This window comes from Primulina tabacum, chromosome 11 (assembly GCF_025594145.1).
Source record: "Primulina tabacum isolate GXHZ01 chromosome 11, ASM2559414v2, whole genome shotgun sequence".
Classification (NCBI taxonomy): domain Eukaryota; kingdom Viridiplantae; phylum Streptophyta; class Magnoliopsida; order Lamiales; family Gesneriaceae; genus Primulina; species Primulina tabacum.
The window spans coordinates 10,101,314-10,173,402 of record NC_134560.1 but is presented as its reverse complement, the minus strand read 5'-3'; the positions used below and the strand labels follow the sequence as shown (position 1 = coordinate 10,173,402).

General features: G+C 36.0%; 3 protein-coding genes, 1 long non-coding RNA gene and 1 pseudogene across 5 annotated transcripts; 2 read left to right on the top strand and 3 right to left on the bottom strand.

Annotated features, from left to right (window-relative positions):
• Positions 1 to 9,380: 9,380 nt before the first annotated feature.
• On the bottom strand, positions 9,381 to 10,969 carry LOC142518783 (protein phosphatase 2C 51-like). Its single transcript, XM_075621598.1, has 3 exons — positions 10,265 to 10,969; positions 9,848 to 9,953; positions 9,381 to 9,778 (listed from the first exon to the last, which is right to left on the bottom strand). The coding sequence occupies exons 1-3, from the start codon at positions 10,910 to 10,912 to the stop codon at positions 9,510 to 9,512; spliced, it is 1,023 nt and encodes a 340-aa protein (XP_075477713.1). The 5' UTR covers positions 10,913 to 10,969; the 3' UTR covers positions 9,381 to 9,509.
• Positions 10,970 to 40,633: 29,664 nt separating this feature from the next.
• Positions 40,634 to 47,472, bottom strand: LOC142518041 (mitochondrial inner membrane protein OXA1-like). 2 transcript variants are annotated; one of them, XM_075620634.1, is made up of 10 exons: positions 47,335 to 47,472; positions 46,698 to 47,222; positions 46,209 to 46,299; positions 44,121 to 44,168; positions 43,906 to 43,964; positions 43,226 to 43,301; positions 42,989 to 43,120; positions 42,220 to 42,327; positions 41,352 to 41,406; positions 40,634 to 41,242 (listed from the first exon to the last, which is right to left on the bottom strand). In XM_075620634.1, exons 2-10 carry the CDS (start codon positions 47,183 to 47,185, stop codon positions 40,962 to 40,964), a joined length of 1,338 nt encoding a protein of 445 aa, XP_075476749.1. In that variant the 5' UTR covers positions 47,186 to 47,222; positions 47,335 to 47,472; the 3' UTR covers positions 40,634 to 40,961. The 2 variants fall into 2 exon arrangements, with proteins under 2 accessions (XP_075476749.1, XP_075476750.1); XM_075620635.1 differs by having other exon boundaries at positions 46,698 to 47,200.
• LOC142518043 (uncharacterized) lies at positions 44,175 to 46,155 on the top strand. The gene is made up of 2 exons (XR_012813457.1): positions 44,175 to 44,396; positions 45,510 to 46,155. It is a non-coding gene; the product is annotated as an uncharacterized LOC142518043 (long non-coding RNA).
• On the top strand, positions 44,597 to 46,155 carry LOC142518042 (uncharacterized). Its single transcript, XM_075620636.1, has 2 exons — positions 44,597 to 44,699; positions 44,772 to 46,155. The coding sequence occupies exons 1-2, from the start codon at positions 44,628 to 44,630 to the stop codon at positions 45,174 to 45,176; spliced, it is 477 nt and encodes a 158-aa protein (XP_075476751.1). The 5' UTR covers positions 44,597 to 44,627; the 3' UTR covers positions 45,177 to 46,155.
• A 6,012-nt stretch (positions 47,473 to 53,484) lies between the features above and the next one.
• On the bottom strand, positions 53,485 to 64,222 carry LOC142518243 (RING-H2 finger protein ATL22-like; annotated as a pseudogene).
• Between the last annotated feature and the right edge of the window lie 7,867 nt (positions 64,223 to 72,089).

Genomic DNA, 72,089 nt, shown 5'->3' with positions numbered 1-72,089 from the left:
TATACTTGGATTAGCATCTTTTGAATACAAAAGTCCAAAGTCTGTCGTTCCTCGTAGATAACGGAATATATGTTTAATTCCGTTCCATTATCTCTTTGTTGGATATGTGCTAAATCTTGCCAACAAATTTACGGCAAAAGATATATCAGGCCTTGTACAATTTGTAAGATACATAAGGGCACCGATAGCACTTAGATATGGTACTTCTGGATCAAGAATATCTTCATCTTCTTCACATGGACGGAATGGATCCTTTTCTATGTTTAATGATCTAACAACCATTGGAGTACTTAAAGGATTTGATTTATCCATATTAAAACGTTTAAGGATCTTTTCTGTATAATTTGTCTGGTGAACAAACATTCCACATTCTTTTTGTTCAATTTGTAAACCTAGACAATACTTGGTTTTTCCAAGATCCTTCATTTCAAATTCTTCCTTCAAGTATGACACAACTTCTTGAATTTCCTTATTCGTTCCAATGATGTTTAAATCATCAACATATACAGCAATAATTACGCATCCGGATGTTGTTTTCTTAATGAAAACACAAGGGCATATTGAATTATTTACATATCCCTTTTTCATCAAGTGATCACTTAGTCGATTATACCACATTCGACCAGATTGCTTTAACCCATATAATGATCTTTGTAATTTCACAGAATAACATTCTCTGGGTTTTGAACTTTGTGTTTCAGGCATCTTAAATCCTTCAGGGATTTTCATATATAGATTACTATCAAGTGATCCATATAAGTAAGCTGTAACAACATCCATAAGACGCATTTCTAAATTTTCAGATACCGCCAAGCTAATCAAATACCGAAACGTAATTGCATCCATCACGGGAGAATACGTTTCTTCATAATCAATTCCAGGCCTTTGAGAAAAACCTTGTGCAACAAGTCGAGCTTTATATCTCACTATTTCATTTTTTTCATTTCGCTTTCGAATAAAAACCCATTTGTATCCAACAGGTTTTACACCTTCAGGTGTAAGGACTATAGGTCCAAAAACATTACGTTTATTTAGCGAATCCAATTCAACCTGGATGGCTTCCTTCCATTTTATCCAATCCTGCCGATTTTTACATTCACCAAAAGATTTTGGTTCATGATCTTCATTATCATTTATGATGTCGATTGCCACATTATAAGAAAATATATCATCAATTTCTTCTATATCTTTTCGGTTCTATATTTTTTCAGTATTAATGTAATTGATAGATATTTCATGATTCTCGTCAGTTTGTGGTTCTGACCGAATATTTTCATCATCATGTGTTTCTTCAGGAACACCATTCTCTATTTTGTGATCATCATGTGTTTCTTCAGGAACATCATTCTTTAATTTGTGATAATCGTGTTTCTCTATAAATTTTCTTTTTCGAGGATTTTTATCCTTGGAACCGACTGGCCTTCCACGCTTCAGGCGTTTAATGACATCATGAGTATCTTCAATTTGTTTCTTTGGAATTTCAATTCAAGCAGGGGCATTTGCAGCATGTATATATGATTTAGTTACCCTTTTTGTGTCAGCAAATGCATCTGGTATTTGATTGGCTATTCTTTGCAAGTGTACAATTTGTTGTACATCTTTTTCACATTGTTTTGTTCTTGGATCCAGATGTAACAATGATGATACATGCCATGTAATTTCCTTTTCGGTATGTTTCTGTTCTCCCCCTAACATTGGGAAGATTTCCTCATTAAAATGACAATCAGCAAAACATGCTGTGAACACGTCGCCTGTCTGAGGTTCAAGATATTGAATGATTGATGGACTATCATAACCGATATAAATTCCAACCTTTCTTTGAGGTCCCATTTTCTTTCGTTGCGGTGGTGCAATAGGCACATACACCATACATCCAAAAATTCTCAAATGAGAAATGTCTGGTTCTTTACCAAATGCAAGCTGCAATGGGGAGTATTTATGATATGCACTTGGTCTGATGCGAATTAATGAAGCAGCGTGTAAAATTGCATGTCCCCATATAGAAATAGGGAGCTTTGTTTTCATAATCATTGGTCTAGCAATCATTTGCAGACGTTTAATCAATGATTCAGCCAATCCATTCTGTGTATGTACATGAGCAACAGGATGCTCAACAATGATTCCCATAGACATACAATAATCATTTGAAAGTTTGGGAAGTAAATTCACCAGCATTATCAAGTCTAATTTTCTTGATTGTATAATCGGGAAATTGATTCCTCAATTTTATTATTTGAGCAAGTAATCTTGCAAATGCAACATTTCGAGTTGACAATAAACATACATGTGACCATCTGCTGGAGGCATCAATCAATACCATAAATTATCTGAATGGTCCACATGGTGGATGGATTGGTCCACAAATATCACCCTGAATACGTTCAAGAAACATTGGTGATTCAGTTTGGATTTTGGCTGGTGATGGTCTTATAATAAGTTTTCCAAGAGAACATGCTTTACATTGAAACTTATTATTCTGAAAGATCTTCTGGTCTTTCAGCGGATGACCATGTGTATTTTCTATAATTCTTCGCATCATTGTTGAACTAGGATGTCCCAATCGATCATGCCAATTGGTTAATATTGAAGAATTATCAACTAGGATGTCCCAATCGATCATTTTTGAGTGATTCTCATTAACACTTGTATTCTCATGATGCCTTTTCTGTGGATGGTTTGGGACGCTCTTTTGAGATGAATTATAAAAATAACTATCTCTATTGTTTTCAAAACCACGACCTCGACCACGACCACGGCCAATTCCACGTCCACGTCCACGTCCACGACCTCGACCTCGACCAAAACCTTGTCTTTGAATTTGATTTTGGTTTCCAGGTTTAAATTTATTTTTTCTTACAGCATTTACTTCTGGAAATGTTGTTGATCCAGTGGGTCGGGACTGATGATTTCTCATTAATAGCTCGTTGTTTTTTTCCGCCACAAGAAGACAGGCGATGAGTTCAGAATATCTCGCAAATCCACGTACTCTATATTGTTGCTGTAGAATAATATTTGATGCATGAAACGTGGAAAATGTTTTTTCAAGCATTTCCAATTCTGTGACCTCATGTTCACAAAATTTTAGCTGCGAGATTATTCGATACATCGCTGAATTATAATCGCTGACTTTCTTAAAATCTTGGAATCTTAACATATTCCATTCATCACGGGCGGTCGGAAGTATAACTTCCCTTATATGTTCAAATCTTTCTTTCAATCCTTTCCACAAAGCCATTGGATCTTTTTCAATTAAATATTCACATTTCAATCCCTCGTCGAGATGTCGACGCAAAAATATAATGGCTTTTGCCTTTTCTTGTGATGTCGATATGTCATTGTCTTTTATTGTCTCACTTAGACCCAATGACTCAAGATGCATTTCTACATCGAGAGTCCATGGCATATAATTTTTTCCCGTGATGTCGAGCGCAACAAATTCGAGCTTTGTCAAATTTGACATGGTGGTACTAAAAAAAAATTACGATGCATTTTATTAGTTAATGAATATTGCAATACAAAGTAATGGATAAACAACAAGTACAAGCATTTGTAAAAATAAAGAAAACACACGAGGAGGATATTCTCCGATAAATAAAAGACTCGTGAGTATGATAACCAAAATAATTAAAAATAACCTTGAGAAAGCCATCTTCTTTTTTTTTTCGAAAATTTAGTGAAGAATAATTTTTAGAGAAGAAGAGAAAGTTGGAGTGATTGAATGTGTTTATGAGATCATATTTATAGGGCAAAAACTAGCCGTTTTGTTACCGTTTATGACCGTTGGTGTATAAAAAAAATAAAGGTATGTATTTGTATAATTTTATGGTAACAAGTTTTTGAAAAATTTATAACAAGTTTTTGAAAAATTTATTTTTATTATTAATAATAACATTATATTATATATTAAATATATACACAATAAATAAATAACAGTAAAATAAATATTATTACTTTTGTTACCTTTTTCTTCTGTTTGGAGCTTGGAAAAGGATGGAGGACTTTTAGAGCTTCGTGCTGATAACGTTTTGTGAAAAAGTAAAAATTTATGGTAAAAAGTAAAAATTTCAAACTCTCAAAATTTACCAAACTACACACTTTATAATATTTTTCTCTCTACTCAATTGTGATTTTCTTCACAAATGAGAGATCTATTTATAGAAAATCTTTACAAATAATCCAAAAATAAAATACATCATTACCTACATCATCACACACTAATTTTCAATATTTACAACTCTTATTTTCAACATTTAAATATTCAACATTCAAATATTTAATACACATATTTTAAATATATTTTTCAACAGTTTTCAGTTAATTGCCTTTAATTCACGAACACAGGGGTTAGTCTCATAAGAAAAAAATGTTATTGCAATATCTGATCTATTGAAAATTGTTTTTCACTCTATGAGCTTGCATGTCTTTTTAGAGATGAAAATCGATACAAAATATTGAAAACATGATACCAATATATGATAATTGAATATCAACTGGATCAGATCTAGTATAAAAAATAAAATTTTGAATATAAAATTGTTTCAATTTTATTAATATCAATACTTATTTTACATATTTGAGTACAAAACAATTAAAAAATTTGGTACACTAATTTAAGAAACTTTATATACAAAAATATTAAATTAACGTATTGATTTATATATGTATGGTGTCCGTGGCCTAAAATTTGGTACACAATCATGATTTACACTTTCAATTTTGATATATAAAAAAACATAGTAGTCAAAGATTTTTATACAATAAACACATGTATTTGTACTAAAATTGAAACTAGTTGGTACTAAAAACTCATAGATATTTATACTATATAAATATATTCAATACTTTCTATCGATTTTTGTATGTGAAAATACAGACCCAGCGAGTGCAGAAACATTTTTCTATCAATCAAGCAGTGCATAAATATTTTTTCTGACTATGACAGACCACAAACCCAAGTTTAAATTTGGGGATTTAAAAATTATTTACCCTTTTGATTTTAGGGCAAATTTCAAATAAATCTTTAAACCTAGTTTCATTTAGATTTACTCATTTGCAAAATCATCATTGATCTCATTTTCGGTACGTGTCGTTGTTATACATATCGAACATACCCAAAGACGTAAAGCTGCTCAAAGTTTTCAGCCTATATATCTTGAATTCTGTTTATATATATATATATATATATATATATATATATATATATATATATACACACACACACACACACACACATCATGCTTCTGTATAATAAATTAAACATTTAACATCTTTGAACGGAATGTTGTCAGGTAGTACCCACTGGGTTTTATAGTATGTTCCTCACAGTCTAACCATACAGTCACAACAAATGATTTTGACGTAGATCCCTTCAACGGCACTACCATATATTGTTTTCTACCCTCACAGTGTATAGTAAAGAAGTTTAATTTTGAAAATAATACATAAGATGAGCAGTAAATGTAATATCCGAAAAATCAACCTACGTAAACCGCATGCATGCAAAATTATTTTAATTGCTTAATTGTTTATTTAATTCTTTTTAAATGCTTGCATGATATTTATTATATGATTAAATGTATAATTGCATGATAAATTGATAATATGACATGATTGCATGAAATTAAGATTTTTTCTCGAATATTCGATAATAGGCAGGGGAAAGGAGACCGGGGACGACCAAGACAAGAATATGTATTTTTAATAAATAATGGCAAGGCTTCCTAATATGATTTAAAAATAATTTAATTTTCTTAAAAATGTTAGAGTTCGAATTATTTTACGAGTCGAGCTCGATTTTTCCCGGGAAGTCGGTTTTGGGCAAACAAGGAGTTTTAAAAGATCAAAAATATTATTTTATGGAAACTAATTTTATAAACTTTTATTATTTAATTATTTAAGTGTTATTGGGTCCAATTTTATTAATTTTAGTAGGTCCAATTACCCTTAAGCTTGCAAGTCCAAAACCAAGCCCATTAATATGTTAATTAAATTATAAATAAGTGTATTAGGTTTTCAAAACTTCACAAATTATTTCACCAATCAGCCGAAATTCTCCTCACACACTCACAAGTATTTTCAAAAATTTGGGAAGGAAAAAGGCTTGTGTTCTTTGTCATCCGGTCGTCCAACGTCGCACCCTCGCCGAAAATCGTATATTCGAGCGTTATAAACGCAAAGGCACGTTTCTTAAACTCTTTTAACATCATACAAATCATATTATGCATGATTTAATTTTTGATGCAAGAATAAAATAGGTACTCGATAATTTTTACGGTAGAACGTTTATACGACGTTTTTATGAAAAACGTTTTTAAATCCAACGAAATGCTGCCAAGGTAGGATTTTATATGATTAAAATATGTAAAAAACATGATAAATATTGAAGGAAATACAGTGGAAAACCGTGGGCAGAATTCAGTAAAAAGGGCCGAGAGTATTTTTTTGAGATTGTGTGCTTGTTGAGGTTCAAGGCTCGTTTCTTTGCATGGGGGCTCACGGGTTGGCCAGGGCTTGGGTTGGGGCCTGGGCTAGACATGGGTTAGGGTCAGGTAGGGTCCTAGCATGGCTAAGGCTCAAGGGGAGTGGCTAGGGAAGAGTCCACTTGAGCAAGGACTCTTCTCGAGCGTGCAAGAGGGAAGGGCTGAGAAGAGGGGTTGCGGCTAGCCTGGGCACGAGCCAGGCTGGTCCATCAGGCTCCTAGGGTCATGATCAGGGGTCGGGCCATGGGTTGGTGCAAGTGGGTGCGCTGTGGTTCGAGCAAATCGTGAGGGAACTGCATGGCAGCAAAGGTGAATGTGCAGCTGCTGTTTTCCTGAACCAGGTGGCTCGCGCGCGGGTTATAAGGTCTGGGCTGGTCTGGGTTGGGTCTGGGCATGGTCCAGGGTCGGTGAGGGTCCAAGGTGATCGCTGGTTAAGTGGCTAGAGGATTCCTAGGGTGGCTGAGAGCAGTGGCGGAGCCAGGAATCCGATTCTACCCGGGCTAGAATTTTAAACTCTGAAATTCTATAATATTTTAAATTGATCTACCCGGGCTAATATCATATTTATCCAAAATTATAAAAAAATTTACATATAAATTTTTTAAATTTTTTTGGACCACCCGGGCTAAAGCCTGGGTGAAGAAAGCAATGCCTCCGCCCCTGGCTGAGAGTCTTGTAGCGTGAGTGGCACCATGCGTGTAGCTTCTGTTTACTTCAGTTGGTTTGTGCGTGCGTTCAAGTGGCTGGGCTGGTCTGAGTTGGGTCTGGGCATGGTCCAGAGATGGTCAGGGTCAGGTGGGCTCGGTGGTGGCTTGGCTGGAGGTGTCCTAGTGTCACTAGGAGTCTATAAGCGTAAATTCAAGACCATGTGCAGATTGGGTCCGGTTCCAGGCGAGTTTGAGAAAGCTAGGGCTAGGTTCAAGGGTTTGGGCTTGGCCAGGAGGGTGCCTAGATGGTTTGGCTAGGGTTTGGCTCGAGGTGGCTCGGGCGTGGCTCGAGTAAATCGGGAGATGGCTCGGGTTGATCGAAAATTAAAGAACTAAACTTGAATCCATGGGTCCACGGATGTGGTTCATGACTTGTAAGGGTAAAATAAATACTAAAAATGTTATGTTTAAAGTTTGGGGTCAAAATAATGAGTTTTGGAATTATCCGGGATTTTATCGCCTCACAAAACGTTAATTAAAGAATTAATTTAAAAGTCTAGTTTTAAACTTATAAAATTATGAAAAATTATATTTAAGCTTAAATAATTATTTAGAATAATCTCATGTCATTAAAAGTGAGAAAAAGATAAATTCGAGAAATTTTACGTCCAGGGGCAAAACGATCTTTTTACACTTAAGAAAATACGAAAACGCTTGACAGCGTCCCGAAGGATCATAATTCTTGTAAAATGATATTTTATTATTTATTATGATGATTTTGATGATAATATGTATTTTTACGATTTATGGTAAAGCTGTGCAATTTATACTGTTTAAAATGCTATTTTTGGAAAGCTGTCTTATTTTATGATTTTTAAAGAAAATGAAAAATATTTTGAGGGATGTGAATTGACTGTGACAAAAGATATGATATATGATTTGTGGGGGATCCGTTTATGTTGAGGATGGTGAACTTACAATTTTGTGGGGATGACGTGAGGGCCAAGGCCCCAGAGGGAACCCATATACGGGCCAAGGCCCCAGAGGGAACCCATATACGGGCCAAGGCCCCAGAGGGACCCCGTTTACGGACCAAGGTCCCAGAGGGACCCCGTGTATGGGAAAAGGCTCCAGAGGACCCCGACGATCGTATTTCCACGGTGGAGCCTAGTGCATACCCCCATGGACCATGTGGAGCTGAAGACTGATCAGTCGACCAAAGGATAAAAGCCAGTCACTTTCAAGGATCAAACTTCACCCAAAATGATATATGATTGAAAGCTCATGATTAAAATGATTTTATGATATATGATTCATGATGATGATTAAAGCTATTTTTAAAATGATTTATTTATGCTCAAAACTTATTTTAAATGATTTTTGGAAGGATTTATTTATGCTAAAAGTTATTTTAAAATTATTTTACGATTTATGATTTAATTATGCTAAAATGATTTTAAATGATTTATTTATGTTTAAAAGATTATTTTAAATAAAAATATAACTTTTTATTGCATGTGAATGTATATATATTATTTGTTATCCATGTTTAGAACGTGTTGAGTCTTTAGACTCACTAGGTTTGTATGATGCATGATTTGATTATTTATGGGAGGTAGTGATGATTGAGTGGATCGAGTGCAGCAGTACACACCCGAGGACCTTTATGTTTCGCATTAGCTAGATAGATTTTTGATTTAAGGATTTATGTTAATGATTTTTATTATAGATATTTTATGCTTTATTTTTATTGTTAGTTGATCTTTTTAAATGTCGATTTAGGATTTTTGGTTAGTCAATGATTTATGATTTTATTTTATGCACTTGAGATTTTAAATTGTTAAATTATTATGATTCATGATTATGTTAAATTATTTAGTAATTTATAATTTATGATTTAAGATTAGAAAAAAAAATCGAGGTTGCTTCAGTAAGTATTGGTTCTTTTATTCAAACATACAACATAATATTACATAGTAACATTATGTAGAGATGCTAAATTTGTTTAGCTACTTACAGTAACTAGAATTACAGTATACATAAACTGAAAATACTAAAAAATTTATTTTTGAAAGAAAAATGAAGATGTTGAATGATGTCTTCATCTTCCTTCTATCATGATATATACAGAAGTTTTGGTGGATTTGAAATCCGGAATTGTTTGGCTAGTTGTGGCTAGTTGTCTTTTATATATATATATATATATATATATGTATGACAAAATTTATAATAATAAAATGAAGAATCTATAATATATATAAAATGGTGTACATATAATATTGATCCATTTTGAAGTTAAAATAAAATAGAATAATTACAGAAAACACATTTGGAATCCTGGCAAACCAAGAACTTGGCACAACGAACATTGAGCGACAAGTCATTACAATCCTAGCAGCACGACGATGACCGTGATGTTATCTCTGCTTCCCTTCGCAATGGCCAGCTCGACTAAGGCGGCTGCAGCAGCCTTCGATGCGCTGCGTCCCCGTCCCCCACCGAGACTCTTCTCAACAACTTGGCATGCTACGTCGTTGGATACCATGTCCCACAGCCCGTCGGTTGCTATTATCAGGAAGTCGTCGGATCCTGTTCGCTTCGTGACCGTCACTTCCGGCTGGGAGCTGATGTATGGTTTCAAGTGATGATCACCTGTTGGTGGAGAAAAAACTTGAGTTATACATAATGGCGAAAATTCAAAATTAAGAGTGGATTATGTACCAATGGATCTTGAAGTGGGAAGCACTCCTTGTACACGCCAACCCTTCCGGTTTATGATACTTCCTCCCGCAGCCTCAACCCTCTCCTTCTCGTCTGGTCGATCGGGCTATATATTCACATAATATCAAAATTATTCGAAAATTTTAAGGAAAAATTTTCGTAAAACGTTGTTAAAAAGTGATGTCACCAAAGTAGAAAGAATTGCATAAACTTCTCCTAGAAAAAGACACGAAACTCTGGTATAATAATAAAACTAAAAAATCTTGTTTTTTAATTTCTAAAAATATAAATTCCTTTCTCAAAAAAATAATTACTATATTTAGATAAAGGGTCTGGAATGTTTTCTTTGTTACACGTCTTAATTTCGAAAAAATAAAAATAAAAATACAACCAAAAAGGTAATTACTAACAAGTCACCTTGTGATCACTTGACAAAGGCACCGGAGCTCGACCTCGACAGAGCACCGCCCTGGAATCACCGCAGTTCGCCACCACCAGATCTTCCCTCCCCACCAGCACCACCACCGCCGTCGACCCCATCATCCTCTCCGCCACAGGCTCCCTACCTGCTTCAACCTCCTGCCTCTTACTCTCGTCGAATATTTCCTCGTCAATTCTACTGAAACAGTCCTCCATTACCGTCTTCCAATCAAAATCCTCCTCCGGCAGCTTATTCCCGTTCTCTATATGCTTCTCAAGACACTTGTGCAGCCTCTCGCTGCACACTTCCGCCACCATAGCCCCGCCGCGACCGTCGTACACGGCGAAAAACGAGAATTCACCGCAGAGACTCCCCTGTGGCGCCACCGTGACTGCATCCTCCATCACTCTCCTCCGCCCCATCATCGAAACGTGTCCGTATACCAAACCCCTGGTTTTATTCTCCGGCGGCCCTCTTCCGCTTTCACCCTCCTCCTCTTCCGAGGAAGTCTTCGTGTTCTTGGAATAGGATTCGAGCTCCGGCTTCAGAGTCGCCGATTTCAATTTATGAATTTCTGACCTTCTCCGGCGGGCCTGTTTCGTTTCTTTTGAGCAGAAAACCATCTCCTTGCTCGAATCCGCCATTATCCCCGTCGCTAGAACATGCTCAAGGCTGGCCAAAAGCTCATCATATATATATATAGAGAGAGTATTTTAATTTCGTTGGAAATAAAGTTCGTCGAATTAAAATAAGAAACAAATATATAATCCATGGGTGTAACATTTTATATATAAATAATACTTTCATAAAAAAATCGATACAACAAAAATTAATATATATATATATATATTATATGTATATATTAAACTTGAAAACTGAGTGAGTGACTATTTTTTTTAAGGTAAGAATATGCGATTGTTTTTTTCGATAAATCCAAAAAATAAATGTAATAGTCTACAAATTTCGCCGATCAAGTAAATCGCATTAAGCAAAACTTCTACGATAAAAATGAGATGACTGAGACAATGAGAGATTGAATCTATGACTTCTGAATATGAGCATACTATACCCGAGCATCCAACTGCTTTGAAACAAGCGTGATCATTTTCTCAACCGCACATTACATTTTTACATAACTTTTTATATTACTATTTTATATGATTTTTGTTCGATTTCATATGGTTATTTCAAATTAAACAATTGCTCAACTTTTGTGCTTTTTTTCTCTTTTGTGATTTAAAAAAACAAAAAATATTTTCATCTTAGATTATTTTATGTAAGTATATAAAATAATTTAATTGTGGCTGGTGTATTCTATTCAAATAAATATGAGATATTATTCATATCAAAAATAAATAAATCAATAATATTATCTGGATTAAGATCGTAAATAACTTGAGATTTGATTTACCATGGCTCATATAGATATGGTCAAGATTTTTCTCTCAATTATGGTTAGAAAACATATATAAATAGTGGCATACATGGTCCCTAGATCTGTGCAATTATTTAGTAATACAATATTTCATAAATTGCATAAATGTTTAGAAAATTATGTTTTCAGTGTTTGTGGTATCTCGCCAATTCTTGTTTCAAATTTAATATCAGTGGCTAGATATTAAAATATTTTTCCTACTTTTATTCCACATAACGATCTTTACAGTTGTGTTCACACACATATATAGATTCATTTAGTTCGGTATTTTGCTATATTTCTAATAATTGGTATCAGAACTCTCGTCCTTAAAACAATTGAGATTTTTTAATTGGGAAAATATTCAGAAAAATTATATGGATATGGTTTTAATTTTTTTATCATAAATTTTATATAATTTGAAAAATATTTTTTTTTAAAAAAAATCCTCAATCTGCTAATTTTTGCGATTTTCAAAATTCATTCAAAATTTAACAAAAAAACCCTAGATTTTGAATTCAAAAAAATCGGCCGCCACGAGAAACTCAACTCCGATGATAGACATTATCAGACGATAGCCCACATCGATGCAACCACAACAAAGCCAATGGCTGGAGTTTATCATCGGAAAGATTGGCCCGAAAACCTTGATTTCTGCTATGAGATCCGGCCGCAGTTTTTCGCAGATTACGGTCAACTTCTGGCCATACATATAAAGGGAGTCTGCATTCTAGTAGTGGTAGTCTATGATGGGTGGTCGTCGCTCATCGTCGCTTGATCAGATTTTGACTGGAATGTGCGGACCTTGCGCGACCATAAAAAAATTGGGGTCGATCTCCGACCGATTGATGAATGATGACCTTTAAGTAGTAGTCGGTCAGAACATGTGTGAATTGTGCCTACGTTGACTGGACGTTGGTGGCCGGAGATGGTGGCTTCTTGAACCTTCTGATTGGGGATTAGGGTTTTGATTTTGAAATTTGGGGATTTTTTATTCAAGCGTCTTTTTGGATTTCGGGATTTGATTGAAAATGTTAAGATTTTTGAAATATCTATTTATTATAAAGTGTTGATCCGCTCTAGTTGGCCAGTTTTCTTCGGGTAATAGGTAACACCCCTACAGGTGTTTCTTACACCACATCACTGCCTAGGGCCAAAACCATGTGTGATGCGCTCTTTTTTTCACCTCACCCTTGACCTGCCCGTTGCAATTGCTTTCTGCACCCCTCTTCATTTTCCTCCTCCTTTTTCATCTTGCCTTGGCTTTTGTCTTTCCCCCATTTCAGATAGCAGCTTCCAAAAAACGTTCGGTTAAGCGCGTTGTTTGAGTCCTCCTTTCTCCAGCGCCTCGATGTCGCCTCTACTACGTTTCTTCTCCAGCTCCTCGGCGTCACCTCTACTGCGCTTCTTCTCTACTTCTACAAATCGGTGGGCTTCTCGCGACTCTTCGGTCTGCTCTCTTCTCCTCTTTCTCTTGTGTTCCTGCCTTTTAGAGTTGCATCTTCTTTGGTCCTCTTCTCTGGTCGGCCAACTTCTTTGCCCTGCTTTCACATCGTTTATTTATAAATAAAATACAATTTGTGCGCATTTATCTATCCTAGATGGGGCAAAAAGCATTCATATGTGATAAAAATACGGTTAAGATAAAATCATGTTTTTCTTCCTAAAAAATTTCAAAACAATATTTTATGTATATGTGATGCATCATACATATACATATGAATCCATGAAAACATAACAGAGATGTCAATCTTCTGTACCACATTTTAGCTCGACCCAGGTTTTTTAGGAGAGTTAAGACTTCTTACCACAAGACCACCACTACCCAAATTTGAATCATGCTCTTCTATGTGCTTATGCATGTCTTCTTTGTTTAGAATCAATCACGGGCACAACAATACATAGGAAATGTATACTTCTCAATTAACTTGCGAACCGTATTAACCGAGCATATTATTACTTAACTGCATTTCTCATGCCACGACAATACATAAGAAATACTGGTTATAACCGAAAAAGAAAAAGAGAAAAAGAAACAAAAAAAAAAAGAGAACAACGTGAGATATTGCCATGTAACAGGAAAAATCATTCTGTCAAAGCCTCAGGTCGAGCAAGAGACCCATCACGCTGGAATTAGCATTACATAATCATATCAGAAGCTGCTCGATGGCATCCTGCATTTGGTAACATCAAATTAACAAAATCATCATATTGATGGTCTATGACCAAGCAAAAAATTACCATCAACTAATGCAAGTTCTGAAAATTATTTCATCAATAATCTATGAATAAACAATAAAAAAATGGTGTAGCCACCCACAAATTACCTTCAACTGCTGTATTTGAGATTTCAACTGGCTTCCTTCGTTGCTCGTCACTGAACAAGCAATAACTGGTCTGGTAACTCCACATGCCCGACCAAGAGCTTGCTTTGATAGAAAAAAGACACAAGGCACATTCTGCACTCAAAGGCAAAAGATCAGACAACTTGTTTAGCCTCTGAAATAACCATTCAATATAACCCAAAATATCAAATTTGGAGCAACACTTAAAAGTGTATTTTGTGTGCTCAAACAATCCCAAGTAACTCATACCTCATGCTAATTAGTTTTTGAAAGCTCCATGTAGTTAGTAATTTCATTTAAACGTTTAAGCAAGACAACTTATGCTATGCCTGCAGAATGAAATATTTTTTAATTTTGTTCGTCAGTATTGAAATCAACTCATTAAAACAGACATGCGCCCACTTTAAAAGCGAAACACTGTACTGTGATCCTTCAGTTTTAAGGCCAATTGCATGGACTTGGAAATGCTTGCTAAGTTTGAGAGATTGTCCACACAAAAGACTAGAATATAATGAGAATTTTAAAAACTCGATGAACCACCCAATATAACATAGTAAAGCCGTTAACGTGTGGCCCGAAATGAGAAAGCAAAGTGAAAAACCCTCAACAGACTAATCCAACGACAATCACCACGGCACAAAACAAAGGTTTACTACTTGTCTACAACATTAAGATATGTTCTGATTGCCCCCCAAGAGACAACTGGTCTGCTTATACACTCTATTTTATTAATGCGTCACCTTTACGTATTTATTTGTATATGCACCATATATGCTGGAAACCACGAAATTAAATTGCTTCGCAAGGAAATTTCTCCAAATTCAAAACTCTCACGAACTAAGTTTTTTTACATTTGTTGGCTCAAATTTTAAATTGGTTCATCTCACTTGATATTGATTTTTATTTTGTTGCTTGCCTATATCGTTTCTATCTTTGTCCATATAGGGCTCCACTATATCAGCCCGTACGTGCTCCAGCTGCATGATTAGTTACTCTGAAAAAAACACAAATACTCATATGTTATACTGTAAACCTGGGTAGGACACCTCAAGAATTGATGATTTTTATTTGGTGATTTTTATTTCTTGAAAAATCTGTGTCAATTTTGAATAGATTATTTCTAACTTAAGAATTTTCAAATTTAGAAATTTTGATGTACAATATTTTTTGGACAGTACTAATTATGGAAATAATAAAATTCTAAAAATTGTTTTTAGAGATATCGTCCTTCCAACTTATGAAAAATGAGATGTTTAGAAATTATTTGCTTGAGATATTTTAAAGTCAAAATTATGTCTACTGAACCATTAATTTTGAATAATTAATGTTTAGCAACAACAAATCTTAATTAAAAAATTATGTCTACTGGATTGTAGATTTACATGAAGAACATCTATTATGATTAATGATTAAGAGCATAAATAGTTGTGATGTCTTAATGATTCATATAATTTTAATTTTTATTTTATTAAAGAATAGGTAACTATTCTTTAATAAATTAAAATTATACATTACATTTAGTTATTTTATATATAAATTAAATTAAATTATTCATCATTTATCATTTGGTAATATTTGGAGATGAATTACTATGGAAAATAAAAATTATATGCATAAAAAATACAATTTCCTACTGATTCATACAATTTAATTAACTGAAGAGTAGACACAACGTCTTCGATTGAATTTAAATTATGATGATCACATTTGATCATAAAGGATAAAAATTATGCTTAATTATGTTTGAATGATGAAATTTATCCTTCAAGAAATTTTATTATATTAAATACAATTAATTATGATATGATATTGAATTATTTTCTTAATTTACTCACAATGATTAAGAATGAAATATGATTCAATGTCAGATCGTTAAGTTATATGAATCTAATTAAATTAAAAATTTAGTCAACATATAATTTTTATGTTAGTGATTCATATTCATTTGGTAAATTAGCTTGTATTTTATTTATTTATTTTGCAGCATTTTGTACTATTAATTACTATGATATTAATTCTGTAATTACTAAGATTCAAGACTACAAATATAAGCTGTATAAGGGGAAGAATATTCTTCATTTGGGTGGGTGATTCAATGAACACTGATTATATTATTAGGAAGGATGAACTACATGTCATTGCTGAAAGCAACTACTCGTATGTGTAGGACTGAATGCTTACCGCTTTACAAAAAGTTGTAGCTGGTGGTAATGGTGCAACTCAAATCTTTTAAACCGCACAGCAGCTCAAGTAACACGGTTCGATCGCTCTACCAAAAAAGGACAATTATTGCACCTAACAATCTCACTCTCAATAATTGCACTCCTTGCAATCAATGGAAATCGAACCCGTGACCGTGGCTCTGATACCAATTGTAGGACCGAATGCTTACCGCTTTACCAAAAGTTATAGCTGGTGGAAATGGTGCAACTCAAATCTTTTAAATCGCACAGCAGCTCAAGCACCACGGTTCGATCGCTCTACCAAGCAAGGACAATCATTGCACCCAACAGTATGGTTATTTTTATGAAAAGTGGAAGAGATTTAATTTTTTCTCAAATTGTTTCATAAAGAGCAAGATTTTTATTAGGACCAGGGGTTCGATCAAACAGTATAATAATGTGCATGCAATCACGAACATCTTAATTATATAGATTGATAAAGCTCACCAATATTCAAGGAGTGCATGATCATGTCATGCACACAAGAGATATAGAGGCTCGGCTAGATACTATTGAGGTTGAGATATTTGATATATTTATAGTTCATAATTTTTGAAGATTATCACTGAACATTATGACTCGTTTAGGATATTCTAAAACACGAATCGATAAATGAGTTTATGATCGTATATGTTTAAGAAGAGGGTGAACTGCTATAAATGAAAGACAATGTGTAAACATGGCTATGCAACTCTCATTAGTTATGAATCCGATGTAGTTAATACTATTCATGGTATTTTATGGATTGATTCTGATTCTACATTTCATGTTATCATTATCGTACAATGATTGGAATACTCAAAGAAGTCAATATGAAGTGAGTCATGTATCAGCTATTCAGTAAATTAGATGCTCTCACATGTGGAGGTTGTTGAGACTTGCATTGAAGTTTTACATTATTGTTGAATGAGACTTTTAATTCTAAATTTCTTTGGAAATTTAATTTCAGTTTCAAGACCAGTATCAAATAGATATTCATTAATTCTTTAGATTTTTCAAATAGTTTATGTGATAAATATGATATTTTTGGAAGTGATATTTTATTTGATAATAAAAAATATTGGTACTAAAAAATATATTAAGAATTAGTCTTCATGTTTAATGTAACGTCTGAACTTTTATTGGTTTTGACACTAGCTTGGACTATGTAAATGATGAGTAGACCAATGAGTCAAATAAAGGAGTTAAAGAGGAATTCGAACATATTGAAGATCGTACGAATTTTTTTTGTCCAGATATATATTTTTATACTTTTGATGGATCAGTTCGGGCACCTTTGAAGGTGCTTCAAACACAATATTCTCAATTAGCTGCAATAGCCCGTGTTCTAAAAATATAAACACCGATGAATTAGATCGAGTTTGGTTTCAAACCAAGCAAAAAATACTCGAAGTAATTATTCGTTATGAAAACTGATCGGTTTTATATCTTGTGCAAAAGAATAATTGAAAATTACATAAGATCAATTATGGCTTATATCAGTTCAGTTATGGACAGAACTGAACTGATATCAGATGAACTGATCAAATAAGAACAAAAACAAGCAGTTAAACAGAAATAAGACAAAATATGTTTATGGATGTTCGGAGACTTCAACTGCTCCTACGTCACCCCTTCTACTTCCTCGAGTAGGTTTAACTAGAAGACTTTGATTTATACAATATCTTGTACAAACTCACTCAGCTTAGGGCTTACCCTACTGCCTAACTGAACCCATAGCCTAGACCGAAGGCAGCACCTTCCGGCCAACACTTGTTTAACGTCTATGCGTCGAAGACTACATACACAAGTTTTACGTCTTTGTGCAATACTCACTCAACTGATCTTTTAAGCTCTACTCTCTGATATATGTGAGTGATAGTGTGTGAGAACTGAACAATGAATACACCGGGAAGGTGTTCTCACACACTGAGGGAAAAGAGCTTCTATACCAAGCTGATAACACGTTGAAGTGTTCCCTCACAACTGAGCTGATTGCTTCTTGTAAGCTGATAAGACTTTTAGAGTTCCCTTCTTCTTCACACACTCTTATTGTTCTATGGTCTTCACTGATCTTCATCTTTTATTTATAGGCACAAAGTTTGATCGTATAGTGAGACTCAATTATGTATTCGTTGCATTTTGAATCTGTTCCTCAAAATATGTCTATACTTTCCGACAGCCATTCTGGAACGTTTTGTTTTTAAACACTGCTATAACGTCTATTATTGTCCTTTGACTGGACAAAATCTTTTCCTCAGTGCGCACAGCTGGATTCCATTGAATAAGATTGTCGTGTTCTGCAAACTGATTGATTCCTAGCTGATGTTCTAAACTGGTCAGTTGAACTGATTTTTAACTAGTTTGGTGAAATTAGTTGGCTCGTTAGCTGCACTGATTTCGCTGCTTCAGTTGAACTGGTCAGCTGGAATCTTCTTCAGTTGAGCTCTTCATCAGCTGGCCGGGCTTCTTAAGGTCTTCTGTTGAATTGTCTATCAGCTGAACAATCAGTTGAACTGGTCTTTGATATATCACTTGAACTGATTCAGTTTGGGCGATCAGTTGGCGCTTTCAGTTTGCGTCTCGATAGCTTCAGTTTTGGCTCGATAACTGATCAGTTCGAATCCTGATCAGTTCCATTTTCTGCGCACTTAGGTAAAATCATTAGAAACAAAATAACAGTTTTGTTAACATCAAAACTAAGATTGCGAACACGAAATGTTCCAAAAATCTACCATTTTTTATGATCACAAAACTTGAGCCATGAAAGCGAATTAAAAATCTTAAAATATTTAAAATTAATTGATTCTCCCTTTTTGTGAGAATCAAAAACATTTAAAACAATTAAAAAAAATTTAGTTCGAGGGATAAGAAATCTTCCCCTTAAGAATTGAATTAAAAACGAGTTTAAAACGAATCTAAAACATTTTTCAGTTCGAGAGATAATTTTAAAGGAAAATCCCCCTCAAGAACTGAATTAAAAACGAGTTTAAAACGAATTTAAAACATTTTTCAGTTCAATGGATAATATTAAAGAAAACTCTCACTCAAGAACTGAATTAAAAACCCACCCTTAAAAATATAATCATTTACGCGTTTTTAACAATGATTTTTAGCATCATTTAACATTTAAGCAGTTTGGGCAACACAAATGAAAATAGCAGTTCATTTACATAGTAACTAACTGGATAAAATGATATTTATTTAATCAAATACGCGTCCTTTTTATACATTTAAGCGCACCAAATTTTGTAAAGGAAAGTACTACAATAATAGCAAATTTTTAAACAACATCAAATATCAGTCGTTTTATACATGCTAGAACTGGATATACCAACAACTGGTCAACTTGAATGCTTTGAAATGCTGCATCGATTTTGAGTCTCTTTTTGCCAGAAGAGCAGCTAATTTGCCTTGGAATTGATCTCTGTGCTGGCTAACTGGTCGAGCTGACTCAAACGGGACTCAACTGATGCTGAACCACATTGATCATCTACTATGATCTGGTATGGTAGTTAAGCGGCGATACTTCTGATGATTAAGCTCCACTTTAATCATCTTGCATTTAAGCTTAGCTGGGTTTCATCTGTTGATCAGTTGAACTAGTAGGCTGGCAACTGAAATCTTTTCCACCGATCACTTTAGTTGTTCTGCTGTCAGTTTGGACTCAAAACCCTGCATGTTGCTAAAACAACAAAATCCGGAGTTCAGAGAAATTACTACAATGTTAGTTGCAGAGCCAAAAACCTTATCTCTTCCCACGGCAAACTCACATAAAATTTTTAAGAGGGTTTTAAAAACCATTTTAAATACCATTTTGAAACATATTTTAGAATATTAGCTTTCAATTGTCCTTCTTAGAATAGCTAGCTCTGATACCAATTGATGGATCGGTTCGGGTACCTTTGAAGGTGTTTCAAATACAATATTCTCAATGAGCTGCAGTAGCTCGTGTTCTAAGAATATAAACATTGATGAATTAGATCGAGTTTGGTTTCAAACCAAGTAGAAAATACTCGAAGTAATCATTCATTAAGAAAACTGATCGGTTTTATATCTTGTGCAACTGAATAACTAAAAATTACATGGGATCAGTTCTTGCTTATATCAGTTCAGTTATAGACACAACTGAACTCATATCAGCTGAATTGATCAAATCAGTTAAGAACAAAAACAAGCAGTTAAACAGAAATAACTCAAGATATGTTTATGGATGTTCGGAGACTTCAACTGCTCCTACGTCATCCCTTCTACCTCCTTGGGTAGGTTCCACTAGAAAACTTTGATTTATATAACACCCTGTACAATCCACTCAGCTTAGAACTTACCCTACTGCCTAACTGAACTCCTAGCCTAGACTGAAGGTAGCACCTTCCAGCCAAAACTTGTTTAACGTCTATGTGTCGAAGACTACACACACAAGTTTTCCATCTTTGTGCAAGACTCACTCAACTGATCTTTTAAGCTTACTCTCTGATATATGTGAGTGATAGTGTGTGAGTGTGTGAGAACTGAATACACCGAGAAGATGTTCTCACACACTGAGGGAAAAGAGCTTATATACTAAGCTGATAACACGTTGAAGTATTCCCTCACAACTGGGCTGGCTGATTCTTGTAAGCTGATAAAACTTTTAGAGTGCCCTTCTTCTTCACACACTCTTATTGTTCTTTGGTCTTCACTGATCTTCATATTTTAATTATAGATGTGAAGTTTGATCATACAGTGACACTCAATTATTGTATCTGTTGCATTTTGAATCTGTTCCTCGAAGTATGTCTGTACTTTTCGACAGCCATTCTGGAACGTTTTGGTTTTAAGCACTGATGCAACGTCTATTATTGTCCTTTGACTGGACAAAAGCTTTTTCTCAGTGCGCACAGCTGGATTCCACTGCATAAGCTTGTCGTGTTCTTTAAACTGATTGATTCCTAACTGATGTTCTGAACTGGTCAGTTGAACTGATCTTGAATTGGTTTGGTGAAATCAGTTGGCTCGTTAGCTGCACTGATTTCGCTGCTTCAGTTGAATTGGTTAGCTGGACTCTTAATCAGTTGAGCTCTTCATCAGCTGGCCCAGCTTCTTAAGGTCTTCTGCTGAATTGCCTATCACCTGGACAATCAGTTGAACTGGTCTTTGATATATCAGTTGAATTGATTAAGTTTGGGCGATCAGTTGGCGCTTTCAGTTTGCGTTTCGATAGCTTCAGTTTTGGCTCGATAACTGATCAGTTCGAATCCTTGTCAGTTCCAATTTCTACGCACTTAGGTAAAATCATTAGAAACAAAATAACAAGTTTTGTTAATATCAAAATCAAGATTACGAACATGAAATGTTCCAATAACTTTATTATTTTTATTTATCATTACTCATTATATTTATATCTCTACTTTATTCAAAACAAGTATAAAGTATTGGATGTTTGATAAAACATATAAAGTAGAAGTAGAGAAATGGTGCCTTGAGATGAGATATGGGTAAAAAGTATTATGATAGATACATGAGGATGGACATGATGTGGAGCATGTTTATTAGCTCCAAACTTTTCAAGTTTTTGTGAACTAAAACCTTTAGGACGAATGCGGATGTTAAATTGTATTCCAATTGTGTTTCTTCATAAGATGTCTATTGAAATATGAAAAGCCTGGAAATCGAGTTTGGTACATATACATGTTTGAGTATGCTTGTCTAAGGTAATATTTGATAATCCACGGGAAAACAAGTTACATCTAAGACATTTAATGGGTATTCATTGGATATGCCAAAACTGTAAAAGGACATATGTTTTATTATTCATCACAAATCATAAAGTTTTCGGAATCAATAGATGCAAAACTAATTGAGAATGACATCAATCAACTTCAGAATATTGATCATTATGATGTTCATATATTCATACAAGTTATTTATTGACAGTTATTCACAACATCCCTTAAGTAAAAATATGTGTTGTGGGGCCATTCATATAAATTCCATAAATTTTTTATCATGATCTTGTGGATGTTAATGCTTATCAAGATACTGATCATTATGTTGAACAACACAATCTAACTTCATTGGAAAGTGCTGATGCAATATTAAGAATATCTAGTGGAATTAAGAGATAAAAAATTTCTAGTGATTATATCGAGCTGAAAATGATCTAGAGATATTTTTTTTCACAAACCATGAACATAAAGAAATCTAATATAAGGTTTAATGATATGGATGGTGAATGAATTCAATATTAATTAATGGAGTCTAAAATTTGATTCAGTTGCCATTTATCGTAGATGATTCTTCAATACAAAGAAAGTTTCATTAGGTAGCGTTAAAGAATATAAGGCTGGACCAGTAGCTAAGAAAATCATATATGAAAATATTTTCTCATGTACTTGAGAAAATTATCTTTATGTAATCATGACATTAATAGCTCATTTGATTTAAATTTGCATTAGATGGATGGAAAAACGATATTCATCGATGGTGTTCTAGAGAAATAATGTTATATGAAATAAATTTAAAGATTCTTCTCTAATGATAGCGATTATTTGATATGAAAGATTGAGAAATATATATAGATTGAAACAAGCCTCATATTAGTGGTATTCAAGATTTCAAAATGTTCTCTCTTTGTTGAGTTTCGTTGTGAACATTATAGACCATCATGTATACCAGAAAGTTAATGAGATCATAATTTGTTTATTATTGAGAAAATATCAGAGTAGTCAAAATATTGACCACTAGAAAGCTACAAAATGATATGAAATACTTTCATGATACTAAATATTACATGTTTATGTATAGACATATTGATAATTTTGAAATAATTTATTAATTTTACTAAGATTTTTACTTCGTTTCTTATTTTGAAGCCCTGTTGTATGGTAAAGGAGTTTCATTTTTGGTTTAGAATAGTGAATTTTATTTGTAAGTCATTAAAATTATATTGTGGTAATTTAATTGTAGTCTATGTGACTAAAACATTATTCAAATTAAGTATATCGACATAAAATATTTTAGTCGTTGAAGAACGTGTTAAACAAAATAAAGTGATCATTGAACACGTTAACACTGAATTGATGATCATTTGACTTAAAGGCATGCAAATTCACATGTTTAAGGATCATGTGGTAATTAATGATGAACTTGGTTCCTAAAAGATTTTATGGTATTTATATTTGGTTTTGATTGGTTAAATTCATTCAGTTATGATATTTCTCATATTCAGTCACATACATATTCAATTATCTTGAGAAAAATATCGATTAAATTGGATCTAGAATAAAGTATTGGTTTTATGCATTAAGTTATATTATGAAATATAATACATGTGATACATGAAAGATAATACTCAGTATAAGAGGACATATCGTCATGATTCATGTGTTTATTTCTTAACTTTGGATGATTATTGATTTCTTGATTATTCAGTTCATTTGAAATATGTAGACCAAATGGAGAATATTATTTTATTTTATTTAAGATCCTAAAATAATTAATAGTGGTCAACAGATTATATTATATTAAGATAAATATGTGAGATATATCATGTTTAAAGAAGATAAATAAATTTTTTTATCTGGATTAATATGATGAATATTTTGATATTTAATTTACCATATCCCGGATAGATATCAAGATTTGTTATCGAGTCTTTCTATAATGATTAAAGAATTTCTATAAATAGTATCATACGAGGTCCCTATATCCGTGCATTTATTCAATAATACCAATCTCATAAATTGCATAGAAGTTTAGAAGATTCATGTTTCAGTATTCATGAGATCTTGCTAATTTTTTGTTGGGGATCGAAATAGAGTTTAGGGGGGGGGGGGGGGGGGGGGGGGGGGTGAATAAACTCTTTCCTTTGACGGTCGTTTTTGCAAAGGGTGCTAGAATCCTGTTAGAGATTATAGTTGTTTTTGTTTGAAAGTAACTCCAGCATATCACAATAAATAGTGCGGAAACGATCCAATAGAGTACGGGAAAATACAATAAAACAGTAGGCAGTAGACAATAGTTGTTTATGGAAGTTCGAAGATAAAATATTCTACGTCTATCCTTCTTCTGTTTCTAGAAGGTATCACTAAAAGACTTTGGTTTTTACAGTACAACACTTGTACACCCACTTCAGCAGGACTTATCCTTCGCCTACTGAAACTCTTAGTTTCTCACAACGATAATACGAATACAACAAAGTTCTGGAAAAGACTCTTTTCCAGATTACAAACTCTTCTCAAAGATATAAAAACTTGAATATGATTGGAGAGAGAGTAAGAAACAGTCAGCACAATATGATCTCAAAAGATCATATAACTAAAGTGAAGCGTGTGCTGCTTTTCTGAATATTGAGCTTGAAGATGATATGTAAGTCTGAGTGCTCAAATCGACGTTTGTATATAAGAATGTAAACGTTGTTTTGGTATTGGTTGTCTATAAACATCGTTGATCTTGTGTATTTATAGAAGTCTTGAATTCAACGTCTATAAACAAAACGGCTTCTTTGACTTCTGATAAGAACAGCTTTATTACCTAAAAAAGTTCTTGCAAAAAGTTTCAGAACAATCAGTCTTGTTTCATACCACATTTGGTAAAACGTATTAAATGACTTTATTCAGCATTAATGATGCATTTAATACTTTGTATTTGTTAAAGTAACGGTGACATTTAATACAAGATCGTTAGGTTCTGATTCAGTAGAAGTCAAGTTCTGCTTCTGTTTTTCTAAACTGATAAGTACTCGAAGAGTACAGCTTTGTTAAGGCGACACGAGAACTTCTGTTTTTATACTATCTTCTAGTTTTACTAACGCGATCTACTGGTTTTGACTATCATCACCAAAATTAAATTAAGTCTATCAATTTCTCCCTTTGCGGTGATGCCAAAACCTAGAAGTTAGTATGAAAAAGAATTCTTATGGATCGAAAACAGATAGCAATAATAACCAAATATTTGAAAAGTCAATAAGCAGTAAAGTAGAGTTTAAAAAAGTATTAATCAGAAGATTAATCATCAGTCCCAATGTCTTTGAATAGTGCATCATCATCATCTTGAGGATCTTGGCTTCTGAAGGGATGACTCTGCTTGATGATGTCCTCCTGATCTTCCTTCCTCTATCCTTTGTTCTACTCGTTCTACTGCTTCCCCCTTTTTGGCACCTAAGCGAGTAAGTAGTTCATCCATGCATCCAGATAGACTGATAATACTGTCATTCATCATCTCCGAGAAGGGAACTTGATTCGAAACACGATCATTTATGGCTTGAAGGGATTGAGATTGGCACCCAATCTTGGCGTCAATAGATTCCAGCTTCAAATCTGTAGCCTCCACTTTAGTGGAAATGGAGCGTAGAGATGACTCATGATCAGCGACAGTGCGAATAACATCTGATTGACTGCGCATGATGTTAGCATGACTGGACAAGACGTTTTTCCTGAATAGGCTTGAGTCAACTTCAAGTTTTGCCAAAGATTCAGCCGTGTTAAAAACTTGTTTTGAAATGCGGTCACGAAAAAACTTGGTGGCACTGACTTCACCAGCATGATCATAAGAGAAGCGTTTGATGATCTCTGAAACTTTTTCAATGTTTCGTCTCAGAGTATCAATTTCAGACTGAAGATCGAAGTGCTCTTCTTCCGGGGATGGAGATCTTGCGAGTAAGCATTCCGAAATTTCAGCAATATGTGCAATATGAGCAATGCGAGAAGGTGAATCAGTAGGAAGTACAACAAGGGCCATATTAGAAACAGGATCTGTACGGGCAGTAGAAACAGCAGTAGTCTGTCCAGCAGAAGATCCTTCAGCAGCAGCAGAGGATTCAAGAAGTGTTCTTTCTTCTGGTTGCTCGGCTTCCATGGCCTCTAGTTGTTCAGCTGTTAGAATTTGATCATTCAGGATTGCTACCATTTCTGCCTGATGTTCTTCAGAGAAGATCTCTAAATTTGGCAATGATTGAGATGGTGTAGCATCCGATTCTTCTTAATTATGTTCTGCTGGGAGAACTACTGGTTCGACTAATTCAACAGCCTGAGCGGCTTCTGATGCAGCAGAGACAGTAACAACGATAGACTGAATGACTTCATCCACTGAAGCCAATTCACGAACAGAGAGTAGAGAATAAGACTGAGTAGGCTGCTTCGGAGATGCAGGAGTACTCGAGACTTTAGCTTCTGGTGGATCTGTAGTCTTTTCCTCAACTAGCTTAGTCTGAGTAGGGTCTGGAACGAAGCCTACTAATATGGTACAGGTTCTCCAAAAGTCTGTTCTTGAGCAAGAAGTTGCTCATTCATTATTCTCAAATGGTAAGGTAGAATGTGGATCAGCTTAGTTAGATAGAAAGTTGGACTGAAGAGTCTTCAAAACTGATTTCAGCTTTTGTCGTTTTATCTGCTCAAAAATGAAACCTCAGCGTTTCATGGCTTCAATCACAATGTCATTCTTGGCAAGTGCAAACACTTTTTCTTCATTCTTTACCATTTTGCTGAATGTACCTCGTGTTCTAAAGAAGGTAAGAGGATGGAAAACTCGAACCTTATGCCAATCATCAAAGAAGGTCATCCCTTCATTGGCAGATCTTACAATCTCCTCCATATGAAGATCAACACCAGTTAAAACGGATGATTTGATGCCATGAATTTGTGGTTCTGCAATGAGTTTTCCTTTGCCTTTGTCTGAAAATGTGGTAGGAAACACGGGTCGAAAAGCAGAAGACCCTGCAGTTGATTCCCGAATAACAACTCCAGACGAGGGTCTGAAAGTTGGAGCAGTAGAAGAGGTGGTAGCAGAAGTGACTGCTGGCTTAGTGACAGGGTCAGAAACTGGCAAAGAAGACTTGGCTTCTGGAAACACTTGTCTCAGCGGGACAGTGTCCAAATCAGCAATGGCTGCAGTTTTCTTAATGCGAATCACCGTGCGAGCCTTCTTCTTGCTGTGGGTGGTAGGGACAGATGCTTGAGTAGGAGCAGCAGACTCCTCAGAAATTGTTTTATCAGAATCAGTGGAGATAACCACTCTTTTTCTTTTGATCTTCTTCTGAGGTCCTTGCACCTCAGTCTGAGCATCTCCAATCTCTCTTTTTAGAGCAACAAATTCTGCCACAGTTGGCTTTGGCCTCAGGGCAAGCACATTATCAGCATCGGCCATAGTCACAAACGAAGCGTCTTGATCAGTAGTTGACGGAAAAACCAGCATCCTTAAGCATTTTACTGATTTGAACAGCAAACCCAGAACTCTTCCGTAGAACCATATCCTTCAGGGTTCGAAACAGGAAAGTACTCCAATCCACTTTAAATTCAGAGGTGATGGCCAGCATCACTTGAACTTTCTCCTTGGTCAATTTGTCAAAAGTACCGGCTTTGACTAACAGTTGTTTTGCAACAATATCAGCAAGCACCTGGTATTCCATCTTGAGTAGCTTCTTGAAGCAAGAAGGAGAGAGTTCCTCTCCAGAAGCCGAGAAAGAGACGAGGGCAGCTGACATCTCCTCCTTAGACGTATCAGAAAAATCTGAGATCCCTGAGCATGGGAGGAAGAAGGTCGATCCCAGAAGAGCGACATCAATTGAAATAGATACATTTCCTTGGGAACAGACGATTTTTCCTTCGACAACCTTGGTTTTTGCATAGAATTCCAGTAGAGCAGTTTTGTAGATAACTGCTGGTGCTTCCAGAAACCGTCTAAGTCCAGATTTCTCGATGGCTTTGAACATGTTGACTAGATTTTCGTCCTTGATAGTCAACACTGAAGCAAATTTAACTTGATATGCATTGAGTGTGTAAGATCCAGCCATTTTTTTGCAAGTAGAAATAAGTTCGCAGTAGATTTTGCAGTAGAATGAGAATACTAGAGAAACCAGTAGTTAGTATGCGAAAGATCTGAAAGCGTAAAGGTAAAAAGATTGAGAAGAGTCTGTTAATAGTCTAGAATGTACATCCGTCAGTGAAACATAAGGACACGTGTCAATATGTTTACGGTTGAATTTGAAAAGTTGAGCAGAGAGTGTCAGATACTCCAAAATTTTAAAAAGTAAAATAAAAGGCAGGCTGTCCAAAGTGGTTATTTAAAAAAATCAGAAGATAGTTTGTCGTCTTATGATAATATCTACTGGAAGTTATGGAGTGCTGAGATATTTTCAGCATCTGGATAAAAACCAGTAGACACATTGTTTTATCGAAAAGACAAACCTTCTTCTGCTTCTGATAAAACACGGAAAATGAAAAGAACAGAATGAAATAATATTCCCCCTCAATTAATGCAACTAATAAATACAAAAGATACGATATCCGAGGGAGTGATAGATGACTCTCGATATTCGTGCAAGATGTGACCGGTAGGACGTCTCTTTAGCTTCCCCAAGACTCTATAAAAATACCTGCAATCTCACAAGTTAAAATAAGTACTCAAATAATAGCAAAACACAAATGGAAGATGCAAGTATTCTCTTCGGAGTCTTCTCAAGAGACTGATTAAGCAGAGGAAATGCGAGGACACTTTCCAACTTCTCGTAAGATAATGTCTGAAGATATTTTTTTTCAAAATATGAAGCCTTGGAAGAAATTCCTTGGCCTGTAATATGAACAATCAGTTAGATTGTTCTTTTTTATTAGGGCTAAGCTGCGGAATCATCCCGTTCAACAACCATGATCATGCAAAGAGAGGGGATTCCAGCAGAGCTTAGTTAGGTTCCTGCTGAAGTACTTTGCAGTACTTCAAGCTGCTGATTTCAACAAAATGTAATAGATAGGATAATGTAATGCATCTGGTTTTACGAATGAAATATTCTATTTCATATTTATGTTTATCTATTGATTTTTAATTAATGCAAGTGAATAAGTAAATAAACAAAAATAATAAATAAACAGAAAAAAGAGTGAGAAAAACTTATTCTGGATAATTTAATGCTCGATGACTCTCCGTCTTCCTCAAATCTTATCTATAAAAGGAGATGACTTCTGCTTGTAGTGACATTTGTATTCCAATGGATTGTGAAAGCAGTACTTATGTTCCTCATCCTTCATGGACACCTCAACTTTTGCAAGAGTTAAAACAAGGTGCAGAAGACTTCATCTTTGCGGAGGTTATGTCCATTTGGGCTACTGTTCATGACCTCCAATCAATCAATGCCGGAGAATTTCCTGCTTCTGCTAAACAGAGGTCACTAGCAAAAAGATTCAAGAGGCTTGCTGGAGTTGATCACATATCCGAGCTGGTCAAAGATGATGTGCTGAACCATATGCTGCTATCAAGAGAGTGGGAGTTGCTGGATAAAGCTGCTAATTCCAGCAACTTACGGGATATTAGAAGTCATGATTTGAATAACTGGTTTAGAATGTTGCAAGATGCTGTAGAAAGACATTTGAATCAAGTTGTAAGACGTCGATTCTATTCTTAATGAAATATCAGTAGTTGCCACAAATTGTCTCCTTTTACTTATAATCGAATTGACATGAGTTGAATAAACAGGCAACTGAAAACATCAATAAACTCAAGTTAAATCAATTAAACCAAGAACATTTCGAAAATAAGAAAACTTGTTCTCAGGCAAAGGCTTTGTAAAGATGTCTGCTGCTTGTTGATTAGTAGAAACATATTCCAGACGAATGTCCTTTTTTTCTGCACATGATCTCTAATGAAATGATGTCTTATATCAATGTGCTTTGTTCTGGAATGAAGTACTGGATTTTGCGTGATTGCTATAGCACTGGTATTGTCACAGAAGATGGGTAATTTAGAAGCTTGAACTACGTATTTTTTAAGTTGTTGTTGTATCCAAAGAATTTGAGAGCAGCAACTTCCAGCAGCAAGGTACTCTGCTTCTGCAGTAGACGTAGCTATGGAAGTCTGCTTTTTACTAAACCAGGAGATCACCCTATCACCATGAAATTGACAAAAACCACTTGTGCTTTTTCTGTTTAATTTGCAACCTGCATAATCAGCATCTGAATATCCAATAAGATTGAAAGATGAATCATTGGGATACCATAAGCCGACATTTTGAGTGCCCCTTCAAATATTTCAGTATGCGCTTAGCAGCAATGTAATGTGACTGTTTAGGGTTAGATTGAAATCTTGCACAAATACAGACAGCAAACATAATATCAAGTCTACTGGCAGTAAGATATAACAGGAAACCAATAAGACCACGATACTGAGTTACCTCTACTGAAATTCCACTTTCATCTTTGTCAAGTTTAGTAGATGATCTCATAGGAGTAGAAGCAGCAGAGCATGTTTCCATGCCAAACTTTTTCAGTAGTTCCTTAGTATACTTAGCTTGATTTAAGAAAATTCCAGTATCAAGTTGCTTGATCTGTAATCCTAGGAAGAATGTTAATTCTCCCATCATGCTCATTTCAAATTGTTCCTGCATCAATTTGGAGAACTTTGCACACAATTTGGGGTTAGTTGACCCAAAGATAATGTCATCAACGTAAATCTGTACTAACAAAATGTGCTTTTTCTTAACTAGAGTAAATAGAGTTTTATCTACTGTACCGATAGTAAAATCATGATTAACAAGAAATTGTGAAAGTGTCATACCAAGCTCGAGGCGCTTGTTTTAAACCATACAGGGCATTGTGTAATTTAAATACATGATTTGGTAAGAAATGATCGATAGGTTGTTCAACGTAGACCTTTTCTTGCAGTAGACCATTTAGGAAGGCGCTTTTCACGTCCATTTGATATACTTTGATATTTTTTAAAGCAGCAAAGGCTAAAAATATTCTGATCGCTTCAAGCCTTTTTACTGGTGCATAGGTTTCATCATAGTCTATTCTTTCTTCTTGTTTGAAACCTTGAGCTACCAGTCTTGCTTTATTTCTGACCACAGTGCCTTCTTCATTTAGTTTGTTTCTAAATACCCACCGTGTTCCAATGACAGCTTAATGAGATGATCTGGGTACAAGAAACCAAACTTCATTTCTTTTAAATTGATTCAGCTCTTCTTGCATAACTTCAATCCAACTGGGATCCAGAAGAGCTTCTTCAATTTTCTTTGGTTCATCCTGAGAGATAAAGGCAGTATGCATATATTCATTAATCATTTGTCTTCTTGTTCTTAATGGAGCTGCATGATTACCAATAACCAAAGATGGAGGATGAGATTTCCTCCAGACAAAAGGTTTTAAAGAAATTTCTTCCTGGTTTGATAGATTGGAATCAGGCTCAGCTAGAGCAGTGGCAAGTTCTGGAATGTTCACTTCTGGTTCTGGTATATCCTATGTCTGAGCAATTGGTTCTATCATAGGAATGTCTGGTTCTGGATTTTGAGCATCTTTAAAACTTGGTTTTGCATCATCTTCACTATCCAATTCCAGATGAATCATGTCTAACATGTTACTTAAATTTGACATGTTAGAAATTCCAGGAGCGCTGCTATCTTCATCAAAGACAACATGAATAGATTCTTCAACATTAAGAGTTCTATTGTTAAAAATTCTAAAAGATTTGCTTACTGCTGAATAACCAAGGAATAGTCCAGCATTTGCTTTTGAATCAAATGAAGACAAAAATTTTTTACCGTTATTGTGAACAAAGCATCTGCAACCAAATACATGAAAATAAGATATGTTAGGCTTACTCCCTTTCCATATGTCATACGGAGTCTGATTGAGTCTTTTGTTGATCATTGTTCTGTTCTGTGTGTAGCATGCTGTGTTGATTGCTTCTGCCCAGAAGCGCTGAGAGATGTCTGCATCTGCTAGCATTGTTCTAGCGGCTTCTTTAAGAGTTCTGTTTCTTCTCTCAGCTACTCCATTTTGTTGAGGCGTTCTAGCAGCTGAATAGTCATGATGAATTCCCTGTTCATCCAAGTATAACTCAAGAATCTTGTTAGTAAACTCAGTTCCCCGATCACTTCTGATTTTAAGGACAGAAATAGATTTTTCATTTTGAATCTTTTTCAGAAGCTTGATTAGGAGACTACTGGTTTGATATTTTCCAGCAAGAAATATCACCCAAGTAAATCTGGAAAAGTCATCAACAACAACAAGTGTATATTTCATTCCCCCTAAGCTCATGATAGGGATTGGACCAAACAAGTCCATATGCAATAATTCCAAACTCCTTGAAGTTGATTTACTACCTTTATTCTTGAAGCTAGATCTGACTTGCTTACCAAGTTGACATGCATAACAAACATGATTCTTAATGAAGTTTATATCAGGCAAACCATCAACTATGTTCTGCTTCTTGAGATTGTTGATTGACTTGAAATTCATATGATTCAATATCTTGTGCCATAGACAATGTTTATCACTAAGAGAGGCAACTAAACACGTATGAGCATTAACATGATCTATATTCCATGAAACTTTGTATGTGTTGCCTTCTCTTTTTCCAGTTAATACAGTAGACTCATCAGCATTTTTAACTGTGCATGTGTGTTTCTAAAAAATCACAGAATAACCATTATCACAAAGTTGACTGATGCTAATTAAATTGTAATAAAGATTTTCAACCAATAATACATCATTGATAGTAATGTTACCATGGATAATCTTACCCTTACCCATGGTTTTACCTTTTGAGTTATTTCCAAATGTTATTTTTGGTCCAGTACAACTCATTACTTCTGATAGTAGATTTTTCTGTCCAGTCATGTGTCTGGAGCATCCACTGTCCAGATACCATGTGGAGCTGCTGATTTTGGCTTTCCTCTCCTGTTCTTGCAAACACAAATTTTAGTATCTGGTACCCAATCTATTTGGGTCCAATCCTTATCAATCATTTAGGAACCCACATTTGTACAATTCTAGGTAACCTTGTAATTCAGGTATCGAAAGCGGTGTGTGCAACAGAAGGTCTGCTATTTCTAACAGAATGCATCTCAGAATGTTGTTCTTCACTTCTGTTTTTTTTGTCTGGTCTGTATCTTTTCTGAACAGGTCTAGAATTAGAGTGCTGGTAGTTTTTAACCTTCATAGGGGGTTGTCCTCCTGAGTTGAATCCTCTGCTGGATCCAGAACTCTGGTGAACTCTTCCCTTAGGTTCAACATAACCCAGACCATAATGCTTTCTTCTGTTCGTCTGATTTACAGTCCTTTCAACTCGAACAGTTGGTACCTCGGGTTCATATACCACATTGGATTTGACAAAGTGAATAAATTTCCCTTTGCCTTTATCCAGCTCTGGCTTAGTACTTGTTTCAGAAGTGCTTTCATTATTGCTGAATCCGAGACCACTCCTGTCACCGGATTGCTTCTGCAATTCTTGCATCTTCTCTAAGGAAATAGAAGACTTGTTCCATGCATTTACCAAAACAGATAGCTTCTGGTTTTCAGACCTCATTGTTTGGTAATCTGCATTCACTCTTTCATTCTCAGTTTTTAACTTACTCATCTCAACTTTAAAAACATTGCAGCTGTTCTTTTGCAAGCAAGTGAACTTACCGACTTGATCTTTTAAGTCTTGATTTTCAATCTTAACTTCCTCGAATGATTGAGAAAGTCTTGAGTACTCTTCCACCATGTCATGCAGTGCTTTAATTAAATCAGTTCGTGTAAATTCGTCAGAGTCAAAGTCAAATACCTCTCTAGATGTCGAGGTTGGTTCAATATCTGCCATGAGACATTTGATCTCTTCTGCATCACTTTCCCTGGAATGACTTTCTGAGTCAGAAGACTCAGAGCTAGAATCCGCCCATATAGATTTTCTTTCCTCAGCAATCATTGCTTTGCGGTCTTTTCTGAACTTCTTGTCATTCCTCTTGTATTCATTTTTCTTCTGGTCATCCTTCTTGGGCTTTGGACAATCAGCAATAAAGTGACCGATCTTTCCACAGTTAAAGCACGCCATGTCACCAGGTGGTGAATCCTTCTTGAAGTTCCGGTTAGGGCTTTGGTAGGCTCGATGATTCTTCTTCATGAATCTGGAGAATTTCTTCACAAAGAGAGACATAGCATCATTGCTGATCTTTTCAGCAGTCTTTTTAGAAGTGCTCTCAATGATGGTAGCAGGTAATGCTTGCAGAACAGCTACAGCAGCAGCAACAGTAGTAGCGGCAAGAGCCTTTGTAGGTAGATTTGTTGAGGGCTCTTCTCCGCTTCTCACTTCCAGTTCGAACTCATAGGCTTTTAAGTCAGCGAACAAGTCATGTAGCTCCAACTTGTTTAGATCTTTAGAGACTCTCATAGCCATTGTTTTAACGTCACATTCCCTGGGTAAAGCTCTCATCACCTTGAGTGCTATTTCTCTATTGTCATACTCTTTCCCAAGAGTTGCTAGTTCATTAACCAGGCTGCTGAACCGTTCATCAAACTCGTTCAGAGTTTCTCCAGCTTTCATTTTGAGATTCTCGAATTTCTGCATTGCTACAGACAATTTATTCTCCTTCATCTGCTCATTTTCTTCACAGATTTGGATGAGCTTCTCCCTAATCTCTTTAGCAGTAGAACACATCTTGATCTTGCTGAAGGTATTTTTGTCGAGGGTTTTGTAAAGAATTTCCTTCGCCACATTATCAAGATTGGATTTCTTCTTATCTTCGCCAGTCCATTCACTTCTGTGCTTTTCAACCATTTGAGGCGCTCTCTCAGTAACAACACAACAACAGCAGTGTTAGGTTTTAAGATCTTCAAAGGACCATCTGTGATGACATACCACATGTCATCGTCTTGGGCTGCAAGATGAGCTTGCATCCGGATTTTTCAGTCATCAAAGTCTTATTTTGAGAACATAGGAACCTTGCTGAAGTGTGCCATATCTGTTGTAAATATAAAACAAGAGAAATCTGCTCTGATACCACTTGTTGGGGATCGAAATAGAGTTTAAAGGGGGGGTGAATAAACTCTTTCCTTTGAAAGTCGTTTTTGCAAAGGGTGCTAGAATCCTGTTAGAGATTATAGCTGTTCTTGTTTGAAAGTAACTCTAGCAGATCACAATAAATAGTGCGAAACGATCCAATAGAGTACGGTGAAATACAATAAAACAGTAGGCAGTGCACAATAGTTGTTTATTGAAGTTCGAAGATAAAATCTTCTACGTCTCCCCTTCTTCTGTTTTCAGAAGGTATCACTAAAAGACTTTGGTTTTTACACTACAACACTTGTACACGCCCATTTCAGCAGGACTTATCCTTCGCCTACTGAAACTCTTAGTTTCTCACAACGATAATACGAATACAACAAAGTTCTGGAAAAGATTCTTTTCCAGATTACAAACTCTTCTCAAAGATATAATAACTTGAATATGATTGGAGAGAGAGTAAGAAACAGTCAGCACAATATGATCTCAAAAGATCAGATAGTGCTGCTTTTCTGCATATTGAGCTTGAAGATGATATGTAAGTTTGAGTGCTCAAATCGACGTTTGTATATAAGAATGTAAACGTTGTTTTGGTATCGGTTGCCTATAAACGTCGTTGATCTTGTGTATTTATAGAAGTCTTGAATCCAACGTCTATAAACAAAATGGATTCTTTGACTTCTGATAAGATCAGCTTTATTACCAAAAAAGTTCCTGCAAAAAGCTTCAAAACAATCAGTCTTGTTTCATACCACATTTAGTAAAACGTATTAAATGACTTTGTTCAGCATTAATGATGCATTTAATACTTTGTACTTGGTAAAGTAACGATAACATTTAATACAAGATCGTTAGGTTCTGATTCAGTAGAAGTCAACTTCTGCTTCTGTTTTTCTAAACTGATAAGTACTCGAAGAGTACTGCTTTGTTAAGGCGACACGAGAACTTCTGTTTTTATACTATCTTCTGGTTTTATTAACGCGATCTACTGGTTTTGACTATCATCACCACAATTAAATTAAGTCTATCATTTTTGTCTCAAATTCATTATCAATAGCTAGATGTTATAATGTGTTCTTACTTTTAGTCCGCATATTTATATTTATGGATTATGTTTATGCATAGATAAATCGAATTTAGTTCAATATATATTATATTTTTAAACGTTCATTTCTGAGTCGTATATTTGATAGGTGTAAAGATAACCCTTTAATATGTATCGAGAAAAATTAGTTATAAAATTGAAAATTAAATAGAAATGTATATTTTAACTTGGTTTTACCAGTACAATATTTTCCCATATATAAGAACATCTAGAGATGTTTCTAGCTATATTTCAGGTGAATTTTTTTTAATAATAGTGAAACGACCTCACCTTGTTTAAAAAAAAAAATAAACCATAAACTTGAAAATTAATAATTAAAAATAACTTAACATATCCATAGATCCTCATAATTTAATATTTGAATATAAGTGCATAAAATAAATCTCTAAATCGTCACTAGCCAAAAATCCTACATTGTCCTTTAAAAATATCAACCAACAATAAAATAAAGCATAGAAATTCCTAATAAAACCATTAACAATAAATCTTTTATCTATCAAGCTAGTGCGGAAAATAAATGTATCTCGGGAGTGTACTGCCACACTCGATCCACTCAAGTGTCAGCGCCTCCTCATATCATGAAATCCTGCATCATTCAAACATAGTGAATCTAATGACTCAGCACGTTTTAAACATGAGTAGTAAATAATACATATATACTCACATGCAATAAAAATCATACCTTTTATTTTAAAATAGATTTTAAGCATAAATAAATCATAAATCGTAAAATCATTTTAATCATAAAGCTTTCAATCCTTTATCATTTTGGGTGAAGTTTAATGCTCGAAAGTGACTAGCTTTTATCCTCTGGTCGACTAATCAGTCTTCAGCTCCACGTGGCCCATGGAGGCGGACAATAGGCTGCGTCATGGAAATACGGTCGTCGGGCTCCCTCTGGGGCTTTCTCCCATAAATGAGCTGCACGTAGGGCCTTCTCCCGTAAATGAGCTCCATCTGGGGCATTTTCCCTCACGACATCTCCATGAAATAGTAAGTTCACCGTTTCTTCTTAAAATGGATCCCACACATATCATATATCATTTGTCACAGTCAATTCACATCGCTCAAAATATTTTTCCTTTTCTTTTAAAAGCATAAAACCAAATAACTTTCCAAAAATAACATTTTAACAATAAAAATTGCACAGCTTTACCATAAATCATAAAATATCATATTTTCATCAAAATCATTATTTTAAATCATTTAACATGCGTTATGATCCTTCAGACGATACCAAGCTTTTTTGTAATTACCAAGTGTAAAATGACCGTTTTGCCCTTAGACGTAAAAGTTCTCGATTTTGACTTTTTCTTACTTTTAATGACATGGGCTTATGCCAAATAATTATTTAAGTTTAAATCAAATTTTTTATAATTTTATTCAGCTTAATTCGAGGTTTTTAATTTAATTATTTAATTAATAATTTGTTAGACATTTATTTCCCAAATAAATTCAAACTTTCATATTTTCTTTCCAAAATTTAAACATAGACTTTTTATTACCTAAAATACCCTTGTGAGCCATGAATCACCTCCGTAGACCCATGGTTCGAATTTATTCATTAATTTTTGCAATATTGACCCTTAACCAAGACCACCAAGCCATCTCCCTATTTTGTCGAGCCACGGTCGAGCCACCTCAAGCCAGATCCTAGCCAACCAATCTAGGTACCCTACTGACCAAGCACAAGCCATTAACCATCCCTTTTCTTGCACAAAACTTCCTGCCTCTAAACATGAGCTGCGCTTGGAGTCTCCTTGGCTCACTAGGATTCCTATCCCACGTAAGGACCATCTTGCTACTTAACCACCGAACCCCTTAGACCTCCCCCTCCTTGGACGCTGGTCAGATTCACCCGAAACCAGCCCAAGCCTTCGAGCCAACGTCGCGAGCCCTACAATCATAACAAGCTACGCGCACCCCTCCCTCAAGCGCTCCTAGAGTCCTAGCCTTACTAGGACTCTACCACATCGGCAGCCCCCGAGTCCAGCACACCCTAGCCATTCCTAGACCACCCTCTAGCCCCTCTTGAACCTCGCCTGGCCCCCCACACACCAGCCTGATCGCTCAAACTAGCCGCACATCACCTCTTCAACACCCGTGTCCAGCGCCTCTCCTTCCTTCCTGTGTGCAGCCGTGTCCAGCCGCCCTAGGACTCTCCCTAATACATCCCTACTGCCTTCACCAAACCATTGACCAGCCCTGGCCGAGCCCTAATGCACCAGCCCGCAAAACCGAGCCCCTAGCACTCATGCAAAACCCATAAACCCTTGGCTCTACTCTCCAACATGCACAGCCCCTTCCCAACCATGTCCAGCCCTCTTTTATTCACTTTTATGACTCTTTTCCGTCCCTTAAACATATATTAATGTCATCGTGTATGATGGATTCATAACATTTTTCATATAAGCGTAAAATCGTCATATTTTTAAAATAATCGTTCTATTGTAAAAATAATCACACCTATATTTTTCATGCAAAAACAATTAAAGCATGCATATTATGATTTGAATGATGCGTCAAAGGATTTAGAAAACGTGTCTTTACATTTATAACGCTCGAATATTCAATCGTTGGCGAGGGTGCGAAGATGGACGACGAAGAACCCTAGCTTTTCCTCCTCTTGATGAATCTCGAATTTATGTGTGTTAATTGTGTGTGATTTGGCTGCAAAAGGGGCTGATGTATGATGTTTTGAAAGCCTAGGAGTCCTATTTAATTTGCATGCTATATTGGGCTTTGGTTTTGCGCCTCCAAGTATATGAGCAATTGACCCTACTCAGTTTAATTAAATTGAGCCTAATAAATCTTATTTAATTGAAACATAAAAGTTTACAAAATTTAGTTTCCAAAAATAATATTTTTGATCTTTTAAAAACTCTTTGTTTGCCCAAAACTGGCTTCCTCGATAAAATCGAGCTGGACTCGTAAAATAATTCGAACTCTAACATTTTTAGAAAAATTAAATCATTTTTAATCATATTAAGAAGCCTTGCAAATATTTAATGAAAAATAAATATTCTTGTCTTGGTCATCCTCGATCTCTTTTCCCCTGCCTATTATCGAATATTCGAGTAAAATCCTTCAATTTCATGAACTCATGTCATATAATTATTTAATCATGCAATGATATCTATAATCATTTAATAAATATCATGCAAGCATTTAAAATCAATTAAATAAAACAATTAAGCAATTAAAATAATTTTGCATGCATGTGGTTTACGTAGGTTGGTTTTTCGGACGTTACAAATCTCACCCTCCTAAATAGAATTTCGTCCTCGAAATTTTCTTTGTCTTAATAAATGAAAAGCTTGGCTCCCCTAATCACTTCATACTTAGCCATCTTAGCTAAATTCTTACTCTTCATTTTGGTACTCCCAAATCTTGAAAATTGTATTTCTAACCCAAAAATTCCCCATGTCAACTCCTAATTCCAGCTCAAATTGAACATGCAGCATATTCTCCTCTAAGTTCTTCATCATTCCTATCAATTCCACTACCCAACATGCATTTAATATTTTTAATGCAGCATGCAACTAACATTTATATCATATATTATATAAGCATTTAAAAGATTTTTCAGCATATAAAATATAAAGCAGTAAAAACTCACATATTTGAGGCGTGACTTCTTGAGCTTCTCAGAGTGACATTACACAACCCTTTGGGGAAAATCTTGGCTCTGATACCAACTGAAACGACCTCTATTTTTTTTTAATAAACCATAAACTCGAAAATTACTAATTAAAAATAACTTAACATATCCATAGATCCTCATAATTTAACATTTGAATCTCAAGTGCATAAAATAAAATCTCTAAATCGTCACTAACCAAAAATCCTACATCGACCTTTAAAAAGATCAACTAACAATAAAATAAAGCATAGAAATTTTCAATAAAATCATTAACAATAAATCTTTAAATCTTTATCTATCAAGCTAGTGCGGAAAATAAATGTCTCTCGGGAGTGTACTGCCACACTCGATCCACTCAAGCGTCAAGCCTCCTTATATCATTAAATCCTACATCATTCAACCTAGTGAGTTTAATGACTCAGCACGTTCTAAACATGAGTAGCAAATTATATATATACAATTATACATGAAAAATAATGTTTTTCATAGAATGCATCGACTGAAAATTCGTATGACAAAATTGACCTGCGAAATGATATCATATGAATTTTTGTGCTTCTTCTCTAAGGCCAAAAATATAATATTTTGTTTGTGAAAAATTTATCAGATAAATAAAAAAATAAAATATAATTTTTTATTAATAAAAAGCTACATATATAAATTTTTACTTCATGTAAACAAATAAAGAATAAAGAGATTTCATATCACCTCATAGGACGTTGAATATGAAGTAAAAGTATTAATCTTGTGTCGGGGATCGGCTTAACCTCTATTTATGTATGTAAGATTAAAGATATGAGTAATATTAAAGAGATAGAATCAATGAGTTCAAATATGAAGTATTAAAAGAAATATATTTTCCACAAAAACTGCATGCACTTGCGGATAGAATATGATAGTACCACCCACAGACAGTATCAGAGCATCCGTATGGAGTTTTAAACTTCATATAAAAATAATAAATTGTTGTCCATATGAGACAATAAGCTGTCTATCCAAAATCTCCCTATAATTAACTGCAAAATTTATGAAACCTGTGAAACACTGTCACATAAAAAAAAAAGTTTCAAAGAAAAAATTATCGAACTGTTCTTAATCTTTATTCTCTCAATGGCCATTTTGAGAAGCTCCATGCCTTTTATCTGAGGCCTTCATACCAATTGTACAAGTCTTGGTTCAAAACTAGTTGCGATAAGCGTGAAATTCAAAAGTAACGGTGGATTTATATTCTGAGGACGTCCCGTAATAGCATTTGATTGTCATCGCCTTTTCTTCCCTTTCTTCCTTCCTCTGACTTCTTTTTCTAAGCTCGCCATCCTTCGATCAAGAACAGGGGTGGAGGGTATTCTTTGATTTGTAAGGTTTGATGTATTTTCACTCGGTGGTGCTGATGATGATGCTAGCAACTGTTTCTTCTGTGCGTCGGAGTACTTTTTAATGGCTTCGAAGAATGAAAATCCCGAATTTTTATCAGTTGATGGTGGCGGCACTGGCAATTCTGGTATACCCAAGAACTTCTTCACCTTAGGTCTCTTTATAACTGAGAAGCCCCGGAAAAGTAATAGAAATAACAAATTTAAAGGAAAAACAGCCCGTTAAGGAATAAGCATTGAAGAAAAAAGAAGGTATCAAAAATTAACAAGGCTCACCTAATCCATATGTCAGGGAAAACAGGTTGGATGTAATCCAATAACAAAATATAGCCTGTGGAACAAGTGCATGATCTAGTTAATTGCTTGCAGTAGATTGCACACAATAAACATCAGTGTTGTAAATGGCGGTAGGCGGTGGCGAGACAGTTACCACTGCCTCGGCCACCTAGCAGTTGATTTTTTTTTACTATTTTTTAATACATGAGTATATATATAATCATGTAATGCAATTAAATAATGTTTATGCATAAATAAGCTTCATATAATACAATGTATACAAAATCAAATAAATACATAAACGCAACTGACAAGATCATTAATAAAAATTCATCATCATATCAATACTAAAAATTCATACAATACAATATAATACATTTAAATAGAAGCATAGAAAGTGTACTAGTGTACTAATAATTAGGGTTTTTTAAAATTTTGTTGACTTTGACTGCCCCACCCGATCTTACTCATCTTCTACTGCCTAAGGCAAATGCGGTGCTGCGGTCGACAGCCGCCTGCCGCCTAGGCGGCCATCTTAGCCGCTATTTAGAAATAAACATAGCATCGAGCATTTATCATTGTACTAAAAACTAGAACTAATGTCGCCCTCACAAGAGCCCAAACACTATATTTTATCGTTCTCCCATGTAAGTAGCCATACAGGACAGCAAGGACAATTTTTCTTTCCAACAAAACGTTCCGAGTCTAAGTCTCCATGCCTGATAATTTTATATGAGAAAGTTTAAGGTTCTAATGAGATAACTTTCGTTCATGTTGCATTAGCTTTCAAAAAAGGGTAAAATATTGAGGTGAGGCTAAATTCACATATAGTGCAGAGTTTTAGATGGATAATTGCTGCACGACAGACCTGTGGGAAACTTGCAGTAAGAGGGATTGACAAGGCTGCGAATCCCCTACACACGTTCTTGATGATTTTAGCAGATGCATTCCCTTCCATACCTTCTTGAGCATTGCACTGAAAAGAGAATTGTAGTCCAGTATTACATGAGACAAACCTAGGCAGTAGGCACCGAGTATTTCGATTTGACATGAATAGAAACTTTTTTTACAAGAATTGACCAACAGACATCTGTCCAATTTTGTACCAAGATGTTAAGATTCAACTTTTGCCATATCCATGTGTTTTAATAATAACATTTATCTAACGTCAATTTATGTGCTGCTATATGAGATAACCAAGGTCCCAAAATGTAACACAGAGCAAAATCTGAACATTGTAAATCAACGATTCTCAGTAGTTCATAAAACCTTCCATGCTCTAAAAAAGATTCATCACAAAGTATTGTCAGATTTATCATTTATATTTCCATTTCGTGATTAAATATGAGAAAAATATTTCTTACAAACTTTCATCAGCATGGCAGTAGAGATACACCTACGGCCATCAAGCACTCGGTGAATAATTGCAAGAAACCTATAATACGTTATTATTCTTGGTTCTTCGATTTTTATGACAAGAATGAAGGAACCACTGTGTTACACTATTGCATAGTTGGGCAAGAAAAAACAGTGTAGAATTTCAAGCTGTCAAGAAGCTCTGTTAGTATAGTAGGAGTTAAAATTGGTCATGTAGTGACAAATATAAAAAGTACATAAAAATTGAGATGATGGCTAACCTCCACAGTAATCCAAAATATCAACGCAGTTAAAGTGGGGAAAATATACATGCTATCCGTGGCAGTCAAATCAGTAAACCAAAGTGCTCCACCATCTTTAAAAGATGGAACTTTGTCCACCATGTTTCTAATCTGCATATATAGTGACGAGAAAAACTATCAAATGGTGAAATAAAATGATGAAATAAATGTACTAGATAGATCATCTTTAACAAAATAAAAGGAACATCGTCTCACCGCAAAGAAGAAAGAGCAAAAAATGGGACCTGAAATGAGAAGTCCCTTCAAAGGGGTGAATGGTGTAACACCAGATCTGGAACACAAATAATCAATAATATATTTAACGACATTTCTTTTTAAGTTTTCTGCGAAAATATCAGAGAAAAACAAAGTACACTATTAAAATGGTGTATTGATGTAAACTCTTCAAGTTGATGGAAGATATCATCACAGATGCACAATCTTTTTTGATAGCGGAAAGTTGCAAAAGATTGTGCGAGTGGCGTTTATTATACAACACATTCCAATTTATAACTTGACTGAAACTAACTCAAAAAACAAGGCATAGATTACTTATATACCCCTCGTGCCAACAAAGCAATGACAAATAGAAGCAAGCCTGTCCTTTGACTTGTTGACCCTGTTTCTCTACAAAACTCAACTCGTGACTCTCACATGTTGTCCATATATCTCAATAAAATTGATGAAGCTGTACCGTTCAACATGCGTATGTTATTACACTGCCAAAATCTAAGGATGAATTAAAAAATCCCATTCCCCTTTTCTTCTTGTCTAAAACATGGTCAAATTATATATATATATATATGAGGATCCCAAAATTAATGATTCCAAAAAATGAGCAAACAATAGACACTTAAAATGGCCATGCAAATCATTAAAATGGGAAACATGCATACTCTTTGAATAGCGTTTTCATCCGTGTTCGACCTTCGGCAACAGCTTCTGGACTCATACCCTGCACAACCACGGTGTATGACACCCAAAAGTTGATGAAGTCAAGTACAAGTATCACAACATAAAAATTTGAAAGTAACTAGCCACACCAGCCTCCAACCAAGAGTCGGTCAAGCAAACACAACAATACAAAATAACAGGAGGACAATGTCAATACCCTATTTTCCATGTCTTTCTTAATCTCATCCAATTGTGGCTTTAGAATCTGCAAGAAATATTAGCAGTTATGTGCTTTCCTCAAAGATACAAAGCAATATGGTATACCAAAGCCATGCTGAAATGAAGCTAAAATGTATAAATTAGTTTGCTCTCCTTCACACTAGATAACATGGTGATCAGCTAATCCAACATCTTAAAATTCTTGTAGCATCCCCTACACTACACAACCAGAAGAATAAAACAAAAATAAGAGGAAACTATGATATTATTCAGTGTTCTAAATGGCGGTCGGCGGGTGTCGAGGCGGGTCGAGGGGTGTCGAGGCGGCGAGTAGGCGGGTCGAGGCGGCGAGCAGGCGGTCGAGGCGGTGAGCAGGCGGGCGAGGCAGTAGTCAACAATTTTAAAAACCAAGTCAAAGTTAACTAATTTTAAATATTAAAACCCTAACACACCTCTTTCTTTACAGTGGTCCAATTACGGTGGTAACACTCCAAACTTACAAAAAATGGCAATGAGGTTTCTCTCTTTGACAAGTAGTTCATCGGGCTGTGAAAGAAATTGGAGTCAATTTAAAGGGGTAAACATTGAGAACTAATTCATAAATTATGTTATCTATCAGTTTTTTTTAACAATGGTTTTAAATTTTTAGATACATACTAAGAAGAGGTATAGGCTTGAGACATCAAGATTGAATGATCTTGTATATGTCAAATTCAATGCTAATCTTTCGAAGAAGAAGAGTAAAAGAGAAATGGGTGGAGATTTGCTTCTATCCTCTCAAGCTAGTGAAGCTCAAGGTTGGCTTGTTGATGATGGTAATGAAGATGAGGTCGAGCCGGGTTTAGGACTTACTTGGAGAATGGTAGCGGAGGCCTCGGGAGCGGATGAAGTGCTACATCCAAGGAGGAGTGCAAGGAACATCCCCATTAGAGAACTTAATGAAGATTTAGAAACATCGGAGGAGGAGAATGAAGAAAATGTTGATTTTGAGTCCGATGATGAGAGGATCATGGATGTAGTAGATGGTGCATATGTAGATGATTTGGAAGATTAGTTATATTTAGTCTACTACTTGTTCTAATGATGGATAATTGATTGAAACTTTGAAAATTTAAACTTAGTTTTTTGGTAAAAAAAATTATATTACTTCGTTAGCATAACAACATTAATATCATGATGAATCTTTATTAATTGCACATTATCTAGATATTATATTTTGTGTTTAAACATTATTTAATTGCATATTTTACATAAAAATGATTATAATGCATGATTATCTATAAAAAATTACTTAAAAAATTCAACCGCCTAGGCGGCCGAGGCGGTAGGCGGTCACCGACCGCCCCGCCACCGCCTCCCGCCATTTACAACCTTGATATTATTCAAGGCCTTTTGGAGTAAATAAGAACAAAATCACCAAATCAAAAAATTATATAAAAGATTAAGATGTTAAAACATGGAAAAAGTACCTGTTAACCGAAAAAAGTTAATAAGCACATTACTACTTTGTAAATGGAAAATGTCTTCACCTACAAACGTGCAATGTATGATAATTTAAGATCCAGGGAACTCCTATTGTCCAATAAGAATAGTTTTTGATACCATCCTCGATGCTGTCACCCCCAGCCATACCTATTCATTTATTGATCTGAAAATCACAGTTCCCTCAGACGAGCAACTATTTCAGATACCCCATAGAAACGGGAAAACGAAGAGCAATACTTAATATAAAGATATGTATTCCAAATTGCTCAAGAGATAGGGATTGAGAAGAAAAGAACTGAAATCCAACCACTCTCCTAAACTTCCAGAGCTACATTTCATTTCTGAATGTACTTAAAACTGTCTTTCTCCTAAACGAGATATATGTTTTTCCTTTGGCAAAATACCTTGCAAAGGGATAAAATTCACTCAAAAATAGATCGAGTTGTATTTATTCATTGACAGTATTTAATCATACCCACTACCAAGGTTTATACCCGAAATACAGGATCACTGAAACAGGTACATGCTTAAATAAAAGATGATGGCTAGGAAAACTCAAAAAAAGAAATGCACAATGAGAAACATATATGCAATAACTCACAGAGGACTTCGTGGTGGCCTTGAGCTGATTTATCATAAGGGGAACCTGAAGGCAACGAATCAAAAGTGTTGTCACAGCAATTGATGCCCACCTACACAGCACACACAATCGTAGTTTCAAACATCATCACTTTGCCAATCCTTAAGAAATTTAATAAGCACAAAACACATAATAAAACGGAATATAGAGACAGTGCATTCTCTTTAACACATCAAGCCATATCAATTAAGATAAACTCAATCGGAAAACGTACTTATGTCCAACACAACATTCAAAAATATCTCAAACAGAAAGGCAAATCCCCAACACGGTTAATCTGAAACCTGAAACTAATTTTTCCAACGGTACGCTACGGTTTCTTATCAAACTGTAATACGCATTTAAAAGTGCTGCACTTCATATCAAACTGTTTGAGACGAATAAAATTGATAACAGCTTGAGAAGTAGGGACATTTAGTTCTCGCATTAAAACAAAGAGTGATCCCTCACCAACCAAATCCAGTAAAACTATGCACATAATCAACTAAGTACTGGAGTGCAGCCACTGGTAAGAACGAGTCTGAGGCAGCAACTGCGACCTCATTCACCACAGGCAAGGTCTGCGAGGCAAGTTCAACAGTCTTATTCCCAAAAGCATCCGCCACATCAGTTATAATCTCAATTTTTTCAGCCGCCCCATCTCCAACGCTCGTGCTTGACATGTTCCTCGCAAAAGCCAGCCCAGAAACAGGTGGAATCACACATCTTCGGTCTTGAAACAAATTTCTAGACCAATGAAGATTGCTGAAATCGCTCCTGGACCCATAACAACGGCTGCGGAAATATTTGAGGAAATCAGGGTTTTCGCAAATGGGATTATTAGGCAGGCTTTCACGATCATTTTCATCGAGATGAATATGTGAAAATGAAGGAATGACTCGTTGTTGCTGTTGATAAAGCAGCTTTGCTCGAGCGGTGACGCCCCGCCTATAAGCCATTGATATTGCTACCTCCTATGAAGAAAATAAACAAATACTGCACAAAAAGGATTCAAAGCTTGAATCTTGACATCAATCTGTCAAAAGGGATTTCGGATTTCTAATCTGAAATTGATGATATACAGTTATTCTCAAGATTGAATACTTACCAAGCTAAAATCCCGTCAATTTTGAGATGAAATCAAGGAGTAGACAAGGGTTTTGATGGGTTTTATTGTTGCAAATTCAATCGTGCGGTCACAGCTAATTCGTAGTTTTTCCACTGTACTGTTCCAGGTTTTCCTCAAACCGGTAGTCCGTCCGCATTTAATATTAGATAATAGACAATTTTTTTGGTAAAATATTTCACGGATATATGTGAGACGATCCTACTGATATTCACAATAAAAATTAATACTCTTAGATAAAAAGTAATACTTTTTCATGGATGACCTAAATAAGATATCTGTCTGACAAATACGACCCGTGAGACCGTCTCACATAAGTTTTTGTCAAATACTTTTTATCCATTAATTTATGTATTTTTTGGTATTGATCCATTAAATTTCAAATTTTGGTTCCCATATATTAATTTTTAATTTTCTTTTTATTTTGATTCAAATGTTGATGTAAAATCTCAAATTGCTCATGTGATGACTAAAAATGTTGATGTGGTATTGAAACAAATTGACGTGACATTGAAAATTAATGATTTGTTCGATATCACATCAAAAATTAAATCAAAATTTAAAGTTGCATGACAAAATCAAATTTTGAAAACTTAACAAATCAAAATAAAAAATTGAACAAATTAATTGACCAAATTTGTGTTTCTTTTTTTTTTTTTTTGTGATAACGGGTAATAATAGACATTTTTACTTGCAATAAATTATTTAGTTTAATTCTTTCATAAAAAATTGTTTTTTTTTTTTAATATCATAACCTTCTCCATACAAAATCGAATCGATCTGTCTTATAATTCTAGATAAGTATCATCATATAGCATCTATTTTTTTTTTCTTTTTGACGATGAAATACGCAGTTTCTACTAAAGCGATAGCTTGCAAACCATGCTAACCAAGTAAATTGCATTAAGCAAATTTTGTGCGACAAACTCGCCTAAGAAAGTGTATGTAGGATAATCAAACTTTAAATCATTAGTCAAACACTCTCCTACTCCACCACCTCGAACATCTATATTTTTCTGAAAACTGGGTAAATTCTATTTATATTCATGTGAAAATATATAATAAATGAAAAATATTATACAGGTCTACAAGGAATCCTAAATGCTACGTATATCTATAGCCATCAAAATTGGCCAACGAGACTGGTCGGCCCGCAACCAGCCAAAACCCGTCGTTTAAAATAGCGGTATCACCCGCTAATTTTAGTTATACTTGGTGGATTGGGGAGGAATGACCACCGCAATCCGCAACAATCTATTACTCAGGGGGTGGGTGGGTCGGTCCATTATTTCGGCTTGTTGGAATTTTCAACCCAACTCGTCTATTTGAAAGAGCGGGACTGGCCAACCTGACAAACGGTAACTACGTAAAATTTAAATCACCACCTTGACCGCATGATAAGTTTTTAAATCTTAGATATCTATTTATTTATTTAAGTTAACTCTTAAAGTAATGCTTTTACTATTTTTACGATATAGTCATGATTTTTCAGTCTAGATAGATTTTCGGATGAAAAAATCCGAGTACGTAGTACGGTTTTATGTTAAAAATGTATTAGGAAAATTCTTTAGGTAAATCGAATCTTTTAATAGTTTTGGAAGAAAAAATATTTGATTTTATTATTTCATGGTCTAAAGTTTGAGCAAATTGATTTTAATTAAAAACGCACTTTTAAGAATTATTTAACATTTTTCTTGTAATGTTAAAGTTAGCACTTTTAAAATATAATTTATTGAAAAAAAAATCAAATTTTTCTCAGCAACTTTTAGCATAAAATTTTAGCAATTTCAAGAATTGAATTAACAACTTTTAAGCTGAGAAACTAGAGGGAAAACCTTTCTCTCCACTCAAATTTAGAGTTTGAATGAAAGTTATGACTCATGAATGTGGGGGGTATTTTTTAACTCTCTATATTTTTGAGTTAATTGTGATTCATGGTTGTGAAAGTGTCTTTTGACTTTCCAAATTTTTGAGTCAATTGAAAATTTTTTGCTCTTCATATTCTTGAGTGAATGAGAAAATTAATTGAGTTAATTAATATTGCATGACTTTTGGTTTATATTTTGGGGCTTATAAATAGTGTGTTCATTTCCTCATTTCATACACCTAAAAATGCTTTTTACGAAAACTCAAGATCCATCTCAAGTATTCTCTTGCATTTCATATTGTTAGTTTTTGATTTGACCTCAATTAAATTTCGGTGATAAAGTGAAGGTACGTTTTCAGTTCACCGGTGTAGTGATTCTTCTCTATATTGCTGCAAGGCTTTGCCGTTGTATCCTGAGAAACAGATGTTCGTCCAGATCCTCGAAGCACCGTCTGAGGAACAAATCTGTTTTAAGAAAACTCTACTTCGTACAAGCCTCGGTTTGGGTTAGTGTTTCTTGTTGTTCTTTTATACACTATTTCATATTTTCAATAGTATGCTCATTTTCATATACTGCTTTTGATTGTCGACTACCGAAACCTCAACAAGGCCTGCCCAAATGATGACTTCCCTCTGCCGAACATGGATATACTTACTCATCGACAGTGGTTCAGTGAGTATAATTAGATAAGAATAACTCCTGAGGATGCCGTTCTGTCTGTATACTTACGAGATTGCTTTCATTCCATGCTACTATATTTTTGTTATTAGCAATTTGGCTAACACCTTTCGGGTTAAAAAAATTCCGAAAAGATTATACATGTGTGACGTACAACAAATCGACGAAATTTGTAAAATAACATTGGTCAAATATTTTTTTAAAGAAAATTACCTCTTATATTGAAATGTACTTTGAAGATGTCATTTTCTTAAAAAAAAAATTTTGACCAATATTAAAAAAATACCTATAACAAATCAAGTGGCTCACGTTCTTGCGGCTTTTGGTTTTTTCTTCCCCGACCCTAGGGATGGCAATGGGCCGGGGCGGGGGCGGGTTTGCCACCCCATCCCCATCTCTGAATTCCATCCCCACCCCCATCCCCGTCCCAATCTCCGTTTTTTCGGGTTCGGGAATCCCCAAACCCGAAACTTCGGGGATCAACTTCCCATCCCCGTCCCATCCCCGTTTCAAAAATATTAATATTGTAAGACGATAACGAATAAGATTATTAATATTTTAAAAAATAATAATATTATATTAATACTATTATTTTATTATTGATATTATTTTCGGGGCGGGTTCGGGGATTTCGGGGATGAGGATAGTAATCCCATACACGCCCCGAATTACATCGGGGATTTAAAAAAATCTCCGAACCCAAACCCGAAAAAATCGGGGATCCCCATCCCCGTTTCAGGTTTTCCCCGCGGGACCCCAAACCCGTGGGAAAAGTTGTCATCCCTACCTGACCCCCTTCTTTTGAGAGCTTAGGGATTTTCCTTCTTAGGTGAATAAATTTGTAATAAACGATTCGTTAGAAATAAATTTACATGTTTGTTAAAAAAATAAAAAAAGATAGAACAATAGAGGAAAGGGTTTTCGGCTGCTAGGGTCCAAGAGGGGGATAATTTTTCTTCGTTTTGTCGAGCACGGTCGTGTTCGGGGTATTTGCCAAGCACGGGTCGTCTTTGAACCAATCGCGCTTCAAAAAAGAGTATTTTAATCATTTGTTTGACGTATCTATGAATTCGTATTATGTTTTTTTTTTTGAGTTTTTTTATATGAAGGCGGTTGGTGACCGCCTACCGCCTCGGCCGCCTAGGCGGTTGAACTTTTTTAAATAATTTTTTTATAGATAATCATGCAATATAATCACAAATAGTAATCATTTTTAATGTAAATATGCAATTAAATAATGTTTAAGCACAAAGATGTTTCATACAATATAATATCATCTATATAATGTGCAATTAATAAAGATTTATCACCATATTAATGCTATTATGCTAACAAAGTAATATAATTACTTTTACCAAAAAACTAATTTTAAATTTCAAAGTTTCAATCAATTATCCATCATTAAAACAAGTAGTCTCTCAATCTTTTTTTGCCCTAATCGGATGCTTTAGGACATACTTCAACTTATCCTACAATACCCGCAATATAATGCTTCATCCTATAAACTCCTCCTTTAATAAGCCTCTTACACAACTTGCATGTGATCCAATCACTTCTCTCTTTTTATTATACAACACCCCATATTCCCAAACAATATTATTAGACTTTAGCTTAAATTCCAACTCCAGTTGTTTTTCTTTTTCCGCCATTAATCTTCAACAATAAATCAATAATAAAATAATAAAATAATAATAGGAAAAAAATTGATTTTTTAAATTACAAAACCTGAAATATTATAAAAAAAATTATAACAAATAATAAATATGCAATGCTAACCTAAATATCATGACTGCTGGCGGCGGTCGGCGGCGACGGGCATCGGGCGGCAGATAGTGTGTGGTGGTTGAGACTTGAGAGTTGAGAGTGAAAACCAAAAATAAATAAAGAAAGTGAGGCATGCTAGGGTTTTGATATTTAAAATTAGTTGATTTTGATTAGGTTTTTAAAATTTTGACTAAGTTTTTAAAATTGTTGACTAGGTTTTTAAAATTGTTGACTAAGTTTTTTAAAATTGTTGATTACAACTTAAAAATCTTGACTGTCCGCCTGCTCGCCGCCTCGACCCGCCTCCCCAACGCCGTATAGTTTGGGCCGCCTAAAACACCCGCCTCATGCATAGGTGGTGCTATTGTGTACAGTATGTATATACATGTTCATGTGCGTTTGTAAGTATGAAGGTGCAGGGGCTGTGTGCATCACACATGATATGTTTATTGTGCATCACAGTGCAGTTTTCTGGTTGGATACAGTTCATTCATTATATCGTCCAAAATGTTTTTGACAGATCGTGGATCAGAACTAAATTGCCGTTGGATATACATCATCAATGGGGGATCTAAACAAGACAGAATTTATTCTTGATCCACTTAAAACCGGTCGACATTTCTTACCTATATCTTGCTCAGCCTTAGACCACCACCGAATGGGAGCTTTCAGGTGACCGATTAATACTCGATAATTTGTGCGTTGGTGATGTCTTGTGAAAATATTCCGACACTTAAGTCAGTAGTTGATCGATAAAAAATTTCAAGTAAGTAGAACACTTGAATAATAATGAGATAATGTATCCTTGAGAATTCGATTTGTTTATAGATTTTTATCGAGTTTTGCCAACTCTGACCTTTGTGAGCCTCATGAAATTTATGTACGTTGATAAAGAATCTCAATAAATAATTAAATAAAGTTTTTATGTAAATGTGAGATTCCAATTATTCAAATATACCATCAGATTTTTTATTCTCCATACAGGTTCAAGTCAAGTAAGCGACGAGATGTTTTATTCTAATCAATGTGTCATTCATGTTAAATAATATATCTAACTATCGTGCCAAGAAAATTAATACCAGAAATTTTCGAAATAATTATTTAGTGGATCGACTCTTTGTCTTTAAGACGATATTTCCTCACTACTGTGCATTCAGTTCTTAAAAATCTGTTTTCCACTATATACGATTATTTATTTGCAAAAACTGGCACTTGATATAAATTTCGCAATCTACAAACCGTAAAATATTTTATAATTTCCTAGTCATGTCATTTTTTCCCAACATAATATTTCCTCATAAATGCCATTATTTTTTCCAAAAATAAAACATAATAATTTATAAATTAAAACATTAACTTTAAAATAAAAATTATTCTGATCTCAATATATTTCATATTATATATATATGTGTGTGTATATATATATATATATTACATAATTTTTTATGACAATAGAATCTGCAACCACTACTTTTGGTGTGCATTAGGTAAACTTGCATACTAATGTTGTAGTTTGCAAATCATGATCAGGTAAACCACACTAATCAAACTCAGCGTGACAAGTTCGTCAAAGAAAATGTCAGTAAAGATAATCGAACTCTTAACTATTGGTCCATAAAAATTAATTTACATTGCGTGAGAAAGTTTATTAGCAAGTATAACGTGTTAAAAATTAAGAGTTTGAAAAAAAAAAAAAAACTGAGGAGTTTCAGGGTATCTAATTTGAAAAATATACACAAATACTTTAATATAGACGACATTGAACATAAAATAAATAAATAAAATTTGAAACCAAATACTTTATTTCAATTCACATATCCAGCATATTGAAATGGGCAAAGATGGAACCCCAATGAACCCTGTATGGTTCTTACTTTACACAAAACAAGTCTCATTTCTAAACTATACACACAACAATTTACAAAACCTATAGGCCTTGACTAGTGGCTCTGTATCTAAATTTTGAATTCAATCTTACGTCTAATTATTCCAGTGATATATAAATATTTCCATATTATACTAAAATTGACGAGTAAAAATATTGATGTATACCTAATATAATCCGAGTTTATTTATTTATTTCTTTCTTTTTGTCGATTTTAATGGTGATTTGAAGGTGTGTACTGCGAAGACGATGATGACACCGTGGAAGTAGGGGTCGCGGTTGAAGTGGGAGGGAGTTCCTACACAAAGGGCAACTCCCATTGAGCTTAAGCCACTCATCTATACACCCAACATGGAAATAGTGATTGCACTCCGGTATACTCCTCAACCCATCTTTAGGTTGGTAGTCACACAAACAAATCGGACATATGCCATTGGCGGGGTCCGGGAGCCGACCACTTTCACCCAACACGATCTTGGGATACGAGGCGATGGTGGACATGTCCAGACCAACAATGGCTCGGACCATTGATTGGGGTTCGGGTGTTGTGGAGGCCGAAAGGTCAGAATTAGGACGACTCCGAGCCATGATCACGCCGAAGGAGTATTTCGCTAGCCCGATTACGCATAGTAGTCCCGGTATTCCTATTCCTAATATGATCCCATATTTTGCACTTCTTGGAAGCCCTACACATATTATTGTGGGATACACATCATCAGTTAGTTTGATATATAAAATACAATATACTTTTAAATAAAGAAAGAAAATATGTATTGATATAAAATATTAAAAAGTACTCATGCCGAATATATGGTGGTTGGTACACAATTTTCTTTCAGTAGATTTTTTTAGATGATTTCACGGATCTGTATCTGTGTGACAGATTAACTCTGCCTATATTTACAACAATAAATAATACTTTTGACGTAAAAAATAATATTTTTTATGAATGTCCTAAATAAGATATTCGTCTCATAAAATTGACTCGTGAAACCATTTCAGTTTTTGTGATTTTTTTGCTAGCTCACAAAATTTTCTTTCATCCGTAAACATCAAAGTTGCTAGCTCAAATCATACAGTCTTGGTCTAATTTGGTGACTACCAACATATATGATATATTTATTTATTCTTTCAATACAGGTAGTAGCCATTAGTGAAGTCAATAATAAATTAATTAATTCGTTTTCTCTTTACCTTCAAACAATTACATACCAAAAAAAAAATGAAATTGTTCGATTCGAGCCCTAGAAATTTACTTACATTCATAAAATAAAATAATTGTTTTCTATGTTATAGAAGAGTTTGAATATAGAATATATAATTTTAAAAAGGTAAATATTTGTGTGAGACGGTCTCACGGGTATTATTTTGTAAGACGAATATTTTTTTTGAGTCATCCAAGAAAAAATATTACTTTTTATGCTAAGAGTATTAATATTTATTGTGAAAATCGATAATGATGTGATCACGCTGAAATGGATGAGCCGGGTAAGGAGCTCCAACAGATCGAATCAGTAATTTTTAGTGTTTAGGAATTTGAGTGAAAGTAATGGCTTGGATTAACACCTCCAAACAAGAAAGTAACTCGTGAATGGGCGCCGGAAGAGTGTCCGGCGTAACCACTCCGACACTTAAGTCAGCAGGTTGAAGATGAACACAAGCAAATATATGAGAGAATATATGTGAGTGCTTGAAAGTTCCAAGATTCAGAATCATTAAATGAGAAGTATACCTGCTATTTATAGTAGAAAATGAGGTAGGTACCTCGATTCCAGTGCCACCTACTAAGTATGGCAAGTCGGTTGCCCATACTATAGCTTCTGATGACTTCTAGGACACTCCAAGCTCAAGTTGTTCTGACAAATTAGACAGCCTGTATCAATCATACTCGAGTGTGGTGTAATTCTCGAAGTGGCACGAGTAGTAAGGTACCCGGGTATTTGTCTGAGGCTCCGGGCTATTAGGTGATTACCCGGGAAGAAAAGAAGTGCCCGGGTCCTTAGAAAAGTATCTGGTTCCGATCTAGGCTATTCAAGTAATAAGCCGGGCCCATGATGACCCGGATCCTTATGAGGGTATCATCACCCATCCTTAAAATAGTCGGGCTAGAGTCTTACTTGCTGTCCCGATCAGTCATACTTGTTCTTTCGTAGAAATATAATTCAGAATGTGTAAGAGCATCGGGAGCTTCAAATATCCCATGGATGGGATGAGATACCGGGGTCTGATACCACTCGGGTTCAAGATAATATGCCGGTGCCTCACATTGCCCGGGCTTTGAATAAGATGCCGGGGCCTCATGTCTCCCGGATATTTTGTCGTTTAGTATTCTCGGGCAGTCCAAGGAGTGTCATTATGACGCATGCTTTTAGCATTAAATTCTCGCCGAAAAATCGTTCCATATTCCGAGAATCCGATAAGTCTGACACCTTGATATTTGTGCACGTCCTTTCGTATGCTCGGTACAATTTACGAGGCGCATCTTGATCGTCCACGTGTACTTAGATCAACGGCCAAAATCTCTCTTCACCGCCTATATATAGTAGCCTTCCTATTTTCGAAAATCACTTTCAAATTCAAAATCTTGCGGAAGCTCTTGCGAATTTTCTCCTCGCATCTCCTCCGTGCAAACTTGAAACGTCTGCTTATTCGTTTTCTTAAAATGTACCAGAATTTTGTTTTTTTTAAAACCTCACGTAGTATTCGACCGAACCATAAAATATTTTTGACATCATTTTAAAAATAAACATCAAACTGCCATTTAAAAATCCAAAGGAAAATATTTTAAAGCATAAAATCGTCAAACATTTTACCAACCTAAAAACATTATTTGAAAAGTATAACCCATACTATAACCTTTAAAAATATATTTTAATGCAACAATGTAGAAAAAATATATTTTAAACATGTAAATATGCACAACATAATTAATTAATGCAATTAAAACATTTAATTAAAATACAAGAGAATTTAATAATTGCATGCATGTGGTTTTCGTGGACTTTTAAATTTTCGGGGCGTTACAAAACTCCTGCAATCTCCGGTGATCCTCCATCGTCTAAACAGCTACACTCCGTCCCAACACCATTTCTCTTTCCAAAAAGTCGTAAGTTTCCTTCCTTTACTCTGAATCATGTCAAACTCTACTACTTCCACCTCAGGAGCCAATGCGCGAGGCTCATCTGGATATGAGTCCACCGCGCTACGCTCTTATTCTCCCCCTTCTCCTCCTCGCCGTCGTACTACTCAAACTTCTACAAAACCCTCAGCCCACCAAATCAAGCCCTTTTTTTTGAAACCTTCTTCCTCGGGCACCTCCCGAGTCCTGAAAAAGGACAAAGTTATGGGCAAAGCCCGAGCTTCCGACCCTCCATCCACCGAGGCCCCGGGGTTCCCTGGTTCTCCTCCATGAGCAGCACTCTGTGCTCGTGAGCAGACGAGGAACTCCGGGTTCTGGGCTCCATCCCATCTTCCTTCTCTATTCTCATATTCGGCCCCTCTGATCGGGCTGACCATCCTCCTCCCGGGTATACTAATTTCTTACGGGACCAAGTTAGAAATGGTCTCCGGTTTCCTATCCCTCCTTTCTATATTGCAGTTGTCAAGTTTTTTGGCATGCCCGTTAACCAACTCCACCCCAATTCTTTAAAGATTATGGCCTCGGCCTATGTCCTTTTTAAAATGAACAATTTTGCCATCATCCCCCTCATCCTCCATTATTTCTTTTCTTGTAGACTTGGTGATAATGCTTTTTCCTTGACTGCCCGGCTAAACGCCCGATTCCTTGATGATATCCCTTCTTCTCAGAAGAGTCGGAAAGGAAGATATTTTTTTATCCAACTCCCGGGTCCCCTTCAGTGTCTTACCGGCTTCCTTCTTTCCCTGCCTTCTGGTTTTACTTTGATCAGCCCGGACTGCTTCCACATAGCATTTTCGAGAAGAATGTTGATCTCCCCGGACTTCTCCTACCCGGGCTCCCACAGGAAATTTGATCTTTTGGTGGTAGGTGGATGCCACAACCCTCAACTCATTCATAGCCGGCCTCCACAGAATGATGTTATATGATGATGGGGAGTCCACCACAGTGAAAGAGGTCATCACTGTCTTTTTGAGATATTGGGAGCCCAAATTCAGTGGCAAAACAATCTCCCCTTCCGGGTAAACCACATGGCCAGCAAAGCCAAAGAGTGCAGTCTCCATAGCTTCCAAATGATAATCCTGCAAGTCCATCTGTACTAGGGCCTCTTTAAAGATTACGTTCATAGAACTGCCCGAGTCAATAAAGACCCTCATGACATCATAGTTGGCCACCCGGGCTTGGATGACTAGGGCATCATTGTGGGGCAGATTTACTCCCTTCAAATCCTCCGGGCCAAAACTGATCACCGCCTCATTCTTCCTCATCCCCTCCACTTCCATGCAATCCCTCCTACTACTGGATTTCCTCACCCGGTTAGAGTCATCATCAGTGTATCCTCCAGAAATCATTTTGATTACTCCCATAGCCGGGGTTGAATTCTTCTTTCTCTTGGGCTCGGGCTCCCTCCTTCTCCCGGGCTCACTCCTTGGATTACTCCTCTAACCTCCTCCCCTAGAACTGGATTCTGGCTGCCGAGATGTCCAGGGTGGCAATCTCGGTCTCTTGTTGGCTTGACCAAGTCCCGGGGCGGAAGGTAAGGCATACTCTCCCTTCAACGTTTTGCATTCCTCGGTGTTGTGTATAACATGCTTTGTGGAGAGTGCAAAATCCTCTGTTCTCAGGTCGGGATAGTTGATAATCAGGGGCAAGATCTCTACTGCACTCCTGTACCTCCCGGTCTCGAGCAATCTTTAGAGGCACATGTTGAGAGAAGTGCCCTTGATTAACCCTCCTTTGTCCTTTCTCCTCGGGCTTATACACCTGGTCCCCTCTCTCCTTCCTTACGGCCTCCCTGTTCTGCTTCTGGGCTTCTTCCATATTGTTGTATTTTTCTGCCCGGGATAGTAAATCCTCGAAGTCCCAGGGCACTTTCTTGGTCAACGATTTGAAAAATTCACCCTCCCTCAAACCTTGAGTGAATGCAGTAGTCTTTGTTTCAGTGGCACAAGTAGGAACATCCAAATCCACTCTATTAAATCTTCTGATGTAAGCCCTTAGACTCTCCTCCGGGCTCTATTTTACTTCAAAAAGACTAAAAGCAGTCTCCTTGTATTTCTTGCTACTGCTGAAATGATGTGAGAACACCTTCTGAAAGTCTTTGAAGGAATGGATACTTTGAGTAGCCAATCCCTCGAACCATCTCTGAGCAGAATCGACCAACGTTGTTAAGAACACCTTAACTTGATTTGATCAGTGTAACAGTGTAACATGGTCATATTCTCGAACCTGGTCAAGTGTTCCTCAGGATCTGCATTGCCATCGCAATCCTTTACTTTGGCAGATTTGAAGTTCCCGGGAAGAGGCTCCCGGACAATAATATCAGCAAATGGGCATCCTTTGATGATTGCCCGGGAAGTACTCCGGCTCTCCAACTGCCCTTCCAAGACCTTCATCTTTTTTCTTAGTTTCAACAATTCTTCCGCCACAGTTGGAGATTTGGACCCGGCACTAGACTCCTCGTCCTCTCTTCTCAGGACAATTCCCGGGCTCCTGGAGATGGTGCATAGACTTCTGAACAAGGTGGTGTTCGTACCACCGGACCCAATCTTATTACCATGTCCCCGGTGGAATTGGCCAGAATTGTATCCGATGCAGTAAAGCAAGCCATGGCCAGGAAAGAAGCTTCTCATCAAGTTACCCCACCTGGAGGGAGACAGGAGAATGAGCAGAAGCAACAGCAGGAGTTGAGGGAGGAGGAGGAGATGAGAAGAGAGGACGAGGAGTCTAGTGCCGGGTCCAAATCTCCAACTGTGGCGGAAGAATTGTTGGAACTAAGATAAAAGATGAAGGTCTTGGAAGGGCAGTTGGAGAGCCGGAGTACTTCCCGGGCAATCACCAAAGGATGCCCATTTGCTGATATTATTGTCCGGGAGCCTCTTCCCGGGAACTTCAAATCCTGCCAAAGTAAAGGATTACGATGGCAATGCAGATCCCGAGGAACACCTGACCAGGTTCGAGAATATGGTCCGTTACACTGATCGAATCAAGTGTAAGGCGTTCTTAACAACGTTGGTCGATTCTGCTCAGAGATGGTTCGAGGGATTGGCTCCTCAAAGTATCCATTCCTTCAAAGACTTTCAGAAGGTATTCTCACACCATTTCAGCAGTAGCAAGAAATACAAGAAGACTGCTTTTAGTCTTTTTGAAGCCAAACAGAGCCCGGAGGAGAGTCTAATGCTTACATCAGAAGATTTAATAGAGTGGCTTTGGATGTTCCTACTTGTGCCACTGAAACAAAGACTACTGCATTCACTCAAGGTTTGAGGGAGGGTGAATTTTTTAAATCGTTGACCAAGAAAGTGCCCGGGGACCTAAAGGATTTACTATCCAGGGCATAAAAATACATCAATATGGAGGAAGCCCAGAAGCAGAAGAGGGAGGCCGTAAGGAAGGAGAGAGGGGACCGGGTGTCTAAGCCCGAGGAGAAAGGACAAAAGAGGGTTAATCCAGGGCACTTCTCTCAACATGTGCATCTAAATATTGCTCGAGATCGGGAGGTACATGAGTACAGTAGAGATCTGGCCCCTGATTATCAACTATCTCGGCCTGAGAAGAGAGGATTTTGCACTCTTCACAAAGCATGTTATCACAACACCGAGGACTGCAAAACGTTGAAGGGAGAGTATGCCTTACCTTCCGCCCTGGGACCAAGTCAAGCCAACAAGAGACCGAGATTGCCACCCTGGATATCTCGGCAGCAGAATCCAGTTTGAGGGGATGAGGTTTGAGGAGTAATCTAAGGAGTGAGCCCGGGAGAAGGAGGGAGCCCGAGCCCGAGCCCGAGCCCGAGTGAAAGAAGAATTCACCCTCGGCTATGGGAGTAATCAAAATGATTTCTGGAGGATCCACTGATGGTGACTCTAACCGAGCGAGGAAATCCAGGAGTAGGAGGGATTGCATGGAAGTGGAGGGGATGAAGATGAATGAGGCGGTGATCAGTTTTGGCCCGGAGGATTTGAAGGGAGTAAATCTGCCCCACAATAATGCCCTAGTCATCCAAGCCCGGGTGACCAACTATGATGTCATGAGGGTCTTTATTGACTCGGGCAGTTCTGTGAATGTAATCTTTAAAGAGGCCCTAATACAGATGGACTTGCAGGGTTATCATTTGGAAGCTGTGGAGACTGCACTTTTTGGCTTTGCTGGCCATGTGATATACCCGAAAGGGGAGATTGTTTTGCCACTGACTTTGGGCTCCCAAGATCTCAAAAAGATAGGTTATGACCTCTTTCACTGTGGTCGACTTCCCATCATCATATAATATCATTCTGGGGAGGCCGGCTGTGAATGAGTTGAGGGCTGTGGCATCCATCTACCACCAAAAGTTCAAATTTCCTGTGGGAGCCCGGGTAGGAGAAGTCCGAGGAGATCAGCCTTCTTCTCGAAAATGCTATGTGGAAACAGTCCGGACTGATCAAAGTAAAACCAAAAGACAGGGAACGAAGGAAGCCGGTAAGACAGGGAAGGGGACTCGGGAGTTGGATAAAAAATATCTTCCTTTCCAACCCTTCTGAGAAGAAGGGATATCATCAAGGAATCGGGCGTTTAGCCGGGCAGTCAAGGAAAAAGCATTATCACCAAGTCTACAAGAAAAGAAATAATGGAGGATGAGGGAGGTGATAACAAAATTGTTCATTTTAAAAAGGACATAGGCTGAGACCATAATCCTGAAAGAATTGGGCTGGAGTTGGTTAACGGGCATGTCAAAAACTTGGCGACTGCAATATAGAAAGGAGGGATAGAAAACCGGAGACCATTTCAAACTTGGTCCCGGAAGAAAGTAGTATACTCGGGAGGAGGATGGTCAACCTGATCAGAGGAGCCGGGTATGAGAATAGAACAGGAAGAGGGGATGGAGCCTAGAACCCGGATTTCCTCATCTGCCCCCGAGCGCAGAGTGCTGCTCATGGAGGAGAACCAGGGAACCCCCGGGGCCTCGGTGGATGGAGGGTCGGAAGCTCAGGCTTTGCCCTTACCTTTGTCCTTTTTCAGGACTCCGGAGGTGTCCGAGGAAGAATGTTTCAAAAAAGAGGGCTTGGTTTGGTGGGCTGAGGGTTTTTTTAGAAGTTTGAGTAGTACGACGGCGAGGAGGAGAAGGGGGAGAATAAGAGCGTAGCGCGGTGGACTCATATCCAGATGAGCCTCGCGCATTGGATCCTGAGGTGGAAGTAGTAGAGTTTGACATGATTCAGAGTAAAGGAAGGAAATTTACGACTTTTTGGAAAGAGAGATGGTGTTGGGACGGAGTGTAGCTGTTTCGACAATGGAGGATCACCGGCGATTGCAGGAGTTTGCACGGAGGAGATGCGAGGAGAAAATTCGCAAGAGCTTCCGCAAGATTTTGAATTTTAAAGTAATTTTTGAAAATAGAAGGGCTACTATATATAGGCGGTGAAGAGAGATTTTGACCGCTGATCTAAGTACACGTGGACGATCAAGATGCGCCTCGTAAATTGTACCGAACATACGAAAGGACGGAATATGGAACGATTTTTCGGCGGGAATTTAATGCTAAAAGCATGCGTCATAATGACACTCCTTGGACTGCCCGAGAATACTAAACGACAAAATATTCGGGAGACATGAGGCCCCGGCATCTTATTCAAACCCCGGGCAATGTGAGTCCCCGTCATATTATCTTGAACCTGGGTGGTATCAGACCCCAATATCTCATCCCATCCATGGGATATTTGAAGCCCCCGATACTCTTACACATTCTGAATTATATTTCTACGAAAGAACAAGTATGACTGATCGGGACAACGAGTAAGACTCTAGCCCGACTATTTTAAGGATGGGTGATGATACCCCCCCATAAGGATCCGGGTCATCATGGGCCCGGCTTATTTCTTGAATATCCAGATCGGAACCAGATACTTTTCTAAGGACCCGGACACTTCTTTTCTTCCCGGGTAATCACCTTATAACCCGGGCCCTCAGACAAATACCCGGGTACCTTACTACCAGGGTCACCTCGAGAATTGCACCACACTCGAGTATGATTGATACATGCTGTCTAATCTGTCAGAACCACTCGAGCTTGGAGTGTCCTAGAAGTCATCAGAAGCTATAGTATGGACAACCGACTTGCCATACTTAGTAGGTGGCACTGGAATCGAGGTACCTACCTCATTTTCTAATATAAATAGCAGGTATACTTCTCATTTAATGATTCTGAATCTTGGAACTTTCAAGCACTCGCATATATTCTCTCATATATTTGCTTGTGTTCATCTTCAACCTGCTGACTTAAGCGTCGGAGTGGTTACGCCGGACACTCTTCCGGCGCTCATTCACGAGTTACTTTCTTGTTTGCAGGTGTTAATCCAAGTCATTCCTTTCACTCAAATTCCTAAACACTAAAAATTACTGATTCGATCCGTTGGAGCTCTTTACCCGGCTCATCCATTTCAGCGTGATCACATCAGGTAGGGTTAACCCGTATCACAGATAAAGATTCGTGAAACCGTCTTACAAGAGTCCTACTCTTTTAAAAAATATTTAAATAAGTTTTTAACTGTTTTTATTAAGAAAAATATCTTTCGAAACCAACACTCTTTGTTTAAAAACTATTTTAATCCAATGATTTTTTGTTTTTTTAGTCTTATTTATTTAAAAAGCAAAAAAATAAAAAAAATTATGTAGACCCAAAAATATAAAATAATTAACTCTTAATTTTTATTTTTATTATTTGATAAGTAAATATTTATATAATTAAAATTATCATGGAATGTATATTTATATAATGAAATATAATAAAAAGTGGAGCATGAATATGATATATTTCTTAATCAAAGAACTCACCCGATCGGGAAGAACCGGAGCACCCGATTTGACGACCCGAGCCGCCTATATACCCGCATAACCGGCCCCGATTCTCGCAATCCCAGCAATCGGGCTCCCTCCACACCAGCTCCAGATCTTCCGTCAAATCCGGCGACTCCCAATAAAACGGCGAAGTAGACCACTGCAGCGGGACCAAGACGCTCGCAATATCCCGGCACGACGGCGGAACATCCGACGCCGACAACCGGGACCTAGCCGCCACGACCGTGTAGTTCCTCCCGCTCAGACAATCCAACAGCACGAAAGGATACGAATACGACGAGTTGTAGTTAATGAATCTGGAAGAGCAGTTGAAGAAAGTATATCTCCTCGCGAAAGCTCTGGCGAACGGGGAACCCGACAGGCTGAAGTTCAAGATCCGATTAGGGAGACAGGAATCCGGGTCGTTGATCAAAAGGGCCTGCGTGCTGTAGTCAATGTAGTCCACTCTGAATTCCCCCGACCGAGGAAGATTCAAAATCGTCCGGTTCTTGCCGTCGCAGTATAGGTCAAAACCCGGGTACCCACAACCGGCGGGCTGCCGATTCACGAGCCGGAATGGGAACCGGACTTCCAGGTCGACGGAGGCGTCGCAGGTCGCCGGTTGGCATGGATCGAAAGATTGAGCTAAGATGGAGAAGAAAGTGAAAAATGAAGTAGAAAGTACGAAGGATTTTGCAATGGTTTCCATTCTTCTTGGGATCAAGTCTCCTTTATAATATTATATAATTTGTGGTTATTATTATTATTATTATTGAATATTGAAAAGAAAAATGTTTAGGTGTAATAATATTTATTTAGTAATGAAAACATTGGGTTATTTGACATGGTGTGTGCCTAAATAAGATTTAGGAAGTGAGTCATTTAATTAGATTAAAATTATGTGAATCATGTTAGAACAAAATCAAGTTGACTTTTATTATATATGTTTTGATTAATTTAATATTAACAAAATTAGTCATCGAATTCGAACCCGACTCGATAAATTGAAAATTTAATTATAAAAATTAAGGACAAATAATTTTGCTAGATTATATATGTTGATTGAGTGGAGGGAGAAAAACATCTTGTCAATTTAACTAAATCGATAGCTAAAAATATAACAATGAGAACTTCATCTTATTATTAATATCGGAACTAAAATCACTTAGTTTGATTATCGTAAATTGTAAAAATTATATAATTATCGCGAGATAATTATTGAGAGTGAATTATTATTCATAATATAATAACATCAAAATATGACGTTTTTATATACTATTTGTTATTTATTATATATTTTTATAGAAACATATAGGGAAATGTTTGATTGTTGTGATACCTAAAGCAAACGTCCAATCAGTCTGCAGATGTAGTGTGAACTATTATTAGTTGTTGTCGCATTATTATTTTTTATTATTATTATTATTATTTTTTACGGTCGTTGGGTGAAAGGATATAATGCTTTGTTGATTTTAAATTCTAGTACAAAAAACAACTTAATTTGTTCGAATTTTTAAACATATTTATGGATTTAAAATATTTTAGATAAAATTTCAATTTTATTTTTATTGGATTTCGAACTTCAATTATTCCAAGAAATTAGAAATCTAGTTGTTTAATTTCGACCAAAAATAAATTTAAGTTAAAATTAATTAGGTCAACTCAAAAAATTTGGGAAGTAGCGAGAAGATTGGAAGAATTCCATCAGTAATTCGAATAGTTTGAATAAGTCAAGTAAGTAGCATGCATATCATGGACGAGATCGTGAAAAAGATCATGGATAGTGAGAAGACTGTGAGAACTGCTCAAATTGAGAAAAAAAATAAGGAACATCGACAGATTGGAGGACACACAACTCATCATATTCAATTCAGCAAAAAATTCCAGCTATTTTTATTTTAATTTTCATATTGTGAATTTTTAGTGAATTGTGAAAATAAAATCATGTTTGAAATTTATTTTCTTCAATTTACAATGTCATTTGCATCAATTTATTTTATTTTGGTGAATAGATTTCGCTTATGGCACTATAACTAACAGTCAGGTTTGAGATTCATATTATTTGATTTCATTTAAGTTAGATTTACATTATTTTCACTTAAATCAGTGTTTGTAGCACCTGACGCGCCCGTATCATCTCAAAAATCGTGCAAACAAAATTAGAACACCCAATGAGACATGAGATATGTCGTCAAAGAAGAGAAAATGCTGGAAGAAGTCTCGAAGCTTTTGGTCGATAACATCCTGGCTTAGACAAGTCAGGAGAGTAACCATTCAAAAGAGGTGGAACAAGGTTCAGAGAGTTATAAGGCATGTGGCATTCGCCGCCCAATTTCAGTACTATCTGATCGTTACTACAAGAATAAATGCTTATGGTGACATTCATAAATGTCATCATATTCAATAGTTAGTGACATTCAAGTTTTAGTGACACCTCCAACAAATGTCATCTATTCCAATGTCGTCTTAAACTTACTGACATTTTTTAATGTCATTATAAGATGTTAATGACAACTTCATACGTGTTACTAATTATTCATATAATGACAATTTTAAATGTCAGGAAAACTCATGTTTAAATACATTTATAGATGCCTTGTTATTATAGTAATAATGACAAATTTATATGTCAGTTAAAATCATTTATAATGACAACTAAAAGTGTCGTGTATGTTATTTATAGTGACAATAACAAATGTGGGAATATTTGGGTTGAATAAATATAGGAGGAGGGAAAATTAGATAAAATAAATGTGAGAATAAAAAAACATATTAGATTAGTTATCCTGACATTTTTAATTGATGTCATTTTTTATATTGAGGGAGACAATTATTTTCCCTCCTCCAATATTTATCTAACCCAAATATTCTCACACTTATTTATAGTGAAATTTTTTAGTTTTTTAACGATTTTTTACGATGTGGGAAAAGTAATTGTTTCCCTCCATATAAAAGATGACATCAATTAAAAATGTCATGATAACTAATCTAATATGTTTTTTTATTTTACACATTATTAATTTTTTACAAGTGTCATTATTAAGTATTTGTAACAACATTTAATTAAAAGTGTCTATAAAAAAGTGTCACAATAGCCATTTATTGTTGTAGTGCGTGATGAAACGTGCACACCACCTCCACAGAAGTGAAGAAATTACTGGAAAAACAAATTCATCCATTAAAAGAGACAAAAAAATCAAGTGACAAACACGTAAATCAAGGCAGGAACCAAGGGTCTAGAACCAGTGAGTTGCAGGGAAAGTGAAGTGACTCTCACTGCCAAGAAGTTATGCTCTCAGAACAAGATGAAGGATTTACACAACAACCAAAAAATGAGGAAGTTCTTGGTGAGAAGAATCAATCATATGTGCAAAGAAACATAAATGAAAATACAGATCAACCAATGAACCATGTGCATGTGGCGATTTATCCTCTGTAGCAGTCTAGAGAGTTTGAATATGGAGCCATGTATTGTTTCCAAAGTGGAAATGATATTGCAAAATATCAGGAGGTACAAACAACCAAGAAGGAGTTGAAATTCAAAAATAAATGTAAGTCATGCAACTAAAGTTTGTTGTGCTTGGAAATTATTTTGCTGGAGAAAATCAACAATGAAACGCTCACCAAAGAAAATGAAGCAGTGTTCATCGATGAAGGCCCATCTCCCTCTATAGCTTATGTGGACGTGAATCTCATAATTTTTAGGGCATTGTCGAACGAGAAAGGAAATGAGGCGCATGTTACTCCAAAGAGAGAATTTTAAAAAAATGCTTTCCTAAATGGGAGATCATTGAGGTACAAGTAAGGTCTAATTGTGTGAATGATGCAAAAAAAATTAAGATATGTATAGTTATAAGAGGAGATTCTATACGGGGAGTCATTCTAAAGATGTGAAGGAGTTCACGACCTCTGGACTGATGAATCAACACTTCTTGAAAATAATGATGACTTCATAGCCAATGAACACAATTTTCACTATTAAATCATCTTACCAGGCTAAAGAGAGTTGACACAACCCTAGGAGTTGAATCACCAAAATTGAGAGGAGTCTTTTCACATGGGGAAGTATTCCAGAAATATTCGCGAGTCCACATCCTTCGGGCCGAGGAGCCAATATTTCTCTAGAAGATCAATCGACAAAAAAACAATGGTTTCAAGGAGAGTTGTCTCAACGAATATCTAGAAATTACAATGACAATATGAATAATCGTGTGCTGGTGCCTTTGAAGGCATTTCAAACAAGATATTCTCCGATGAGCTGCAATAGCTTGTGTTCTAAGAATGTTAATACCGATGAATTAAATCGAGTTTGGTTAAAAATCAAGCGGAAGAAACTCAAAGTAATCATTCGTGAAGAAGACTGTTAAATTAAAAAAACATTTTAACTTATGTAAACTGAATAACTGAAAAACAGGGGATCAGTTGTCGCATATATCAGTTCAGTTATGGTAAGAACTGAACTGACAGATGCTCTAACTGATCAAGTTAGTTTGAAAACGACAATTAATCAGTAAAATACACAAGATATATTTATGGATGTTCGGAGACTTCAACTGCTCCTACTTGACCTTCTACCACCTCGGGTATGATCCACTAGAAGACTTTGATTTATACAACTATTTGTACAAACCCACCCAGCTTAGGAACTACCCACTGTCTAACTGAACTCATAGTCTAGACTGAAGGCAGCACCTTCCAGCCAACACTTCTTTAACGTCTGTGTGTCAAAGACTACATACGCAAGTTTAACGTCTTTGTGTACAACTGTATTTGTGTGGTGGTGGAGTGTGTGTAAGAGAACTGAACAAGGATGTTCTTACACACTGAGGGAAATAAACTTCTAAACTAAGCTGATATGACTGAGAATAGTTCCCTCTAGGCTGAATGCTTCTTGAAAGTAGATAGGCAAATAGGCGTGCCCTTTCTTTTTCCACACTCTCTCCGGTTCTATTTTTCGTCTCCACTGATCTTCTCTATATATAGGCGGGAAACTGATCGTACAATGAGACTCAATTATTGTATCTGTTTCATCTTGAATTCATTTCTTGGGCTCTGTGTCTTGACTTTTCGACTGTCCTTCTGAAACGTTTGTCTTTAATGCTCTGATGCAACGTCCATTATTGTCCTTTGACTGGACAATTACTTTGTACCTTTGTGTATAGCTGGAATCCACTGAATGTGTTTGTTTTCATCAACAACTGAAAGATTCTGACGCTCCGAACTAGTCAGCTGAACTGATCTTCAGTTGGGCTGGTAAAATCAGTTGACTCGTCAGTGGAACTGATTTCACTCTCGTTCAGTTGGACTAATAAGCTGGGTTTCTTCATTAGTTGAACGCTCCTTTGGCTGACCGGGCTTCTGAGGTTCTCCTGCTGAATCACTTATCAACTGGACAACCAGCTGAACTACTCAATTTTGACGTATCAGTTAGCCTTATTCAGTTTGTGCGATCAGTTGGGTCTTCAGTTTTCGATGAAATAAGCTCGAACTGATCATAGCTTCTGCACACTAAGGTAGTACATTAAAAAATCAAATAACAAGTTTTGTTAACATTAAAATTAAGATTGTGAACTTGAAAAGTTCCAACACAATAAGAATTCATCTTATATTGAGTCAAGAAGGGCATAATTTGGGAGAAAATCCGCTGAACATGGTAGACATGAACAAAATTCGGTCGAGGAAGGCGGATAATGATCAAAGAATTAGAACCCGATTGGTGCTTCCTTCTAGTAGTGATTTTGGTGAAGTTTAAAGAATGTCTTAACACAAAAAGTTTCCTAGACACTCACCAAGACTCAGAATAGAAGGTTATTATGTGAACGATCTACTTCTAAGAGGGATGAGCTTGGCAAGATGAAAAACAAGTCGAAATTTGGTATATTAGTACTGAAAATAAACTAAGTGATGAAGATGATGAATCAATCAGGGAATAAGATTTAAAAGAATGTAAAATACTTTTTGTGTGGGGAAGTTTCATATCTCAATGGATTGTTATACATGAATGGTAATATTGCCACAGAAGTTCAAATTTATGAAAGAATATCCAAAGGAGTTAGTGCCTAATGAATTAGAGTAAGAAGTGGGCAATAACAACAAACTCCCTGAAATAGGATCAAAAGTAATCATAAAAGAAGAATATCTAAACAGATGATGCTTGATAAGCCTACCCCAGCTATGAACAAATACATTAAGTCATTTTACATCAAGACTCATGTGAATGAGAAACCAGAGTCCACGGTATTAATTGACAATGGTTCAGTAGTGAATGCCTTTCTTTTGAGAATGTTGGAGAGTTTGAGAAAAAGTGAAGAAGACTTAATTACAACTGAGGTATTTGTTGCTGCATTTACAGGAGAAACTACCAAGACCATTGGAGTTTTTCCAACAGATAGTATGTATTCTCTGTACGCATTTTTTATGGTAAACTCATATGCAACTTTCAAGCATTGTTGGGCAGATATTGAATTCATGCAAACCAATGCATCATTTCCTCGATGCACCAACTCTTGTTATTTTGGAAAGAGGATGCTGTTGAGATAGTGGAAGCTGGCACAAAGCCTTTTCAAGTCAGTGCAAGTGCAGTAGAAGCCATGTACTATAATGGGGATTTTTGTGCTCATTAAAGTTCGTAGTAAAAATAAGAAAGGGAGTCCATTGTACATGCATACGCCAACTCCAAGTCAAGTAATAGAGATGATCCTCAACTCAGCTATTATTGTGCTGTATAGACCGATGATTTAGCCAATGATTGAGGAGATTGATGATTGAGTTTAGTCAAAGAGAAAAAGAGGTGGTTGCAGCCTCGGTATGGAAAGTACATGTGCAACAAGTTCTGAAAAGTTTGAAGAGGAGAAATTTTGGGATACTCATGGAACCGAGGTTGTTCGAGAAGAGGAATATGAAGAAGAACTTCAAGTTGGTGATTTGTTAATGGTGTCATCTCAAATGAAGGATGATCAACATGAAGTACAAGAACCTGTACAAGAAATCAATTTAGAGGATCTTGAAGATCCTAAAATAGTATGTGTGAGTACATTACTGGTAAGAGAGGTCAAGCAAGATCTGATTGACTAGTTGAGTGAGTGAGTGAAGAAAGTTGGGAAATTTTATGGTTTGTGGGGAGTTGACTTAGGTCACTATGAATATATTTTTAAGTTGATATTATTGTTACATTTAGCGAACTTTATAAAGATTGTGGAGAGAGTAGGCTTCATAGTCATTTTTGTGAATATGTTTTTCTTATTTGCGCAGTGGTAACCCATGGAGAGGGCCTTTGGGCTACCTAAAAGGTATAATAGAAGATGGTATGTAAGTAGGGAGTTATATTTGCATTGACCAACTATAAAAGAAATAAAAAAAAGAAGAAAAAAGTGTCGGATGAGGAAACTATCCGAATTAGCTAGTTATTTAAAAAAAAATTATCTTGTACGAAGTAGGCTCTAGGGCCACTATTGTAAATATTTTCTTTTTATTCAAAGATGGAAATGTTTGAATGAAGTTGGTTATTGGGTCACTTTTATCGGATTGGATGTGTTTTGATTCATTATAAAATCAATCTAAGAAATAATCAGAAGTGAGGAGTTTCTAGGCTAGTTTATGGCTTTTACTAGAAATGGAAGAAGAGAATTGGCTTAATAAACTCATGATATAAGAACGGACATGACAACTCTCATTCAACATCCATCATCACACAAAAACCTATTTACATTTCTCAACCAACATCCAAAAACCACACGTCAAATCAACCGTCACAAAAACTAAAAAAAAAAAAACAGAGTCATTGCATGGAAGAGCAGTAAATAAAAATGTCTGCGGGGAAGGGATCCAAGTGAAGTTCAATGCCTAGAAATGTATGTGAGAAAGAGGTCAAACTTAAGCGCAATATATGCAAATGACTGTTTGGGAAATAGATGTGTCCTACGTGAAATTCGACATGAAAATTTAAATACAAAGAGAACATACACTGTGTTAAAAATGCATTGTCTCATAATGAAGCTGATAGGGTGAGTTCGGCCAAAATATGGTCTTTCAAAAATTTTCCAATAATACCTGCCACCGACGAAATATGTCACAAATTTGTTTTCATTATACCAAAAATTTGTTGTAACTTGTCTAGTCTCTTGAATTATTTTTACCGACAATTGGTATTTATTCTCTAGGCCAAAAAGCCTTGAGACAAGGGCACACAATTTTTGTTCGATTGTGACAATTATATTTTCAATGACTTTCAATCTTAAAAAAGAGTTTAGCAGCTGGTGGAGGAGTTCCTGGAATTGTGGGTTGATCTATAGCTCGAAATAAATGCAATAGATATGGTAATACATCAAACTTCTTCATTGGACAAAAGTTTAGTAAATATGCTAAAAGGTCACCCAAATACATAGGCTCACAAAAAAAAAAAAAGATAAATTAGAGAAGACAAAGTTATACCAACCATACTGGGTGTAGAAGAAGGAATAATGGTAGCTACTGATAAGACATGTGTCTTTAATGAAGGAGTTGATTGTAATGTCTGAAAAACCAACTTACGTAAACCACATGTATGTAAATTATTTAAATTGCATAAATATTTTATTTAATTGATTTTAAATACTTA

What these genes read in the sequence shown, in the direction of transcription:
- LOC142518042 (XM_075620636.1), top strand. Translation starts at nt 44,628, where the DNA reads ATGGCAATGAGGTTTCTCTCTTTGACAAGTAGTTCATCGGGCTGTGAA. An exon ending in ATTGGAGTCAATTTAAAGGG is followed by an intron (nt 44,700 to 44,771) that starts GTAAACATTGAG and finishes TTAAATTTTTAG; the next exon opens with ATACATACTAAGAAGAGGTA.
- LOC142518783 (XM_075621598.1), bottom strand. Translation starts at nt 10,912, where the DNA reads ATGGCGGATTCGAGCAAGGAGATGGTTTTCTGCTCAAAAGAAACGAAA. An exon ending in CTTTGTCAAGTGATCACAAG is followed by an intron (nt 9,954 to 10,264) that starts GTGACTTGTTAG and finishes GTGAATATATAG; the next exon opens with CCCGATCGACCAGACGAGAA. An exon ending in TCCCACTTCAAGATCCATTG is followed by an intron (nt 9,779 to 9,847) that starts GTACATAATCCA and finishes CTCCACCAACAG; the next exon opens with GTGATCATCACTTGAAACCA.
- LOC142518041 (XM_075620634.1), bottom strand. Translation starts at nt 47,185, where the DNA reads ATGGCTTATAGGCGGGGCGTCACCGCTCGAGCAAAGCTGCTTTATCAA. An exon ending in AGTTTTACTGGATTTGGTTG is followed by an intron (nt 46,300 to 46,697) that starts GTGAGGGATCAC and finishes TGTGCTGTGTAG; the next exon opens with GTGGGCATCAATTGCTGTGA. An exon ending in TATTTTGGATTACTGTGGAG is followed by an intron (nt 42,328 to 42,988) that starts GTTAGCCATCAT and finishes TTCTCTTTTCAG; the next exon opens with TGCAATGCTCAAGAAGGTAT.